This window comes from Lynx rufus, unplaced genomic scaffold (assembly GCF_022079265.1).
Source record: "Lynx rufus isolate CCGP_SWC_20201006 ecotype Redwood Valley unplaced genomic scaffold, mLynRuf1.p SCAF_18, whole genome shotgun sequence".
NCBI lineage: Eukaryota > Metazoa > Chordata > Mammalia > Carnivora > Felidae > Lynx > Lynx rufus.
The window spans coordinates 30,234,413-30,303,570 of record NW_025814832.1 but is presented as its reverse complement, the minus strand read 5'-3'; the positions used below and the strand labels follow the sequence as shown (position 1 = coordinate 30,303,570).

Genomic DNA, 69,158 nt, shown 5'->3' with positions numbered 1-69,158 from the left:
AACCACCGGGTCAGAGCAACTGGTGAAGAAGGGCCGAGTGTCCATCCAGGACAATCACAGCCGACACATGTTCACCGTGACCTTGGAGGATCTCTGGTATGACGACGAAGACACCTACTGGTGTGGGATTGAGCAGACCGGCACTGACATAGGATTCAAATTTTCCGTGATTGTCGACCCAGGTAGGCACTACCCTCCTGTGTTCTGGGCCCCTGGGACCCACCCCCAGAGGAGTCAGGACTGTTTCTCTGTCTTCCCCCGATGGATGGAGAGGAGTCTGGAATCTTGCCTGAGGCCATACATGTGCATGTGCTTGTGTGAGTGGGTATGTGCATGTGAGAGCATGGGTGGGGGCACTAAGATTCTGGAAAGGACTGGAATAAAGAGTGAGCCCCCACAATGCCGCATGAGTCCATCTGGTCTCCCCAGAGGGTTAGAGAAGGACACACTTGGCCAGGACAGGCTTGTCCAGGGGAGGCAGCTCCTTTTTTCCCGGTCACATTCACCCTCAGCACATCCCAGCCTGTGTGGGGTGATGTCAGGCCTGCATGGAGGAGTGGGGTGCCATAAGGACATGATGGTGATGGTCTCAGCTACAGGTCAAGACACCCTCTCCCTGCCTCCTCCTTCTTCTTCCTCCCCTCCACCCCTGGCAACATCAGCACAAAGGAGCAGGTGAGGGACTATGAACCCATTTTTAGGAGAAGGAAAGACAGACTCCACTGTGGCGCAGGCACCTTCCCTTCTGGCTGCCTCTATCCTTGGAGAGGACCCTGGGCTCCCCTGAAGCTGCCCAGAAGCACTAAGTCCTCCTAAGAGAAGAGCCTGGAAAGAGAGTCAGGCTATAGCCCCCACCCAACAGCTCCATGTCTGGACCCCTGCGTCTTGTCTCCAACACACAGACACTAGGTAGGTAATGCACCTGCTACTCAACACTCCATTTCTAGAGCAGAGAAAAGTCTCTTCAAACTTAGAATATGCAAATGTGTGCAAATGTGTGCAGTGGGAAGGATGCTGGTCTTAGAATGTTCTAGAAATTAACTGAAAAGGACATCAAATGTGGTAGATGTGTGCATGAGTAGAGGAGGAGTTGGTGCAAGAGAATTGGAGTCTGGACCCTTAACCCAGACGACCTTCCCTTGACAGACCTGGAGAAGTAAGAAAGCAAGCCCCAGGTAGGCAGAAAGGGCCCCAAGGGGAAGCAGAAGCTGCAGGCACTTGGCAGCCCCAGAATACAGGGAACCCTGGACTTGCCAGCTCATCGCTTCAGGGCAGGTGGCACAGAGCCTGCTTCAGGCAAGCCTGAACACAGAAACGAGCTGGCCTGGCTGATTTAAGGCCTCAGGGATTGGGAACATGGTTCTGACATACTGAGCTGTGTCTAATAGGACACCGAGATGAAACTGAATGTGAATTCCTACATAACCAGTAACCCTAAATCCCTCACAAGGTAGTAAACTGGTATTTATCCGCAAATAAGAAATCGTATGTTTTGAATAAGAAAGCAAAAAGATGCAAGAGAAAACCAACGTGGGTGAGCAGTGGCACTAAGACAGAAAGGTTCTGCACCCCTGGGGGTGGGGTGTGGAGACCATGGGAGCCACCTGTGACACTCACAACCATGCTCTGCTCTCTGTGTTTAGCTCCTGATCCAACAGACTCTCCCAAGCCTGTAGCAAGAACAGCAGCCAGTAGAGCTTCCTCTCCTCCTTTTACCCAGGGCATCAACAGCAGCCAGCCTATTGTTCTGATCAACCCCCACAGCAGGTGAGCACAGCTGAACCCACAGACTTTCCCACTGCTGCCCTGGGACAGCTCTCCCCTGGGGCACTCTGACAGGGGCCCCCATTGGCCCTTCTGATGTTTCCTCTGCTGGGGAGAAACAGGTCTGCACTGGGCCCCCTCTTTGTACCTCTGAGTCCTTAAAGAACTCCCCCTCCCCACAAGAAACCTAGGCAAAGTTGTTCAGCTGGGCTGTAGGAGAGAAGCTTCTGGTCTCCTTCTGACCTGCCTCCCAACCCCCAAGCAGCCAAAACAGGCACAGGTGTTTTCAGCCTCAAGTTGCCAGAAGGGAAGGGCTCTGGATTAGCTCCCTGTGGCTGCTGGAGCAAATCACCACCACCCTGGTGGCTGAAGGCAAAACGATGTTATGATCTTAAAGTTCTAGAGATCAAGGTCTGGGATGAGTCTCACTGGGCTAAAACTTAAGGTGCTGGCAGGGCTGGCTCCTCCTGGAGGCTCTGAGGGAGAAGGGCTTCCTTGTCTTTTCCAGCTTCTGGAGGCCGCTGCACCCCTGGCCCATGGTCTCTTCCATCAACCAGCAGGGGTGGTTGAGTCTTTCTCACCCTCATTACTCTGACACTGGCTTTCCTGTGTGGTTTCATTTATAAAGACACTGGCGATTCCATAGGGTCCACCCAGATATCCCAGGATCACCTCCCCATCTCAGGGCCAGCTGGTTGGCAATCTTAAATCCATCTGCATCATTAATTCTCTTGCGCCAAGGAATCTAACACATTCAGAGGTCTGGGGATTAAGACATCTTTGAGGGGGAGTCATTCTGCCCACTGTCAAGGGCAGGTACTTGTTCCATGGATCCAGCCCTCCCCTCCCAAGTGCTTGGGAAATGCTGGGAAGGAGTGGGAAGCTGGCATTCCTGCTATCTCACATTCCCAACACGGTAGAGAGGTTGGGCCATCAACCTAAAGCCCAACCCCCTCAACAGGCATCCAAAGAACAATTAACTCCTTCATCAAAGGGCATACACCCTGCCCTGCTTCACCCCATCCCAGGCCATGGTGATGGTGCATTTCCTGCCACAAGTGCCCTCCACTACCTCCCCTCGAGCTCCAGTCTGTCTTTCTTCCCTTCTGAAGGTCCCTATTCCTTGGAGCCTGGCCCTCTGGATAGTGTGTTCACTCATGTACAAATGAGGCCAGGCACTTGGCTTATGCATCACAACCAGCTTCTGTCCTACTCATGACTATTTGGAGACTAGTTGTTCTGTTGAGTGGGAGGGGAGGATGCAGAACTTTTAGGGGACTGAAGGGCAGAAAAGGAAGCCTGTGGGAGGGCAGAAGGGCAGCAGCCTCACAGGGAGTGGAACGTGGGAAAAGAGCACAGTGGGTTCAAGGATAATTTTGGGAAATGCAAGGCAGCATGTCCTCTCCCTCAAGAAAAGTCGTTTGTGAAATGGACATGACAAATCCTGCTCGAGGCAGGTAAAAGGAAAGAACATAATGGCCTCCAGGGGGGTCCTGGCACTGCTTGTGGGGGAGGGGATGAGGCAGAGGGTGAGGACATGAGGCTCTTGGATACTGATGGGGACTGCCAGGGGGACATATGTGAGCAGGGGCCCAACTGTCCAATAGACCACGTGCCCACTGTCCAGGGTGCATGAGATAGTGCACCTTCTATGTGCTACCAGGTGGGGGTCACAGCTGGAAGAGACTCCTCCCAGGAGAAGCTGAAAGGTAAGCATCCAGATTGAAAGGGGAGTGGAAATTTTCCTCTATTGTATTAGGTAATATTATATCCTAGGTTGAAAGATGGACAGAATTTGGGATCTGCACTTCAGATTTTGTCTCCATCTCTCTCTGTCCCTCCCCTGCTCAGGCTCTCTCTCTCTCTCTCTCTCTCTCTCTCTCAAATATAAAAATAAATGAAAGAAAGAAAGAGAGAAAGAAAGAAAGAAAGAAAGAGAGAAAGAAAGAAAGAAAGAAAGAAAGAGGAAGGAAGAGAGGAAGGAAGGAAGGAAGGAAGGAAGGAAGGAAGGAAGGAAGGAAGGAAGATGGGCAGAATTTACATAAAGTGGGACAGACGTAGAACCAAAAGAGTCAGGCAAGGGGAAATCCTTGATCTTGGGTGGCCTGCTGGTGACGTGGAGAGGATGTGGGGGGATGAAGCAACAAAGGTGCCCCTGCTTGGGGACCTGCTGTTACTGTGCTGTGGGGAGTCAGGGGGGCTCCAGCAGGAGAATAAGTCAGCCTGAGCAGGAAAACCACAGCCCCTGTGTCACCAACTCTCCCGCATTCTCTGACCTCTGATCAGGGAATGGGCAGTGACTGCAGTTCCAAGGGAGACGAGGGTCCCTGTTAGGTGAGGACTCCCCTCATCCTGATCTTAGTATTAAACTCTGGCTCCCTGACTGCTCTGCACAGGTCAGGGGCCCTGGCCATCAATGGAGCAGCAGAGAATCTTCCTGTGTGGATCCTCCTGGTACCTCCTCTCCTTGCAACCCTGGAGTGGCTCTGCCAAGGATAAATGACCATTACATCGTTCAAGACTCTGGCCAATGATGGGTTTTCAAGTTCCATACCAACCAGTAAGTAGAAAACCTCAACTAAACCAAAAAGTTCCAGAATGTGTCCACAAGGACAAAGATCCCTGATGGGCCAGCTGTACAGAGGTCCACCGATTCCACCTTCTGCTGCATCAGTGCCTCCTGGGAAAGAATTGTCTGAGCACAAAAGATTGAAGGCAAGGTTGGACCATCACCTGACCCACATCCTATCTGTTTGCACCATACATTTCCTATTAAAATCTATTTCCTATTAAATACATTTACATCCTATAAAATACATTTCCTATTAAAATCTTTCCTGCACTCTTTGGAGCTTTTTTTTTGGAGAGGACACTGTTTCAATGTTTTATATGTAAGAGTATGAGCCATCCATTCTAGAGGTTGTGAAGTGACTCTAAGTCCAATTGTAGATTTAGATTGTTTCCAGCAACAGGGAGGTGGGCGAGTAGAAGGGAGAGGCCTGGATAAGCCTTTTTATCCCCTCAGAGAGGTCCTGACAAGGGTTCCCTCTATGTAGATGCAAAATTTCACTGATGGTCAAGAGAGTTAAAGGAAAGTATAGGGATCTACGTCTGCAATTATTTTCTGTATTTAAAAAAATGTATCATGGTATATGTATACCTCAAATATTATAATCTTCTCATGCTAAGTGCACAGTCTAATCACCTTTGTTAAGCCTGGAATACCTGGGTTACTTTCATCTCAAACAAGATCTTAATACAGGTATACAGATATATCATTATAAATTTGACAAAGCTCATTGAAGGTACTCTTTTTTCCTCTGTGAAGTATAAGTGTTTTGTGGGAGGGGCTTTGAAACAATGCAAATATCCACCTATCCCTGTATCTACGTCAGTAGCCTCCAAACACAGTGGACTTACCCAGTGGTCACAAGAAACAATTCATTTCTGCCCCTCCATTTGTACCTTGACCCCACTGGTCCTTAGGTGCAGGGGCTCCAGGGACCATTTGGACTTTTCCATCTAGATGGGACAGTCTAAGAGGCTCAGATCTCCCCGTAACAGCTGTGATACTGTCCATGTTCCAGGCAGTTCAGACCAACAATCATCCATTCCTGGGTTTGGCCTGGCCTTTGGCCTTTCCACCATCCCTCCTTCCTACCCACCCCCTCCCTCAGGTGAGCAACTGCAAGCCCAGAATACTGGGTTCTTCATGTTCAACATCTTCTTACTCACTCATCAAAAAATAACAAATAAGCAATTTTCTTTTTTAATTTTCAAGAGAATACATGTTTCCTCTCAATAAAGATTTGGGGGCTTGGGGGGTTCTCCTCCACTTACATTCTTCCTGGGCTCTGTCTATTCTTTTTTTGCATCCATATTTTATTTCGAACCATTTTGTTAGAACTATAAGCCCATGTTGCCCCCAAATTCATATGTTGAAGCCCTAATCAGGGAAAATACCAAGGACTCATTAGTTAAGAAGTCTTTCCAAGTGTCTAGAATAATGGTGGAGGAGATTTTGGGGGTTCCTTTCCTACATTTCAATAGATCAGAGAGTGCTAAGATGAAAAGCTTAGACTAGCATGGTGTCTGTGCCCTATTTGTTATGCTGGATCTTTGTATGGTGGTCTCATTTGGAATAGGAACCAACATAGAGTGGGCACACCAAAACAGAAGTAACCTTGTACATCCTGGGGGTTGAGGGTAGAAACTATGCCAGGCTTGTGATCAAAGGCTTTGTTTTCAGTTTTGGCACAGGTGTCATTGGCTCTGTGGCACTGGGCAAGTGTCTTCAGTCTGGCTTGAGTTTCCTCATGTGTAAAGTGAAGTGATTAATGTCCCCTATACTGCCTAGAGCCCAGTTTGTCTAGACTCGGGAGCTGCTCAGAGGAGATGTGACTGTGCCTGCCTCAGACACAGTGGCTGTCAATGAAAGTTTCATGTTACTTATAGAGACAATGATCAATGGCAGGGAGCATTGGATACTCATGGAATTGCTCAGTAATACCTGCTTTATCATCAGAGTGGGAGGTGACTCCCAGGGAACTGACTAGGACCCTGTCCCTTGTGTGTGTAAGAAGGATATCAGTCTGTGTGTTCTAGGCTCCCTGCTTCTGAGGGGTCAAAAGAAGTTATAGACACCATGGTGGGGGGACTCTGAGCATGTCATTTCCATCTTAGGAGAAATGAAAGATGAACACTAATTTCTGGTGCCACAAACAGTACCTCCTTGCCTATAAGAGACTTGTGGAAGCCACCACATTGGTGACAGAGTGGAGGAGAGGCCCTGTGTCCCTCATAGACCATCTGGAGACCCTCATTTTCATGGTCACCATGAGGGAACCTCCGTACAGATGATGCACAGCTCACTGGTGCGAGACTGAGATGGACTGGGCGATGGAAGGTCTAGGTGGGCTCAATCCTGATCCTGTGGTCCAGGTGGTGGTGTCTGTCTCCTCAAGAGATACCCTCTCACTCAGGCTCTGGGGCTCTACCCAGAAGCCCTCAGGGAAAAACAGCAAGTCCGGCTATGCATCCAGGTGACTAGAGAGTCTGTGGGGGGTGTATTTGCTTGTCTACATGTGTCTCTTTGTTGAATTGGGTCTCAGATAACACACAGAGCTGAGGCCAGAGGGGTCCTGGCAGGAACAAGAGGGAAGCAGCTGAGTCTTGGGATCTGTGACATGGAGGCCCCTTCCACAAACTCAGGGTCCCCAAAGGGCTGCTATGGCTTGCCAGCACCACTGTTGTCTCTGGTGGGCATGAGTACAGCCTGAGAAGCCAAGTGGCCCCCTTGGCCACACAGCCCTGGCCCTTCTTTTTCCTGAGGCCTCTAACATAGTAGAAAATGCCTTCCCATGGGGCCCCGATTCCTTGGAAAACATATTTCATCTCAAGTTTGTGAGCCACCTGCAACCATCATGGACTTTCTTCTGTGTCCCATGGATGTTAGGGCTCCAGCCAAAAAGGGGTTTCAAAATTCTAGACCCCATCACGATCGAAAGCAGAACTAAGCCTTGAGTATGTGCCAACCGTGAAGGAAGACCTGAACCCACAAGTGAACAGAAGACTCTGGGGTCGCAGCCCTGCTGTATTTTTGTCACTTGTGGGGTAGGGGCTCTGGCACCGGCTTCCTGCCTCACCTTCAGGAGGTGCATCTTGCCAGGTGGCACACGTGATTTCAATTTGTTCCATTACCAATGGGGTCCACTTGGTCACTTGCTGAAGGTTGTGGCCGGAGGACTTCTTCATTACAAAGTTGCCCTGTTACTTATAATTAGTAAGTATTGCATACAAGTTCTTTGAAACAATGTAAATCACCAGTTTCGCATCAAATTTCAATTTAGTCCTTTATATGCTTATACCAATATACGCTAAAATGGCTTTTATTTTGCTCTGAGGGTTTACACTCCATTACTACCATTATGTGTTTTGATGTTCAAATTGTCCCAGATTTGGCCAGTGGGAGCCCCTTCGAGCAGCTTCCTGTCCTTTTGATGTGTCTCTCTGGCCCTTGACCTCTTCCTCTTTTGCGACACAAGATGTCCAAGGCTCAACTTGTCAGTTCTGTGTCCCAGCCCTGGAATCAGCCACTTCTCAAAGAACTCTACTTCCTTTTAGTGAAGAATGATTTTCAAGAAGCCAAAGGCCCAGGAGCTGGGTGCTCTCTAGTTATTAGGATGTCCCTTTTCCTAGGTCCTCTGCAGATACACCTACATATACAGATAAATGATGGAAACATACTCCCTGTTGAATTCACATCTATGGGCTTTCAGGGACAGCCTGAAACTATCAGTTCCCTGCAATGCTCCCAATTCCCAGTCAGAAGCACAGGGCTCATTCTAGTTTTCTGGTTTTCTCTATTTGTGACTCTCCTCTCACACTGTGAGAAACTTGACTTCTGGAAGTTTTCCTATATTTACTTATGGGTCAATAATGCCACTTGTAACCAATCTCGCCTGGAAGAGACAGGCTTTGCCTCAACACCCATGCACAGCCCTACACCACCCTACCTCCAGCCCCACCCTATGAGGGCTTTGATATCCTACACACAAATTCCTTCCATGTGGATACCCTTCTCACACTCTTAGGTTCTGTCACCCCAGAATGAGCTGACCCTCAGTGGGGAGGGCTTCCTCACCCTGCTGAGGCCCTGACACTCATGCCAAGCTGCCCCTCACTTGGACACCCTCTGCACTTTGCTTGAACTCTAAGCCTCCACATTACCATCTTATATCTTTTATAAGTTTCTCTATTTTTGTGATAGAGTGATCAGGGGAGGGGAAGAGAGAGAGGGAGAGAGAAAATCCCAAGTAGGATCTGAGCTGATAGTGGGACTTGAGCTCACGAAACATGAGATCATGACACGAGCCAAAATCGAGTCAGACGCTTAACCAGCTGAGCCAGCCAGGCACCCCTACCATTTTATTTTTAATGACACACTTAAACTATCTATGGATTTTATGCCTTAAAAGATGAAGACGTTTGCATCTCACCCCTTACCACCCTCCTCTACCCAGTGCTGATACTGTCAGCATAGTATTCTTGGAATATATGATATTTACCACTCTGTCCTGTAATAGTCCCCACCATTGCTTACGGTTCTTTGTATATTTTAAAATATATTCATTGCTAACCATAGCTTCTCTTTTTTCACTATTTAACTTATCTCTTTGTTGGCGATACTTCATCATGATGTAGATTTTCTGCTTTTAAAGGTCTCAGGGTGCTATATTTCATGCATGAGATTGTTGCCAGAATATTCCCAAACTATTGTGCCATTTGCTCAGAACATATAGATTCTCCTCCCTGTCTTCTGGGATGCAGTGTTGTTATGAGGCTAGCCTATTTCTGTCACAGACAACACGATCCTTCTGGTATGACCTTCTGATTTGATCATCGTTTCTGATACCAGCCCATATGATTCTGTTTTATCCACATGGTTTGGTAATTTCATACTGTTCTAGGTGTGGATCATCTGTGTCAGTTCCTTTCCTGGGTCACCAGGTGGGCTTTCAGTAACAGTCTGAAAGATCCTTTTGTTCCTGGATAGTTTTTAATTCGATTCAATTATGTTTCCTTTGCCTTCTCTTTTCTCCCCCAAAGGAATAGCCGACATACATTTGTGGCATCACCTCTCTGTCTTCTATACCAATGTCTGCCTCTCCACACGTTTTGTACTGGTTCACTTAAACCTCACTCCATGATATTTCCACAGGGCACCACGTCTGTGCGTTTTTAGGCACACTTATCATTGGGTTTTGTGGTTCTTTCCCTATTCTTTCTTCTGGGCAACGTTGGCTCTTTCTCTTCTGCTCCTTCTCTTTTCTGAGGTCAACCTGCTTGCTTTCCATCACCCTATGTTGTGCCTCATTCTCTTTACACTTCTAGAATCCTCCTGTTGTCTATCATTTCCTGGAGAATGAGTAGGACTATTTATATGAGCTGCCTTGCTTATGTTTCCTTGGGCATTGCCTTTTGTGAAGTATGCTCTTTTTTTTTTTCCTTTGATTTGTTGAGTTCTTTTCTTTTCACCCATAAGCTTTTGAAGGTGCTACTCCCTCTACAAATAAAAGTTGATATTTGCCAAAGTCTAGTGTAAGGAGGGACGCTGTTGGGAAGGTCTGCAAGCTGGAGCAGGTGGCAGCCTGGAACCTCTCTCTGTCGATGAGGGCAGGTGTCCTGTTGGTTCTCAACTCACCCACCATCACCAACCTGGTAGCTCTCTGCTTGGCAGCCTTTTGCTACTCCTTCTCCCCTCTCATCCACTCCCATCCGCTACAGCGTTCTCCACTGCCTGGGGGCCCAGGTCATGTGCATCAATATGCCAAGTCTGCCATTCAGAGGATAAAGATAAAGAATTGACCACATCCAAGGTGGGGTGGGCATTTATTAACACATTCAGCGAGGATAGAAATGTTATAACCTTTTTTGGTAATATGCACCAAATTGAAAACTGCACAGACCAGTAACAGAGCTATTTTTTTTTACAGGAGTGTGCCTACATGTATATCCATAAATGTGTATCAAGCCCCATATGCAAGGAGAATTGTTACACAATTGCAGGTAGTTGCAAAAAAATCAAAACAACTGAAATGTCCATCATGAACAAAAAAATTAAACAAATCATGATATACAGATACCATGAAATACTATGAAACCATGAAAAACAAAAGTCTGTAGATATTGCTATGGAATGATTTTTAAAATACATTAACTGAAAATAGGCAGGCTGTAGAACAATATAGCTATTTTTCTTTGAGGGAGGGAAAGAATATACACACACATATGCTTCAACACATAGAATTTCTCCTAAGCACACACACACATGCACACACATGCAGTCACACACATGCACACACACACACACACACACACACACACTGGTTATAGTCCTACCTTTGGGTAGGGGAGTAGGGTAGAAGACAGAACATACTTTTCTACTTTACATTTTGTGTATTTTTAAAATTTCTCTTTCTAAAAATCCACAAATAATTATAAAAGTTGGCCTATCTGCTCACTTTTCCACTAGCTCCCTCTTGCTGAGGAGATGCCAGTGGTCCATGAGGGAAGAGTACTTCCCTGGGTCAATGGTCACTTAGACCCACGGTCATCTCCAACTCTCCTAATCCCACACCAGCCTGTGTCTGCATTGACTTGCCTGAGTTCCTCCGTGTGTATTTAGAAGCCAGAGCTGGTTCATTGAATTAAGAAGATGCAGATCATGACCCGCTGCATGAGGAGGCACAACCACCCACGTGGGTGGGCAGCTAGGTAGCTCCCTCCATAGCCACACTCCCACTTTAGGGACATGAACCACCCAGGGACAGGGACATTTTAATGAAAGGCGCAGTTTCAATACACCCACACAATGGAAGCAGAGTCACAACATTTATTGTTTACAGATCCAGGGGAGAGCCTGAGGAAGGGCAGGCCCCCATCCCGGACCACGAACAAGCAGGAGACTGAGAGCAGAAGACTGAGAGCCCCTGTGACTTACAAGGGGGTCGGGGAAGAGGTCACTGATTTTTCACAGAATGAAATCCAAGTGGTTAATTTAAAAGGTGCCCCAGAAAAAGCAAAGAAGGAACTTATGGAAGAATTCTAAGCTTGGGTCCTTCTCTGAATTTCCAAATTTCCAAATCCCTGTGAACAGGGATGCCATTCTGTAAAACGTCTGGGAGCAACTCAGAAACACAACAGGTCATTTTTTTCAAAAGTTGTTTTACTCTCCCCATATGGTCATGGAGAATGTGTGCATTTTCTGATTGATGGACACAAGGTTCTTCTTCAGCTCTGATCCAGTGGTTTGAACAACGATGGTGCAGCTACTCAGATCAGCATCTGGACACCAGGACCTCACGTAGGTCTCCCACTCTGGGCTGTAGTGACACTGCATGGTCACTTGCAGAGGAAAGGAGAAGGAAGGAAAGATATGAAGAAAAAAAATTAATGAAGTAAAAAGAAAATATAAAATAGAGAAGACAAAAAAGGCAACAGTTATTAAAAAAAAAAACCACCCTAGCAAGATATTAGTGATGATAGGAGAGGTCTGAATAACTGATACCAGAAATGAAAAAAGGCATATCACATAATATTCTGTGCATATTATAATAAGGTAAGATACTAAGGGAACAGGATAATAAAGGGACATCTAACCAAGTTTATGCCAATAAATTTGAAACTTCTGGTGGAATGGAACTGGACGGTATTATGCTAAGTGAAATTAGTCAGTCAGAGAAAGACAAAAATAATATGACTTCACTCATATGAGGACTTTAAGAGACAAAACAGATGAACATAAGGGAAGGGAAACAAAAATAATATAAAAACAGGGAGGGGGACAAAACAGAAGAGACTCATAATTATGGAGAACAAACTGAGGGTTATGGGAGGGGTTGTGGGATGGGAATGGGCTAAATGGGTAAGGGGCACTAAGGAATCTACTCCTGAAATCATTGTTGCACTATATACTAACTAATTTGGATGTAAATTTAAAAAAATAAAAAATAAAACAAGTTAATTTAAAAATACTCTACAGAAAATGTATTATACTAAAACAGGCACAAAGAGAAATAGAAAACCTGAATCATCTTACAATTATTTGAATGAGTCATATCCATCATTAAAAACCTCCCCATGGGTTCCTGGCTGGCTCAGTGTGTAGAATGTGCTACCCTTGATCTCAGCATCGGGAATTCAAGTCCCACATTTGGTGTAGAGCTTACTTAAAAAAAAGTAATAAAACACCTCTCCAAGAGGAAACTCCAGACACTTAGAGCTTCAATGGACGTATCTGCTAAACATTTAAAGAAGAAATAATGTCTATCTTACACAGAAAATTCTAGAACATAGGAAAGAGGATGCAATCCCATATCCATTTAATTAGATTAACATAATCTTGATGCCAGAACCTGGCAAACGCAGTGCAATAAGAAATATTATAGGCAAATCCACTCATGAACATAAATGCAAAAGTCTGCAACCAAAAATCAGCAAGCTGAATCCAGGGATATATAAGCAAGATAATACATCATCACCAAGTTGGGTTTATCCCAAGAATGCAAAATTGTGTGAACATGAGAATATTAAGAAGTATAATATGCCACATTAACAGACTAAAGGAGACAAATCATATGATCATCTCATAGATACGGACAAAAAGTATTTAATAGATTTAAACAGCGCTTTGACTATGGAGACCATTCTGGACCTCAGAAATCAACTACACCACCACAACTATGCTGGGGGCCCTTTCCCTCTGACACTGGAAATGGAGCAGAGGGTGGGAATAGCTACTATGAAGTCCCAGCCCCAAACTCCAGAAAGAGCAGGAACACAGGGCACCAGAAGCCCAGGAAAGCATTGGCAGGAATTGGGGTCTCTGGGTCCCATGGAAGGAGGTCCCTTTGGCCTATGGGCTGAAACTGGGACCATCACCTTGCTCTCTGTGGGCAATAGACTCAGACACTGAGCTGTGCAGAGAAACACATGCCCAGAAAGGCTTGATCCAGTCCTGGAGGAGGTGTTGGGAGCCGTGAGAGCATCTAAGGGGTCATTCAGGTTCTAGGAGAACTCAGGACTCAACCACCCTGTGTGACAGTTCACTCTGAGTGACACTGAAGTCACTGGAGAGGAACCTCAGGGCCCAGGACAGAGCAGGCTCTAAAGACACACAGCCACACTTACACATACTCTTACCTGGGTCAATGGTCACTTTGACTTTGACCCCAAGGTCAGTTCCATATTTCTCAATCCCACACCAATAGGTGTCTGCATTGTTCCACCTGAGCTCCTCCATGGTTACGGTGAACGTGTGCATTTTCTGATTGTCCTGGATGGACACTTGGTTACCCTTTGCTTTCTCCCCTGATCCATTGGTTTTCACAAGGATACGGCAGTTGTCCCAATTAGCTCCTCGACACCACCACTTCTTGTAGGTCTCCCACCCGGGTTTATAGCGACACTGCACGGTCAGCGAGCCCCGCACGGGGCCACTCACTGCATTTGACACTGCCATGAGGGGATATGAGCCTGAAAAACACAAGTCCACGTGCCTGTCACCACCACACCCCATTGCCTGAGGAAAAGCCACAGCCTCCTGTATCACAAATGATTCCAATAAACCCAAGTACCTGATGAGTTGAATAACAGTCAAAGAAGTAGTAGACCTTCCACAAGACAGATCTTTGTCCTTCAAAACTCCAGTGGGTCAAATCCACCACAGAAATCACCTAAGAGCACAACTACAGATCTCCAAGAATCAAAAACACCCACACTGAGCAATGGCAGCATCCTATAACCCACCCCTCCCCCTCCCTGTGGCCAATGTCATCTGGAGAGCAAATGACCCAAGGAAAGGCAAGACCCCAGTACACTTTGGCCCACTGCTCTCATGCAAGATGTTGGCTCTGTGGTTTCAGATCTTTTCATTTTTCTTTTTTTTTAATTTTTTTTTCAACGTTTATTTATTTTTCGGACAGAGAGAGACAGAGCATGAACGGGGGAGGGGCAGAGAGAGAGGGAGACACAGAATCGGAAACAGGCTCCAGGCTCTGAGCCATCAGCCCAGAGCCTGACGCGGGGCTCGAACTCACGGGCCGCGAGATCGTGACCTGGCTGAAGTCGGACGCTTAACCAACTGCGCCACCCAGGCGCCCCGATCTTTTCATTTTTCGAGAGTAACCAGGAATCTGGATTTTGTGGGGACATCCCTATGTTAAAACACTGGCCATCAGCACATAAACAGAACAAAGGAATTTCTGTGTCTTTAAGTATTAAGAAATTATCTACAAAACTACGTGACAAATTCATTATTGGGACAAATTCTTCGAACTTGGAAATTGTTTTCCCATGAATGTTGAAGATTCAAATTCTTCCATGGTTCTTGAATCTGTTCTATTGTTTTGGTTAGTTTTTTTTCCAGGAAGTTACCTATTTCACGGAATATGTATTAGCATAAAGTCCTGCAATTAGAATGTACCTTTTTTTAAAAATTTTTTTTAAACGTTTATTTATTTTTGATACAGAGAGACAGAGCATGAACAGGGGAGGGGCAGAGAGAGAGAGGGAGACACAGAATCGGAAACAGGCTCCAGGCTCTGAGCGGTCAGCACAGAGCCCGACGCAGGGCTCAAACTCACAGACCGTGAGATCATGACCTGAGCCGAAGTCGGACGCTTAACCGACCAAGCCACCCAGGCGCCCCTAGAATGTACCTTAAATAATTAAAGCGTTCATATCTGTTATAATTACATGTTCTGACTGCACACGTTCTTTGATTTTGTTGGTTACACATGCCACAAGATGTCCTTCCTGTTTTTCTTCCCCTCCTTATTTTTTGCATCACTAAAGCAGTTTTGAGATTAGTTTGTAGATGTTACTATTTTTATTTCCTGTTATTAAGTTTTCATATGTATAATTTTATTCCTCTTATTTCCTCAAAATTGCCATTGTGCTCTTTTTCCAATTAGCTAAGTTAAGACAGTGATCATTTTCTTCCTTTCTAAAATGAAGAAATACGGTTTAAGACTAAGGATTTATTTTTGTCCAATTTAAAAATTGAGCTATAATTCACATGTCATAAATTTTAAAGTCTGTACTTCAGTGGTTTTTAGGGTATTCACAAAGCTGTGCAACCATCACCTCTAATTCCAGAACATTTTCGTCACCTTAGAAAGAAACCCTACATCCAATCTCTCCTCATTTCCCTTTGCCTGAAGCCTTTGGCAACCACTAATGACTTCTCCCTTCTGGATATTTCATATGAACTGAATCATACAATCAATGGCCATTTTTTCTGGCTTCAGTCACTTAACATAATAATTGTTCAGGTTCATCCACGTGGTAGCGTATATGGGCACTCAGTCCTTGGTAGGGATAAGTCACATACAGTTTCTCATTCATCAGTTGATGACATACAGGATTTTTCTACATTTTGGCCAAGTGAATAATGTTGCTGTGAGCAGTTATGTCCTAGTCTTTCCACTGATTCAAGTGAAAGGAAGCTAACCCTGTGTTCACAGCCGAAAGCTCCAGAATGAGTTTGCTCAAGAGTCCGCAAGAAGCTGCTGAGATCCTAAAAATTCTCTGAGAAACTCCCACCAATCATCTCAGTCTTCACCAACAGAGTACGGGTTCCCAAGAACCTGACAAGAAGTCACTCCAAATCTCTAACCCATCCATGGGCCCTTCAGCTGCCTCCAGAGTGTAAGGCTGCTTTCCCACCTTCCAAATCTCTGACAAGTACTTCCATTGACAAACTCCAACCCATAGAAGGAAGGTGATTAAGGGAAATGTGATTCCCAGATTTTGCTCTGTGAAGCAGAAGACGAGTTAGAGGGATGGTGGTAGGGCACCTCCATGGCTCAATCGGTTGTGTGTCTGACTTCGGCTCAGGTCACGATCTCAGGATTTGTGAGTTCGAGCCCCACACCAGGCTCTGAGCTGATAGCTCAGAGTCTGGAGACTGCTTCAGACTCTGTGCCTCCCTCTTTCTCTGTCTCTCCCCCACTCACACTCTGTGTCTCTCTCTCTCTCACACAAATGAATAAACATCAAAATTTTTTTAATTTTAAAATGGGTGGTGATGATGTCAAAATGACAACAGATGAGCTATCCCTGTTTGCCGCTTGATCAGTTCTGTCTCTATGTTGTGGAGGACTGAATGCTTGCATTGCCCCAGAATTCATATGTTGGGAGTCTTAACCTTCCATGTGATGGTGTTTGAAGATGGGGCCTTTGGCAAGACATTAGGGTTAGAGGAGATCGTGATGGAGACCTCAGGATGGAATTAGTGCTCTTACAAGTAAAGACATCAGAGAGTTTCTCTCTCTTCCTTATTTTCTGTCTCTGTCTCTGTCTCTCCCTCTCTCCCTCCCTCCTTGCTTGTGAACAAAGAGGAGATGACCGTGAGAAGGTGACTGCTGAAAACCAGAAAGAGAGCTTTCATCACAAACTGAATCAGCCTGCACCTTGATCTTTGACCCCCCCCCCAGCCTTCAGAATGCGAGAAAATAAATTTCTATAGCTTAAGTCACTCAGTCTGTGGTATGTTGCAATTATGACTAATACACATTTGTAACCCTTTTATCCCCGCATGAACTTCCACATCAAGAACATAACAATATGCAAGTTTTCCCAAAATTGTCTGCCTGGAAATCTTCTTATCAGAGTTTTTCTCTTCCACACATATGATGACGAGGCCAATGGATGAATAAATTAAGTCATTTTATTTCCTCTGATAACCTCCTTCCCGGAAGAAACACTATCTGCATCCAGCCCCAAACCCTGCGGTTCTGTTCAATGACAGGGAGCAGAGCTGGGTCAACCAAATGGTCCTGTAGTAGCTCCTATCCTCTGGGAGCATCAAGCACTAGCTGTCTCCAAGATATGAAATCCATCCCCAAAATACACACCTTCTAATCTCTGGCCTTCCCTCTCTGATGTCTCAGTTGTTACCCTAACCACTCTGGACAACTGTCTGGTCTTTGGTTCATGCGGAGCAGAGACTCAGGCTATTGTGTGGGGGTGAACAACTCTCCAGAGAGCCTGTCACACCCAGGTTTCACTGCCTGTCTTTCTACCTGTACTCTGAGCAATTCGGAAGAGACGTTCCCTGCTCGAGGGACAAGTCAACACCAGTTGTGCAGGTTTTTAAGTGATCCAGATGTCTGAACCCCACCTTGACTGAGTGGGTCTCAGCTGGTGGTTGAGCTCCTTAAAAATTCTTCAGGAATTCATGCATTTAACTATCATCTATCTAGCCATCCATCCATCCATCCATCCATCCATCATCTGTCTATCAACCTATCTGCCAGGGAGGACAAATAGTGCCCTAGAAAACAGACACCATTTATGTTATTTATTTTTATTTTCTTTTCGCAACACCTAACTTAGTACCTGTCAGGTAACAAAAAAATATTTTTAAGTTTTTTTCTTGTAATTTTTAAAAGTTTATTGATTTATTTTGAGAGAGAGAGTGTGACAGCTAGTGTGCAAGCAGGGGTGGGGCAGAGAGAACAGGAGAAGGAGAATCCCAAGCAGGCTGAGCGTTAAGTGCAGAGTCTGATGCAGGGCTCAAACTCACAAACCAAGAGATCATGACATGAGCTGAAATCAAGAGTCTGGTGGTTAACCAGCTGAGCCACCCATGTGCCCTGAAAAAGCTCTTTTTGTTTGTTTGTTCCAAAAAAGTTTTTAAAGGGTAAGTGTCTTGATGAATGAAAGGTCCTACGATTTCCCTGTGGGACAGATCCTGTCTGTGTTCTGCCCCAATCCTGCAGGTGCTCAGTCCTGAAGGGCCCCTGCCACTCACCTTGGACGATGGGAAGGAACAGAACCAGGAGCAGCCACATGTCCTCCTGCCTTGGATGTCTCCCTGGTGCTCAGCTAATGCTAGCCCGCCGGGGACTGAACTGAGCTCAGAAGCAAAATGCCTGCTCTTTCTCTAAATCCTTTTTTTTTTTTTTTTTTAGTTTCTCTCATCTACTTCCCTTATTTTTTTCTTCAGTTACTTCCTAATTCCATTAATTAGAAGAAAATCAGTGCCTTCTTTGGGAGCATATGGCTGACGTCATCATGTCTTCCGTGATTTGCGGAAGCAAAGCATCCCACTGTCCAGGGTGCTATTGCAATTGTGCGTGAGGACCTGGGGAGACAGCTGCCAGCAAACCAGGTGACCCAGTGAAGCAGGGAAGGGACACCAGAACCTCAGGGTCGGGCCCAAGGGAGGGATGGGCACACGTTGGGCTTGCACATGGGGAAGAATCAATCCTCAGGGCTCACACCCAGCCTTGCTGGACATACAGCCCCATCCTGAACCTCCTTCCAGGCAGCCCTCCTCGGTGCATCCCAGACCACCTCTCCTGCCCTGGGTCCTGTCCAGCCCAGATCCTGACCTGCTGCCCCTTCCTCTTGGGGTACCCCTGAAGTCCTGAGTTCCTCTGAGGCAGAAGTGCCATGGGGAGATTATAAGGTAGGAGAAATCACCTGTTCCCATCACCCTTATCGTGCCCTAGATGCTCCTTCTGTCACCCTTGGCAGATTTCCCCTGACTGTGGGCTGTTGGCCTCTTCCCAGCCCCAAAACTGCTTATGCTAATGATTCCTAAGTGACTTTCACAAAGGCATCCCCTCTTCCTTCAGGTGTCCCCTTCTCTGACTGTTCCCTGCTCCCTTTCCCTCTCCTCTCTGAATCAATTCTTTTGTCTCCTTTTTTCTTTTATGTTTCCCACATTTTTGTTCTACTGCTTGGAAAGGTTTTGTTTTCTTTAGTGCTTTATCTTCTCTTCCAACCATTGGATGAAATATTTACTTTGGGAATTATATTTTTATGTCAAAAGCTACTTTTTTGTTTCTGCTTGCTAAGGTTTTCGAAACTCTCCTCACTGTGGTCATGTTTGGTTTGGTCTGGTCTGCTTTGATCCTTCTCTTTCATGTAATATGCCTGCCTCAAATGTCTGATCGTTGTTGGTTATCTGATTGTAATTGAGATTGAGCCAAAACATAGCTGACTGGGGCTCTGAGTATGTGTGTGCAAAACACCATGTGAATTAGGTGTGTTGTATTGTGCCTAATTCTTTACCCTTCCATCTCTTCCTTGACCTACAGGCTATGCTTTCCCACATGCAGGCAGAAGCAACTTCCAAATTCCAGAGTAATGATGTTTGAAGGTGGCCTCCAGCATTGTCTCTAGCTGCCTTAGTTTCCCCAAATGTTTTGTGAAGTGGAAGAGCCTTTGGAGAATGGAAATCTTTATTTCTTGATTTAGGTGCTGGTTGCACGAGTATGTTTTATTTGTGCAAATACATTGAGCTGTGCACTTCTGATGTGTGCACCCTCTGTGTGTATATTATACTGTAATAAAAAGGTTTTAAATTTTACCGTGAACCTTTTTGAAATCGTTACACATGTGTTTACTTAATCCTTTCAATAGCTGCCTTAATGTTCCATTGTGTGCCTGTAGCATAATTAACACTTCCTGTATTGTTAGCTGTTGATTGCTTTCCAAGTTCTTGCCCTCGCAAGTCTATGCTGCAGGGTCCATTTTGGGTAAGATGAAGTCAACACACTCCACAGACTTCTCCTCATGACTACAACTAGGAACCCAAACAGAATACGTGGAGTGACTCTCTGAGCTTCCTGTAAAATGAACCTTAGCAAATAATTGGAGAAGGAAACCAGACCAAGTTTGGACCAATCCAGCTGTAAGTTTCCTGATTATGTTTCCTTCTATATCCTTCTATATTCTCCTGTCTGAGGATGAACCCTATATCCCACATCCTGAAAGTTCAGGCTCAGCAGGGATCTTAAGAGCTCCAGAGGAGTAAAACGAAGCATTAATGGAAGATGGGGCTTATATTCCCAGAGTTTCCTCAGTGTTTGTGCTTTTCCCTCCACCAGGTCCCCAGCAAGCCTCAGGACAGAAGCTGCAATTCCACCTGCAGCCAGTGGGGGGTCGACTGCTAGAACTCTGAAGGAGGAAGGTCCTTGCTGCCCAAAAGACCTTGGACTCCAAGAGCGGGGAGGGGGGGATACCAGTGCATCTTCTCTCTCTTGGTTCTTCTGCTGCTTGGCCTGGATGCAAACCCAATCATAGGAAGTACACAGCAGACTGGGGAGAGAAAAGCCTCAGCTCTACAAACTTCCTAGCCAAAGGACCAGGAAAGAAGAAGGTGGAGGTTCTGAAAGCTGGGAGGGAATGACGGGGGCCGGGGGTGGGGGGATGGAGAGGAGAAAGCAGATGAAGAAAGAGACCCTTGGTCTCTCAGGATCGCGCCCCAGTGTGCGCTCCTGTTCAGACCCTGGAGAGAATACCCCAACTCTGAGAATTTGGTGACGACCTTCACCAGTCATGGACTGGCCATTGGATGGCGCCCATGGGGGCACATCAGAGGAGCACCTGCAAGGCTCCAGAAAGCTGGACCAGTGCATGTGGGAACCACAGTCCACAAAAACCACATCAGCACTTGAAGTTCTAACCTCACCAGCTGGACTGCCTGCAAAGAAAGAAACAGGAGTCAGAGTGAAAGACCTTTCCCGCGAGGTGATAGCATTGCTTTGCATGTTTGTGGTGGTGGTTCCGTGAAATTATCCGTGTGTTAAACACGTAGAACTGAACACCACCACAAAGTTGTACCATATGTAAGATTTAAGAAGTAGTAAAACCAACAAGAAAAATGTGTGAAACTGTGCACTTTAAGCGTATTGGTTTATTTTATCCCAATTACACCTCAATCAAACCTGAGAAAGAAAGGGAGGGGGGAAAAGTTTGAGAGGCCAATATTCCTTCTATCATCCCTTCATAGTTTCTGGGCTGTGGGCAGAAGCCCAAGGGTTCATTGGAGCCCCAATCCAGGAGAAGTCTCAGTTTTCATACGCCAACACAGAGGTATAGGGGCTGTGGGCAGGACGCTCCAAGATGGGCCATTTGACAGGAAGATTATTCTGAATTAAAGGCAGTTGAGACCCTGTGGGCTCCAGAGAAACTTTTACCCCTTCCTTATTATGTACAAGAATCTCAACTGGAGGGTCTTTGCAGGATAAGGGTTATTATGAGGGATAAGTGTTATCTGAGTAACCCAACTGCATGGCAGGGCAAACATTTGTTTACACACATTTACTGGTTTTCATCTTCCTGCGAGTTGCTTTTTTTCCCCTTTGAGTTCCCAGACCACTACCCCCTTTTCCTTAATTCAAATTGACATTTATACCCTTTATGTCTGACTGCCATGTCAGTGTGAGTTCTCCACATACATGCTATTAAATTTTAATTTCTCCTGTTAATCTATCTCATATGAATTTGATTCTTAGCCCAGCTAGAAGGACCTTGAAGGACCCAGGAACTCTTTCTCCCTGAGAAAGGGATGGGACATTCTTGCTCCCCAACAGTTGGTGTAGTCGGCAGGACTAGCTGGACACCACTCACTGAGACTCTGCCACAGCTGAGATGCCCCCAGGACATATGACATATAGCCAGCAGAAGGTAAGATTTCTTACCATGCCAGGCTCTTGGAATGGCTATTTGCTGAGGCCAAGGAAATAGCATGATGAGAGTCCCTATCTCTCTCGATTTTGATGAGCAGGAGACAATATTCGTGGACCTAGTTCCTTGGGCTTAGTGGCTTTGTGGTTCAACCAGTTCAAATTTGGCTGAGTGTCCTTTCATTACTGATCCATTTCATCCCAGAAGTGCTCTTTGTTTTCCTCTGTCTATATGATTTCTGATGTTTGTCATCTGTTGCTAAGGGACATCTTGGAAGCCAGAGCTGCAAAATTGGTGGACACAAGTCGAGCACTTAAAAGCTGTTTGAGCTCTTGTCACCTGAAGAGGATTCCCATGATACGATGAGCTGGTCATGGAATGGGGTAGACTGACACTAGGTCACTCACCAGCCTCAAGAAACCTCCATGCGAGCAGGTACACTGTAAACAACACACAGTCCCCAACCCCATGATACATCCCTCCTAGGTGTTATTGTGGCTCCCAAAGAACCAAGGCTTCAATAAAGCTGTTCGATTTTTCCTTTTATGTTGTTTTATGTCTAAAGTGTTTGGCTTTATGACCAGTGAGAATTTTCTCTGTGGTCTCCGCTTTCCAGAGCGTGCACTTACTGGGGTCAAATGGTAGCCATCAAATAAACTGGGAATCCAAATTTCTTTCTCTCTGTCTGATTGTGCCAACTCTCAGGGGTATTTGTTTTGAGAGGTTCCAGACCATGGACACCTTTGTATCTCAACCCTCATTGTTTGTCAGTGCTGGGAAGTCCCATTCCAGAAGAACCCTATGTGATGTTACTCATTAGTGGGTCTGAACCTGGACATGTATCATATTTTTGTGGGAGATTGGAGACATCAATTACACTAAACCATCTTTACCGCCTGTGCACTGAAGGCCTTTGCTTTCTTAGTCCAACGTTAGGAGTAAATTTTTGGGTCATGTGAGGCTGCATCACTTCTGCCCTCTCTGGTCACCTCTTCTGACTTGAGTCAAGCCACAAAAAGGCTGTTGCTTTGAGCTGCTATTAGGAGGTGATAACCACCAATGGCCAGAGGATGTATCCTTTAAACTGGGTACATTTTTAAATATATATTTCATATAGAGCTCTCAATTATCTTATTAGTATCATGGTTAGCCTTCACGACTCCCTTGGCAAGATTGAAGAAGTTCAACTTTAGACAAAAATAAGTGTCCATGTCCAGTGTAAATTCCCCTTTGTTTGAATTTCATTGATTTTTTTTCACTGCCATTATAGTTGGGTTTTTTTTTTTAGTTCTATACATTACTGACTGCTCATCACAATAAGTGGACTCTAAATAGTCTTTTTCACTATTTCACCAAACCCAACTCCCTCCCCTCTGGGAAACATCCATTTGTTCTCTGTAGTTAAGAGTCTGTTTTCTGGTTTGTTTCTTTTTTTCCTTGTTCCTTGGTTTTGTTTTGTCTTCTTAAATTCTGCTTTCATGGGCCTGTCTTTTTTTTTAAACTTATTTATTTATTTTGAGAGAGAAAGAGAATGTGAGCAAGGGACAGGCAGAAAGAGAGGAAGAGAAAGAATCCCAAACAGGCTCTGCATTGTCAGCGCAGAGCCCGATGTGGAGCTCGAACCCATGAATCGTGAGATCATGACCTGAACCAAAATCAAGAGTAGGACTCTTAACTGACTGAGTCACCCAGGTGCCCCCATGTGCCTGTCTTAACTTCTCTTTTGCTACAGGATTGACAGAGATCATTCTGGCCTAATTTCTAGGCTCAAAGTATCCAGGTTGCTCCTACAAATGCTAAAACCCATAAAGTGAATTTAACAAAAGCACTTGACACTGGCAATAAGGTTCAATTTGCTCCCGACTTCCAGGGCTCTGTAACCAGGCTCTGCCAGACTGAGGGATTCTTATAGAATGTGTTTGCAGGTGTATCCTAGACCTCTCACCACCACAAAAAAGTCATGTCCCCTGGACAGCAGCAGAGCTTTTAAATTAAAAAGGCTCTTACCTCTACTTTCAGAAGCTCCTACCAAATTTAGAGAGGATTTACAAAGATTATTTGACTACACATGCAACCTTCTCTTTACAGAGGAAACAAAAGACGAAAATCTCTCCTAAGCTCTCCTACAAATGGTCAGTTGAAGGCCAATATTTAGGGGCTTATAGAAGCCCCACTTATATTTTATATTTAGAAAAAAGGTTTTTTGTTAAGATGCTTTAGACAAACATTACAAAGGCATATAACTATTGGTTTCCATTTTAGTTAAAATTCTCCTTGTTATAAAGAAACAAAATTAGTTGAAAAGAAGGGGCAGTCACTTGATATTCAGGCCATAATCCAGGTCTTGAGGAATTAGGAATAACGGTCCTTATTTTACAGAACTCTACAAAACCAGGGGCGTCTGGGTGGTTCAGTCGGTTAAGCCTCCAACTTCGGCTCAGGTCATGATCTTGCAGTTCATGGGTTCGAGCCTTGCATCGGGCTCTGTGATGACAGCTCAGAGCCTGGAGCCTGCTTCAGATTTTGTGTCTCCCTCTCTGTCTACCCCTCCCCTGCTCATGCTCTCTGTCTCTCTCTCTCTCTCTCTCTCTGTGTCTTTCCTAAAAAATAAATAAATAATAAATAAACACTAAAAAAAAAAAACCCAAATCTCTACAAAACCAGAACTACAACTCCAAAAATGAGTGAAAGTCCACCTAATTCTACGGATCTCCAAACCTTGCTTATTCCTCTCATAATGTTGGTGAATATTAGGAAAGATTACAATATTGGAAGAAAAATATTCTGTTCTTTAAAAAGAAAAAAGAGGTAAAATTTAAATAGCAATTACCCCGAAATCCTAGGAAAAAACTATTTTTATATTCTTTCTATCCCTTGAAATTATAAATCTTACCATGTCTTTGAAATGTATACACAACCCACAATCTCCTGAGAATGAAGAACAAGAAAAAATAAAGAGGGAAAGTGGCCCTTTTAAAATACAAACTGTTGGCAGGACTCATGTGCCCAAACTCCAGCCCCTCTGATGTCAGGCAGAGAGGCTCCAAGGATCCTCCCTGGAGAAAAGTAGACCCTTGCTCTGTGCTTTTGTGATATAAATTCTCTACCCCCCCATCTTCACTAAGACCTAAGGGCCTTTTTACAACACGTAAACTCTAGGGGAAAGTTTGTGTTAAAACAAATAAATAAACAAAACAATAGAGGGAAGTATTTAAAAATTGGGCCTGTCATGTCCTCTCCACAAATAGTAGTACAAACAAAATTAAGATTTAGTTTGTGTCTTGTCTGTGTAGTGTGTGTGTGTGTGTGTGTGTGTGTCCATGTTGTACATGTGAGATATTTTCCCTATCTCTGGGCAGTACTGCTAAAACTAATTTGCAAAAGAGCTCTATTGAGTTAGTTTGAAGGCAAGTACTCGTAAGGACTGGGCATTCTAAAACCCAGAAAGGTAAAAACTCACCCAAACGTGTTTCAAGTTCACACGATCTGGGAACATATTCAGTAGTAAAGTGAATTTAAGGTTGCTGGTTTACTTATAAGGGGTATGGCTGAAGAGTTACCAGCTTTAAATAGAAAACTTTTATCCTGCTTGCATTTACTAAAAACCAAATAAGGTCACAGTATCACTGTTGCACTTGACCAGGAGAAAAAGAAACCTTAGAATAATTATTAATTTTTACCTAATGCCTCATGAAGCTTTAAGGTCAGTCTGAGTATAATTGTTTAAAACAAGTAAATTAAACTGACCTAACTACGATAAACTAATGAGCAGAGATTTATCTGCTTTTGTCTAAAGATATATTTCGGTCTTTAATAAACAGATTTCATGCTTTACAGAAAGATTGTATTATGAAAAAGCACATGTTTTTAAAAATTCCAAAATATATCCATTAATGTGCAAATCTAAAGAGTTTTGGTGTAACAGAGTTCAGAACTGCTTACTAGTTAGTTTTTACTGGAAATTAAGGTTTCTAAGCATTAAATATTCTAATTAATGCAATTAAGACTATTAATAAGGGAAACAACTCTGTATATGAAGACAATAAAACATATGTTTTTGTGAAGAGAAGGTATGAAGAATAAAAAGACATATTTGTTGAGGGAACAGAAGCTTTCTTTTCCTAAAGTGAAACCATTTATTTCAAGACGAAACATTTAAAACAAAATCTGAGTATTAAAAAGAAAGTTCTGGGAAGTTTATAAAGAAAGAATCTTTGGGAAAAAAATTCTATGTGTGGCCAATACTGGCTAAGATCATGATAAAGTTAAAGAAGTAAATGAGTTTTAACATCAAAAGTGCACTTTTGTAAAGGTTTTGTTTTCTCTATAAAAAGTACAGAGTTGGCTTGAACTAATGGTCTGCTCCCCATAAAAAATTGTAAGCAAAACTTGATCTTCTTATCTGCCTGAAACCCATGATTCTGGCGACCAAAATAATTTCCTGTGTTTATCAATCTTGGATACCTAAGAAAACTGAGTGGGTCTGAATATCCAAGGAGTTACATTTTGGTCTCATAGCTATGTAGCCTTCTATATTTGCCTTGAATATCTTTTACTGTCACGTTGGTGAAAAGGATATTTAAACATTGTTTCTTAATGATTTATGATCCTACTCAAATATTCAAACCTTTTCAAATTTTTGACACTTGAACATCTCAGAGATTTTGTAAGCAATTGAACTAATGAGGCTACTTGGTACATTTACTTACACGGGAAGCATTCATTGCCAAATAAGTGATATGAAAACCTCTTAGATTATGTTTATGTAGATATGTTACTAAAATTGTGTCATAAAATTATATGAAACTCCTACATATCTTATATCTCCATATGATATTATCTGGAAGTTCTGTGTGTCAAAGAAAGATCCAGATTTCCATGCCGGCTGCATTGGCAGGAACTCCGCAGATCTCTAAGCATGGCCATTTTTACGCCTTTTTTTAGACAGTGATACTTGCACTCAGATGCCTCGTTACATGAGGCATGTGCTTCACTTTCAAGGAGATTCAGGGGAAAACTGCGAGGACAGGTTTCTAATAACTTCTAGACCTGAAATCTGAATGAAGTAAAGGTTTCCAGAACTAGTGGAAAACCAGATTCAAGCAGAACCAAAATTAATAACGACTTGCAAAAGATCATTATACTCTTTATGGCTTTTTGTATGAAACATTAGTGCTTTTTTTAAATGTTGTGTTTTTGCAGATTTAAGGAAACTTTGTCTCTTCAGCTAACTGACTTACAGCGATTTGATAAAATACACCTTTGTGAACAAATTCAAGTATTTATCTTTTCTCCTTACCTGAACCCTCCAGAGTTCAGAAACTCTCAGTCAGTATTCATATATTTTCTAGCAATCTATTTGAATCTATTGAATCTATTTTTCAATAAGAATCTGTTCTCTTTATGACAGGACACAATGGGAAACACTGCGTATATTACCACGCTGGGACTGGAAGGTCATATTTGGGAATGACGTGCTCAGATGTGACCTGACAGCCTTAAAGAACTCAGGGTGATTTCATGGAGCCAATAAAGCCCCTTGGAAATACCAGACTGATAGCTTGCTTACAGAGTTCCCAGCAGCCTTACCAGGTGAGTAAAGAGGGTCACTTCCTGGCAGGTGCAGGAACCCCGGGATATTTGCGGGGCCTTGAGAAGAGAGGAATTCACCCAAATCTACACGTATTATAGGCAAAGTCTGATGGCAAGTAATTGGCTTGGCTCCTGGCCTCAAGAGGCTGTTAAACTTCATCTGGAGACTTTTTATGAAAACTTCCAGCAAAGCAGGTTGAAAGAGCCAACTGCAATTTTTGTTGTACTTCTGGAAATAGTCAGGCCAAGTTTTATGGGAAATGACTTATTTTGCAAACAAATTAGTGTTAATTTCATTATCTTTGGTCAAAGAAGTGATTATAGAGAGAAAATATGTTTCAGTAACACATCTTCATACATTTTAGATTTTATTACTATTCATTATATACTGGATTAGGTCCTGATTTCTTCTAGTGTCTTCCACCACCAGCTACAACGTTCCAAATCGACATTCTGAGTTTTCTCCCACCTTTCTGACTTGGAATCCTTTGAGAACTAAAACTGCCCTTCTCCTGAGGTTCTGCTAAATGTAAACCACTTACCTAAACCTGGAGAAATCCACAAGAACTCATAACCTACGCAATCTTTGTGCCTATCGCTCAGCAGGCCAAGCAGAGATCACCAGAGACATTTGAACTACAAACCCAGGGGACCTGTCTGACTGCACAGCCTGCCCTCACTCTATCTGAGATGCTTCGAGTCCAACATCTAGAAGTCTGCTCCACTGGCTGCCCTCACAACTCGGAAACTGGCTGAACGTTTGATCCAGTCATGAACCATTGGGTTCCTCTTGTTTCCATAGAAAAGCCTCTTGTTTCTTACCTGATTACTTGGACCACAGGCCTAACGTTGTGAATCCACCCGCATCACTGCCTTCTGGAATGAGTTTGCCTAAACTGACCTATCATCTGGATGAATAGACCAGTTCAGTTGGAAGAAACACGTACCAGCTGAACTGTTAATGTGTGCAACTGCAGAGAAGCTTACATTTAAATTTGATCTGAGTAACCCATCTCTCTGGCAGGATATACATTTGTGCACCAAACATTTACTGGTTCCTTCCCTTTGAAATCTCAGTCCCCTACCCTCTTCTGCTTAATTCGGGATGACATTTGTATCTCTTTTGCCTGACTGCCATGTCTGTGTGGACTCCCTGCACATATGCTATTAGATTTGATTTTCTCTTGTTAATCTGTCTCATGTCAATTTGAGTCTTAGTCCAGCCAGAAGGACCTTGAAAGGGACAGGGATTCTTGCTCCCCTTCCCTCCTGGGGCTGGCCTGCCACGCCCTCTCCTACTCCTCTGGCAAAGCCCTGGACTGCTCCACCTCCAAGTCCCCCACCCCTGCAAGACCTTCTGAGGGTGGCAGGTGGCAGGGAGAAGACCCCATGGCCTTTGTCTACGGAAGACTAGAGTGGTGGAGGCAGGTGGAGAGGGATCCCTGGGCTCAGGGACCATGTGTTGGGACAGATTGACTTTAGGGGTAAAGATGACAAGAAATGGCATTTGGAGCACATCTGAGCTGCTAACAGGGTGGACAGTTCTACAGGCTCCAACAGCCATTAAAGTGGAGAACTGGGCTGGAAGATGGGGGGGGGCAGGAAGTAGGTGCGCACAGACTGGAGGTGGTGCTAGAGTGGGGGGTGGGGGGGACAGGCAGGGACCCTCCCCAGAGAGCAGATCATCAGAGTCAGACTCTAGGGGATGCTGAGTTGAGGGGCCAGAGCAAGGAGTGGGGCCACCTCATCACGTCAGCCATAAGCTCCGAACAGTCGCCGCTGCTTTGCACCAAACTAATGAAATTAGGAAGTAACTGAAGAAAAAATTGAGGGGAAGTAGATGAGAGAAAACAAAAAAGGATAATTTAGAAGAGAAGGTAGGTTGCCTCTGTGCTCAGTTCAAGTCTCTGGAAGGCAGCTGGCATTTGCTGAGCACCAGGGAGACAAGCCAGGCAGGCAGAACATGCGGCTGCTCCCGGTTGTGATCCTTCTCGTCGTCCAAGGTGAGTAAGGCAGGGGCTTACTAAGTACCTGCAGGATCAGGATGGGACACAGATAGGGTCTGTCCTGAGAGAGATGGCAGGGCCTTTCATATCCAGACATTTACGTATTTATAAAACTTTTTAAGTTTTGTTACTTGAAAGGTACAAAGTTAAATGTTAGGGAAAGGAAATAAATAACACGTACAGTGTCTGTTTTCTAGGCACAGTTTCCCAACCCTGGCAGAGAGAAGGATAGACAGATGACAGATGGATGGATGGATGGATGGACACATGACAGACACACACACACACACACACACACACACACGCACACATACCTAAATGCATGAGTTCCTGAGGAACTTTGAAGAAGCACAGATGCTCAACCCCCAGTTGAGACCCACTCAGTCAAGGTGAAGTTCAGGCAACTGGATCATTTAAAAACTTACACATCTGGTCTTGACTTGAAGCTTGAGCCGGAATCCTCTCTTCTGAAGACCTCAGACAACAGGGAGGAAGGCAGGCAGCAAAACCAGGGTGACAGGCTCTCTGGAGAGTTGCTCATCCCCACACCAGCCTTCCTGGGTCTCTTCTCTGGATGATCTAAAGACAGATCATCATCTAGCGTCATTAGCACAACACCTGTGACAGGGACAAACGGCTCTGGTTGTACCAGGAGTGACCAGATTGTCTGCAGAACCAGACAAACCATAGAAAAGACACTGTTGGAGATGAGACTTAAGGGATGAATATAAGGGTTTGCTTCCTTCAAACAGAGAAGAAAGCACATTCTAGGCAGAGGGAACAGCTTGCATTAAATTATAGAGACACAGAAGAACAAGGTGTATAGGTAAAAAAAAAAAAAAGAAACAAGCAATCACCTGTCAAGTGAGTGTGTTTGGTATGTGCGTGTGTGTGCGTGTGTGTTTACTTCTGTGCCATGTGTCGATTCAGAGGCTGAGGGTTTGTAGGTGTGCGGAGTTTACAGTATTGGGGCATAGATGGGGAGGGGGCCACACTGTCTCACCAGATCTGGGATTCAGAAATACACCTGTGGCTGCAGTGTGCGCTCTGTGCTGCTGGGAGAGGTGCTGCTTGAGGTCGGGCAGGGGACGGTGGTCAGTAGGATGGTGAGCGTGCAGAGAGCCCTGTATTGGTTAGGAGAGTTAGGAGCCTCAAGGGGGATTCACAAGAGGGGTGACAAAAAAGAAATCCTGCAGGGGATGAAGGGACAGGAGGGATGTGGCAATTAGACAGAGGGCAGAGGCTCCTGGCTGGTCTTCAGGGCAGGGCCAGAAGCCCCAGCGGCGCCCAGGTCAGCTCTGGGCTCAAGGAAGGATAAGATGCATGTTGGGTTTCTGTTTTCTAGGCCACTTCTCCACCTGCGTGCAGAGAACGGTGAGAGGCACGGCAATGGGCACACTGACCGTGCACTGTACATATGGGCGGGGTTGGGAATCCTACAAGAAATGGTGGTGTCGTGGGTACGAGTGGGATTCCTGCAAAATCCTTGTTAAAAGCACCGGGTCAGAGCAACTGGTGAAGAAGGGCCGAGCATCCATCCAGGACAATCACAGCCGGCGCATATTCACCGTGACATTGGAGGATCTCTGGTATGACGATGCAGACACCTACTGGTGTGGGATTGAGAAAGCTGGAAATGACCTGGGGTACAAAGTGTACGTGGATGTTGACCCAGGTAGGTACTACCCTTCCTGTGCTCTGGGACCCTGAGTCCCACCCCCAAAGGAGTCAGGACTATTTCTCTGTCTTCCCCGATGGATGAAGGGGAGTCTCGAAACTCGCCTACAACTATGCCTGCCGCTGAAAATCCCTCACGCGGTGGCAAACTGGTGTTCCTCTGGAAATATGTATTCATATTTGGGATAAGAAACCAAAAAGATGCAAGAGAAAGCCAACTTGGCTGAGCAGTGGCACTAAGACAGAAAGGTTCTGCACCCCTGGGGGTGGGGTGTGGAGACCATGGGAGCCACCTGTGACACTCACAACCATGCTTTGCTCTGTGTGTTTAGCCCCTGATCCAACAGACTCTCCCAAGCCTGTAGCAAGAACAGCAGCCAGTAGAGCTTCCTCTCCTCCTTTTACCCAGGGCATCAACAGCAGCCAGCCTATTGTTCTGATCAACCCCCACAGCAGGTGAGCACAGCTGAACCCACAGACTTTCCCACTGCTGCCCTGGGACAGCTCTCCCCTGGGGCACTCTGACAGGGGCCCCCATTGGCCCTTCTGATGTTTCCTCTGCTGGGGAGAAACAGGTCTGCACTGGGCCCCCTCTTTGTACCTCTGAGTCCTTAAAGAGCTCCCCCTCCCCACAAGAAACCTAAGCTAAGTTGTTCAGCTGGGCTGTAGGAGAAAAGCTTCTGGTCTCCTTCTGACCTGCCTCCCAACCCCCAAGCAGCCAAAACAGGCGCAGGTGCTTTCAGCCTCAAGTTGCCAGAAGGGAAGGGCTCTGGATTAGCTCCCTGTGGCTGCTGGAGCAAATCACCACCACCCTGGTGGCTGAAGGCAAAACGATGTTATGATCTTAAAGTTCTAGAGATCAAGGTCTGGGATGAGTCTCACTGGGCTAAAACTCAAGGTGCTGGCAGGGCTGGCTCCTCCTGGAGGCTCTGAGGGAGAAGGGCTTCCTTGTCTTTTCCAGCTTCTGGAGGCCGCTGCACCCCTGGCTCGTGGTCTCTTCCATCAACCAGCAGGGGTGGTTGAGTCTTTCTCACCCTCATTACTCTGACACTGGCTCTCCTGTGTGCTTTCATTTATAAAGACACTGGTGATTCCATAGGGTCCACCCAGATATCCCAGGATCACCTCCCCATCTCAGGGTCAGCTGGTTGGCAATCTTAAATCCATCTGCATCATTAATTCTCTTGCGCCAAGGAATCTAACACATTCAGAGGTCTGGGGATTAAGACATCTTTGAGGGGGAGTCATTCTGCCCACTGTCAAGGGCAGGTCCTTGTTCCATGGATCCAGCCCTCCCCTCCCAAGTGCTTGGGAAATGCTGGGAAGGAGTGGGAAGCTGGCATTCCTGCTATCTCACATTCCCAACATGGTAGAGAGGTTGGGCCATCAACCTGAAGCCTACCCCCTCAAAAGCATCCAAAGAACAATGAATTAACTCTTTCCTCAAAGGGCACACCCCTGACTCAGTTTCACCCCGTCGGAGTTCAGGGTGAAGGTGCATTTTCTCCCAGATGCCCCTTCCATGGCCTACCTTCCAGTCCACTCCTTCTTCCTTCCCTTCTCAAGGACCAATTCCTTGTAGCTTTGTCCTGCTGGACAATGTGTATGAATGAGGCCAGGCACTTGTCTCATGCTTCACAACTGGCTTTTGTCCTGCTCATGACTATTTGGAGACCAGTTGTTCTGTGGAGCCAGGAGGGGAGGATGAGGGACTTTTAGGAGACTGAAGGGCACGGGTGGAAGCCTGTAGGTGGAGAGATGGGGCCGCAGCCCCACAGGGATTGGAACTTGGGAACAGAGCACAGTGAGTTCAAGGATAATTTCAGGAAGTACAAGGGAGCATGTCTTCTCTGTCAAGAAAACCCCCTGTGAAATGCACATGACAAATCTTGCTCAAGGCAGGCAGAAGGAGAGAACAAAGCTGGCCTGCATGGGGGCCCTGACACTGCTTGTGGGGGAGGGGATGAGGCAGAGGGTGAGGACATCAGACTCTTGGATACTGATGCAGACTCCCAGGGGGACATATGTGAGCAAGGGCCCAATGGTCCACTAGACCATGTGTCCACTGTTCAGGGTGTATGAGATAGTGCACCTCCTATGTGCTACCAGATGGGGTTCAGAGTTGGGAGAGACCCCTCCCAAGAGAAGCCAGAAGGTATTCAGCCAGGCTGAATGGTAATATGAAATGTTATATGAGATGAGCTTGAGAGAGGGCAGAATTTACACAAGCTGGGACAGAAGTAGAATCAAATAGGCAAAGGGAAACCTTTGGTCCTGGCTGGCCTGCTGCTGAGGTGGAGGGGATTTGGGGGAGGCAGCCGACAAGCAGGATGAAATCAGGGTGCAGAGGTGCTGGAGCCCAGGCTAAGGCTGCTGGGAGGCCCCTGAATGCTTCGCCTTGGGCAGCATGGCCGTGCCCTCAGAGGGGCTTTTGGGCAGGGACCGGGGCTGGCCTGTCCTCCAGGTCTGGGGGCGGGAGTGAGGGTGGACAGGAAGGGCCTGGAGCAGCCCCTGAAGAGGGATCCCACTCCTGTCAGCACGATCCCTGCTCAGGGCCCTGCTACACAACCTTCACTTTGTGCTTTTGACCTTTGTGAAGTTGCCCCTGCTTGGGTCCTGCTGTGACTGTGATGTGGGGAGTCCGGGGGACTCCAGGGGAAGATACGTCAGTCTGAGCAGGAAAAACACAGCCCTCTCCCCCACCATGGACACCCCCACACCCTCTGAGCTCTGGTCAGGGAAAGGGCAATGATTACATTTCTGAGACAGATGGGGGTCCCTGTTAGGTGAGGACTCCCTGCGTTCTGCCGTCAGGAATAAACTCTGGCTCCGTCCCTGCTCTGCACAGGTCGGGGATCTTGGCCTTCAATGTAGCAGCAGAGAATCCTCCTGTGTGGATCCTCCTGGTACCTCCTTTCCTTGCCACCCTCAAGTGGCTCTGCCAAGGATAAATAACTATTACATCGTTCAGGACTCTGGCCAATGATGGGTTTTCCAATTCCAGACCAACCAGTAAGCTTAAAACCTGGATTAAATCAACAAGTTCCGAGTGTGTCCACAAGGACAAAGCCCCTGATGGGCCAGCTGCACAGAGGTCCGCCAATTCCACCTTCTGCTGCATCAGCGCCTCCAAGAAAGAATTCCTTGAACGTAAAAGATGGAAAACAGGGTTGGACCATCGCCCAACCCACATCTGATCTGTTTGCCCTGTATATTCCCTATTAAAATCTTTGGCCTTCTTGTGCTCCCTGGAAATTATTTTGTTTGGACATTCTTTCAATATTTTATATGTGAGAGGACAACCCTTCCATTCTAGAGGGCGGGAAGTGACTCTAAATCCAATGCTAGAATCCGAATGTGTCTTGGAACTGGGTGGTTGTGAGTATAAATTTGTTGAAACTCATTGAAGTCACTCTTTTTCCCTCTGTAAGTAATCAATGTTTTGCGGGGAGGGGCTTTGAAACAATGCAAATATTCCTGTCCCCTTATCTACATCAGTGGCCTCCAAGCACAGGGGATTCACCCAGTCATCACCAGAACAGTTCATTTCTGTTCCTCCATTTGTCCCTTGGCCTCACTGGTCCTTACGTGCAGGGGCTCCATGGACTGTTTGGACTTTTCCATTGAGATGGACAGATCTGTCCCCTTCTTGCCTGTGACGCTGCCCATCCCCCAGGCAGCTCACACCCACCATCACCCACTCCTGGGTTTGGCCTGATCTTTGGCCTTTCCATGCTCCCACACCCCTAACCTCCACCCCCCATCTCACCCCAGCTGAACAATGCAAACCCAGGATGCTGGGCTCTTTGTGTTTAACTTCCTCCCACTTACTCATCAAAAACTAACAACACAAAAACAGCCCTTTTCTTTTTAAATTTCAAAGTTATACATTTTCCTCTCAACCGTTTGGTTTTTCAGGGGTGTTTTTTTTTTCTCTTTTACTTACATTTTTCCTGGGTTCTGTTCTTTTTTGTCTCTATATTTTGTTTTGAACCATTTTGGGGACTTATATCTCTTTTCTGAGCTCCTTCCTTAGAGAGGTCATGTTGTCTGTAATTTCTCTTAGACTGAGCCAAACTGGCCGTCTGGACTCCTCCTCTGTGTCCTGGGGCCCTGGTGCTCATGAAGCAAGTTCTCCAGCTGCATTTTTTTTTAAATAATGTATTGTCAAGTTAGCTAACATACAGTGTATACAGTGTAGTCTTGGCTTCAGGAGTAGATTCCCATGATTCATCACTTACATACAACACTCAGTGTTCATCCCAACAAGTGCCCTCCTCAATGCCCATCTCCCATTTGCCCCAACCTCTAACCCTCACCCCCATCAATCCTCAGTTTGTTCTCCGTATTTAAGAGTCTCCTAGGGTTTGCCTCCCTCTCTGTTTGTAATTGATTTTTCCTTCAATCCCCTATGGTCTTCTGTTAAGTTTCTCAAATTCCACATATGAGTGAAAACATGATATCTGTCTTTTTCTGACTGACTTATTTCACTCAGTATAATACCCTCCAGTTCCATCCACATTGTTGCAAATGGCAATATTTCGTTCTTTTTCATTGCCGAGTCATATTCCATTGTATATACATACTACATCTTCTTTATCTATCCATCAGTTAATGGATATTTTGGCTCTTTCCATAATTTGACTATTGTTGATAGTGCTGCTATAATAATTGTGGTACGTATGCCCCTATGAATCAGTACTCCTGTATCCTTTGGATAAATTCCTAGTAGTGCTATTGCTGGGTCATAAAGTAATTCTATTTGTAATTTTTTGAGGAACGTCCACACTGCTTTCCAGAGTGGCTGCACCAGTTTACATTCCCACCAACAGTGCAAAAAGTTTCCATTTCTCCACATCCTCACCAACATCTGCTTTTTCCTGAATTGTTAATTTTAGCCACTCTGACCAGTGCGAGGTTGCATTTCATTGTGGTTTTGATTTGTATCAAAACATCATCACTGATGATGAGTGATGTTGAGCATCTTTTCATGTGTCTGTTGGCCAGCTGGATATCTTCTTTTTTTTTTCCAATATATGAAATTTATTGTCAAATTTGTTTCCATACAACACCCAGTGCTTATCCCAAAAGGTGCCCTCCTCAATACCCATCACCCACCCTCCCCTCCCTCCCACCCCCCATCAACCCTCAGTTTGTTCTCAGTTTTTAAGAGTCTCTTTTGCTTTGGCTCTCTCCCACTCTAACCTCCTTTTTTTTTTCCTTCCCCTCCCCCATGGGTTTCTGTTAAGTTTCTCAGGATCCACATAAGAGTGAAAACATATGGTATCTGTCTTTCTCAGTATGGCTTATTTCACTTAGCATAACACTCTCCAGTTCCATTCACGTTGTGGATATCTTCTTTAGAAAAGTGTTTGTTCATGTCTTCCACCCATTTCCTCACTGGATTATTTGTTTTTCATGTGTTGAGTTTGATAAGTTCTTTATAGATTTTTGATACTAACCCTTTATCTGATATGTTATTTGCAAATATCTTCTCCCATTCCACCGTTTGACTTTTAGTTTTGTTGATTGTTTCCTTTGCTGTGCAGAAGTTTTTATCTTGATGCGGTTCCAAAAGTTCATTTTTGCTTTTATTTCCCTTGCTGCTGGAGACATGTCTTGACATGTTTCCAGCTGCATTTTGCTGGTGCTGTGTTACTCTCCTTGAGTCTGTCAGTGAGGAAAGATGCTGGTCCATTTTCAACTAGAAGCTTCCTTTGAATGTGGTCAGGGCACTGCAGAGAGGGTTGGGTGGGCAGGGGGGTGTTCTACAGCAGCAGGTGACTTCTTGTGGAGAACACCTCCCACCAGTGCTGACAGCCTCCAGCCCACATGATTCTGATTCATGCCTCTGAAAAGGGCAATACCTCCAGGCCCAGGAGCCCATGCATGTTACCACGTGGGGAGTCGGCCCCAGGTTCCCACCACAGGGCTGTGTCTCCCAGGGGCCTCCCCTCAGCCCACTGTGCATCCGGCAGAGGCAGTATGTTTCCTCTGAACTGTCCTGCCTGGGACTGGAACGTCCAGTTCTCTCTGCTTAGATCTTCTGTGGGGCACAAAACAGCAATCTGCCTGTAGTGTCACAGATTCTGTGGTCAGGAATTTGGACAGAGTGCAGCAGGGATGGCCTGTCTCTGCTCCAAAAAGTCTGGGGCTTCAGCTGGGAAGACATAATGGCAGTGGAGGCGGTGGGGGGGGGGACCTAAATGTCTGGGTGCTACTGTCATCTGGAAGCTTCTTTTCTGCGTGTCTAGAGCATGTGCCAGGTTGATCTCAATCTTGATAGTTGACCTGAGATCCTACAGGAGGCCTCTCCATGTGGACCTGGGTTCTGAGAAGGAGAGTGTCCAAAACAAACATTTCAAGAAATGGAGGATGGAGCTCCAGGGTTCCTTTGGGCCTGGCCTCAGAAGTCACACAGGGTCACTGTCACCATACTCTATCCATGCATTCTGATGTCCGATGGCGATGAACACTGTTTTTGGGGGGTAAAAAAAATGCTGTTTTTATACCAAAAAATTATTTTTATATACAAAACATAGATGATCAGTTGATAGATGGATCGACTGATCGATATATAGAACATAGGCATATAGCATATCTTTGGTATTAAAATTTCATACCCATGGCGGGGGGGGGCGGGTTCTAATAAAAGAAAATTACTAAACAGCCTCCTTAGGAGGATATCCTTAGGAGGATAATTACGGGGAAAAGTTGGGAATCTGCTCTAAGCTACTGACCTCACAGCCCTGGCCCACCCAGACTCAAGGGGAGGGGACACACCCTCAACTCTCAAAAACAGGAGTGTCAAGAAATTTACAGTCCCAGTTTAAAGCTGCCACCTGGAAGAATCTTAATATAGTGCCTTCACATCAGATTAAAGAACGAGGGGCCCAGAAGGGCTGAGGCCCCCGGCCCCCAGTCATAAGGCCAGGGAGCAGACTTGGACCTGCCCCAAGGAAGGTCCACACCACGATACTGTGAGTCCATCTGTGCACTGGACAGGTCAGGTCCCAAGTCTGCTGGGGGCACCATGTGGCCCCAGTGTAAGTACTGAAAGGCCTGAGAAAATTAAAACTTAAAAGCTTCAGTTACGGGAAACTGAAACCTAACCAAGCTTAACCAGCTTGTTCCGCTTCTGTACAATTGCTTGGCGCGCCCGTGTATTTCTGATCAATCATAGTTGCCTGGCACAACCGTATATTCTTGATCAACCATTGTTACTTGGCACATCCGTGTATTTCTGATCAATCATTATTGCTTGGCACATCCGTGTATTCCTGATTTTCCCATGACTTGTTTGTACCTGTTTATAAAAGGGGTGTAAAAACCTCTCTCAGGACCTCTCAGCGTCACCGGCAATGAGGGCGCAGAGGTCCAGGTTCGAACCTGCAATAAATGACCCTTGCTGCTTAGCTTTGACTCTGGATTCTGGTGGTTCGTTTTTGGGGGTCTCTTAGACTCTGGGCGTTTCAGTACAAGGCAGACACAACGATGCTCTGAACTTTCTCTGCTTTACTCACTGGTCACAGACTACATCCGAGAGTTGCATGAACTTATGAATAGGTTTTGCTTGGATCACAATATTTATTTAAGTGGAGGTTGTTGCCTATATGTACACATGAGCCATTTCACTCCTGGCTTCTCTTTTAAAAGCAGAAATGCTGGAAAACAGTGGGTCCACGATGCTACATGCTCCACAGGGTCATCAGAGTGTTTAAGACCTTCCAGGGGCTCCTAGGGTTCCGGGACACCACTAAAGCACACAGATTAGGAAGGAAAAAATAAAACTGTGCCTCTGTGCAGGCAACATAATTGTGTAGAAAATCCCAAGGAATCTATCAAAAAATTTTTACCAAACTGCTAGAACTGGTAAATGAATTTAACAAGTCACAGGAATAAAGATCGATACACACACACATACATACATATATACACATACATACATACACACACATACACACACATGCATGCACACACATACACACACTCACACATACACACATACACACACTCACACATACACACATATATACCAACACATATACATACATACATAAACACATACGCGTACACACACATATACACACCTACACACACAATCTTACTTGTAAACTAGCAATGAGCATGTAGAAAATGAAAGGAAAAGTACAGTGTTGTTCACGAGTGCTCAAAAAGAAGATAAAATACCCAGGTATAAATCTAATAGAACACATGCAACATCCAAATACTTAAATTTACAAAACACTGGTGATAGAAGCCAAGGAATATCTAACTAAATTGCAAGAGGTACCATGTTTATGGACTGGAAGACTCAACATAGTAAAGATGTCAATGTTCCCAGTATTGATCTATAAGTTTAATACGATTCCGATCATACACAAGTTTACTTGAAAATTTATCTGGAAAGTGAAGAAACGAGAATGCTTGAAATAATTTTGGAACAGAATAAAGTACATCATAAGCTTCTTTCTTGCCCATCATTGTGCTTCCTACACCGCCCTGTGTTTTATTAATAAGGTCTGGATGTGCCTCCCTGGCTGAATTTCTCCTTCAGCGGAGTCCTGGGCCAGTCCCAGCTCTCCTCCAATGGCCCTGCCCTTGTGGGAGCCACGCCAGGGTTCAGGTTCTGAGTGTGGCGGCCCTGCCTGCAAACTCAGTGTTCCAGAGCTTGGAGTGTTTTCTGGAAACTGGCATCACTAGCCCAGGGAAGGCTTGGGCTTGGTGGAGACTAGGAATTGAGTGAAGATGGTGACACGTGCTTATAACAGACTGTGCGCCTCGCTGCAAACTTCAGGGAGGGAGCCGTTGACAAGCATTCAAATCCAACAGAGCCCTTTCCAGGGCTGGTGTGCCCCTTGGTGGCTGTGGCATCATGTCAACCTGATGTGGGGAGGTACTCCTCACCTCTGTGTCCTTGTCTTTAGAAAACTGTCTGCTTCTCCTATGGAAAGCACCAACTGTTGACAGGTGGCTTCAGCCACACTTCTGCTACAGTGGACTGTCCACCAGCCCTGTGTGCAGGAGGCCCACCAGGGTGGAGAATTCTGGGAGTGATATTGGGGGCACCCACTGCAGCTCCAACCAGCTCCAGGGCTTTAACCGAAAGCTCTTCAGTTATGGCCGGCCCAGGCAGAGATGTTTGAGCACAGCGTACATTCCCTGATCACAGGGACACAAATGAGGTTGAAGCCCTGTTGAGCCCGAAGACTGAGACTATGCGGGGTAAGTCCTCAGGGAGCCTCCTGGCTACAGGGAGGAGGTGGTTATTACCCTGGGAGAAACTGAGCTGAGGAGCTTTTGTGGCAATGAAAAGAGTAAAGGGCTGGACTTTCCAGTAACCTCTAGAGAATTCTTGCCCTTGAGAGGTAGGCATAAGAGCAAGGGGCCAAGGGATCTGGGATAGAGAGAGGAGGACCCCAAACACTGGCCCAGGAGACTCATCCTTCCTGCATCTGAGCACTTGCAGCAAGTGTCATCCAAGATCCAGGATTCTCCCTTGAGACACAGGAACAATATCTCCAGAAGACTTAGGTGCCTCCAGAATCCAGGGACTGCTGCCCCCCTGCCCTGGAGTCCAGAGTCTGAAGGTCTCTTCTATCTGGTCTGAAGGACTGTATTCCTGGACAGGGCTTTCCTGGGGACGGTGCACTACGTGATGGCTTCTCTTTGTCAGGCTGACTTCCTCCAGGGCCCTTCAGAGGCCTGTTCACCCAGAGGACAGCACCCACCAATGTCAAGAACAGGGGCAGCTTCAGGAAGACCAGGAGCAGCAAGTGGACACTGCTGGATGAGGACCTGTCCGGGGAAATAGGGACAGAAAGTGAGCTGCCTCCTCAAGGGAGTGGGGCCAGGACCCTTCTCTCCCCACCTGTCCCTGCAACCTGAGCCCAAATCACTTAGGATCAAACCTGGAAAGGACATGTATCAGGGCAGCACTTCTCTGGGCCCTCTCCCCTCCCTTGATCATGAAAGCCACCCCCACCCTCACTTTAAAGTCCTTGGGGCGCCTGGGTGGCTCAGTCGGTTGAGCGTCCAACTTCAGCTCAGGTCACGATCTCGCGGTCCGTGAGTTCGAGCCCCGCGTCGGGCTCTGGGCTGATGGCTCGGAGCCTGGAGCCGGCTTCCGATTCTGTGTCTCCCTCTCTCTCTGCCCCTCCCCCGTTCATGCTCTGTCTCTCTCTGTCTCAAAAATAAATAAACGTAAAAAAAAAAAAAATTTAAAGTCCTGACCCTTGTCCTCCGTCCTGCAGGACCTGACAGAAACATCATGGCCTTTTCTGGGTATCTTTGGGAGGAGAAAAACAGCCTGGAGCCAGTCCATCTCCCTGCCCTGGACCCCACAAGCGGCTCCTGGTATATAGGATCTATGATACAGCCAAGACCTCTGGAGGCAAGCCCGGGTTGGGAGGACAGAACCAGAACCTGGAGTCCAGAACCAGGTGGAGAAGTAGAGGGGGTGGGGTAGGGTGGGAGAGGCTGCACATCCACCTGAACCAGCCTCCTGGTTCCCTGTAGCTGCCCCATGTGGGAGAGGGTTCACAGAACAAGTGGTATTTTCCGTGAGGAATCCCCATGCAGCGATGGAGAATGTAAAAATCAGGACCAGAACTGGAAGAAAACCCAGCAGACAGTGAGGTAAAAAGAGCATGGTGTGTTGTCAGCCCCCACCCAAAGGTCCCATAAGGCTTCTGAACCCCTTCTTCTGTGATCTGTAGGTTGTGATCCCTTACCCCGAGCAGTGGGTCAACACTTCCTCAGCACTGAAGTTCTGCTTGGTACTCAGCCCCGGAAAGATGTCAGATGCAGCTTGACATGTGGTCTCCTCTGCGGTTTTACTTGATGCTAGAGACAAGTCACACATCAGGTGCTGCCCTCTCCCTAGCCATGCATGAAGTGCCCATTTGGACCCAATGTTGCACACCATCACCCACTCACAAAAGGGACTCTGAAGCTAGACCCAGGCCACCTCCTGGATGGAGTGAGCCCCTCAGGGACCAAGTGAGACTTTTCAGAACTGGTCGTAAAAGCCACCTCTAGTAAGTGCCAGGTCTTTCTTTCCATCCCAAGTCTGACTCTGCCTGGGGTGACAGCAGGGGTCTCTCAGGGGCTTCCCCAGCTGACGAGGAGCCCCAGAGGGAGGAGGGACGGGTATGAGTCTAAATAGATGGAGTCAGGTCAATAGAAAGTGAGTACAGGGGCAGACTCCATCAGGTGCAGCAGGAGCACAAAGGAGGACATGGACCTCAGCTACTTTCCAGGCAAAGGAAAGACATGAGGGATGGTGACCCCTAGCGGAGGCCGCAGGGATTACAAGATAGTTTTAGGACTCGAGCCTGTTTCCAGGTTGAGGTAAAGAGTGTGGATAATCGATGGAAGAAGGATACAGATGCGCAAAGAGAGAATTTCGCTCAAGGGAATGGAGAGGCAAGGAGCTACAGGGTGAGAAGCCAGCTTCAGGATGACTGTTATTGAACAGAAGGAAACTTCCTTCCACCTAGAAGGGAAAGACGGAAGAATGAGTTAAGCAGCACAGAAGGGTGTAAGCGCAGAAGAAAAGAAATTGAGAGAGTTCACGTCTGGTATCCCGTACTCCCTTAGTAAGGTAGAAGAACAGGAGGGTCATATTAGAAACCATGAATTTGTATTGACACCCACAGTTGCCTTCTGTGACTATTCTTCAGCAGTACTGGAGCAAATAGATTTTAGGTAGGGGATCAATTTGCCCTAGCTTGCCTGGGACTTTTCCAGTTGTAGCACTGAAAGTCCTGCCTCCCAAGGAACTTGCCAGTCCTGGGCAACCCCCAATGGTTGCTCACCCTAATTTTAAGATGGATCCGGGGATGAAGTTTTTGAGAAGTAGGTAGGGAAATGGTGCACAAGAGTGGAGGGTACTGGTGAGAGAAGAAAATGTAGTCTTCCATGAGGGTTGAGGAAGGAAGTGAGATCAGGGCAGGAGCAGGATGGGTAACAAATGGGGAGAGAGTGGAGAGAGGCATCAAAGGATTGGAGGCATATGTGAGGTTGAGAATAGATAGGGCCAGTGGGGGTGAGGGTGTGGGAAAGCTGATGCACAGAAAGCTGTCCAAAAGTACAATGTCTGAGTGTAGGGTTCTGAACATGGACCAGTTTGGGGTGACAGCAAGCTGTGCAACGTTGCCATGGAGTGGAATTCTGGAAAGTGGAAATGTGGGCCACTGCAGTCAAGAAGGCCATGGAACCCAAGAAAAGGATGTTGGACTAGTTATTCATTAAAAACTCCCAAGACAATGGCAGGGATTAGGGAGTAAACTAGAAGCTAATGGAAGGCCATGCAAAGGAGAGGTAGAGGGGTGTGGCCATGTGACAAAAGTGTTAAAGGAGGCAGATAGGACAGTAATAGGTTGGAAGCTGTAATGAAGGGGTGGGAGAATTTGGACACAGCTTCATAGCCCTATAGCACATCGAGGTAGGAGAAGGAGCAGCTTCCACTCAAGAAGCTTATTTTTTGGGGGCGCCTGGGTGGCGCAGTCGGTAACCGTCCGACTTCAGCCAGGTCACGATCTCGCAGTCCGTGAGTTCGAGCCCCGCGTCAGGCTCTGGGCTGATGGCTCGGAGCCTGGAGCCTGTTTCCGATTCTGTGTCTCCCTCTCTCTCTGCCCCTCCCCCGTTCATGCTCTGTCTCTCTCTGTCCCAAAAATAAATAAAAAATGTTGAAAAAATTAAAAAAAAAAAAAGAAGCTCATTTTTTGAAATGAGAGGAGTGAGGTTAATTTCAGGACAGTATAGTAGAGGGAATGTTCTGTGAGCAAGTTGAAGATGTATATACAAAGAGCTTATTTCCTTTAGTGCAGGTTTCCAAAGGGCATGGTGGAAATAGCCTTGGTCCAGCAGGGAGGGGCCTCCCAGGCAATGGAGTGAGAGAGTAAGGGCACCTTGGGTTACGCACCCCCACCCATGCCAAGGCTAAAGGGTCAGTCACCTCTCTCTCTGCCCTCATCATAGGCTCTTCCCAACACCACTGGGACTAAGGACTAGACAAGGCCTAAAGACATTCTTCAGTATGGCACCCATCCTCATCCCCATGTTCAGTCATGTCCCATAAGCTCCGCTGATGGAGTGAGAAGATCTCTTACCTGGGGAAACAGACACCTTAACCTGGACTGAAGTGCCAGATGGCCAGAAGCCCAGGTACCATGTTTTCCGAACTCTACACCAGTAGGATCCAGCATCGTCTGCAGTGAGGTTCTCCATGGTCACGATGAAGGTGAGGCGATCAGCATGGTCTCTGATAGACACGCGACCATTCTTTTCTTTCGCTTCTCCCTGGGTCTCCACAATATTGTCACATGTGCCCTCATTCTGCCCTCGGCACCAGTATTTTTTATAACTCTGGTACTCTTCCTCATACTGACACTGCACACTCAGAGAGCCACCCAAGGTGCCTGTCACAGAGCTGGGGCCCGTCAGGGACAAAGAGCCTGGAAAACACAAGCCATGTCCCAGGACTCTATCTCAATGGGTCCCCTCAGTAGCTGTATGCCTGAAGCCCAAGGGGAAACTTGCCAAGGAAGTATAGGTGGTTCCAGGCTCAGGTGTGGGGACCTGAAGGGACATCTGAACTTAGGACCTAAGCCAGAAGGTTTGGAGACTACAGCCAGAAAGATGAGTAGAGACCTGTGCTCTCTAAGCCCAGAAACACTGAGTAACCACATAGGGATGCCAGCCCTTGGGGACAGGGAGAATTGGAACAAAGCTAGTTCTCAGCAGAGTGAGCTGTCTTGCCCTGTCCTTAGACTGGCAGCCTTTGCCAGACGTGAAATTCAGTCACACACAAAAATATTTCCCTTTGGAGAGAGGCTCTGCATTCTAGGTTTTCTGCAATTCAAATTGTTCTGCAAGAGTACAACTTCTTGTTTACTCTGCTCTCCACATGTTCTCAACAGAGGAAAAGTAAACCCCTGGCTCTCATCCAGACTACACTTGAGGGAGGAGTGACGCATTGTTGAGAAGGGCTCAGTCCCAAGGAGACCCTATTAGGCTTCTCGACAGAGGTTTGGGGCATGAGCTGACTCTCTCCCATTGACCCCCCATCACAGTACCCGGAGCCTCACCATCTTTCTTTACAACTTTCTCCCCTTCCTCTCTCAGGCTAGCCATACAACTCTTTGGGGTGCCCTCTATAAAAATGTAAAGTGGTCACACATTTCCAAATGGTGTTTATAACCCCAGTGTGTGGTGGGTGGGAGAAAGTAGGGACAAGCAGGAAGGAGCTGAGCCAGGAGCTGGGATGGAAAAAAAAGAACCAAAATTCATAAGTGACTCCAAAGTTTCAACCTGGACCCAGGAGGAATCCTAGGGTCAGCCCACGTGCGTCTGGAGAGGTCAGCCAGTCCACATGAAGGAGTGGGAAGAGGTTTCCAGTCCAGTTTAATTGCACCCAGGCTAGGGCACTTAGACAATTATATCAGATTTAAACAAGCAGATGTGAGCAAGCCGTGATAGGCCGGTAAACTGACTCTGGGTAAGGAACAAGGCGGGGTGAGGGGAGTCGAGGAGTAGCCATGGTTTATACCGTTTGCCAATTTCTGTGGTGTAAATGCTCTCACCACGACTGATTTCAGGCCAACAACATGCTGTCACTGGACACGGGGTTGGGAAGATAAGCCCATAATCTGTTCTTATGAGCCGATGCAAGCTGGCTTCAGCCACTACTGCTTTGGATGCCCATTTCATTAATTACGGTAACTCAGAAAACATCTATTATCATCGTCACCCTCATTCAAGACATTTTGAGCACCTCCCACGTGTAATGAGATGCATCTCTTTTAAACGTCTTTCTGAGTCTAAGATCTTGGGGCTATGAGGGCTCTGGGGGGCCTTGAAGATCATCCTGTCTACTCTACCGTGTTACTGAAAAGAAAATTATGTTTTGGCCAGTTGCACCCAGCTGGTATTCTTCCTTTAAACCTCTGCCTTTTCCACTCACTATTCTGGAACAGTCCATGATTATGTTGGGCAGGTTCCATGTCGTAAAAATTATTCTACAAACATGAAGAATACCGTCTGATTTTTACCCTAAACTTACTTCCTGTAGAGAATGGGCTCTCGTCCATGTTGAATGCTTATTTTTAACAGTTTCTATTCTGAAACTCCAACCTTCAATGGACAATTTTATTTACCTGCCTGAACTACATCTTGTTCCAGAAAGGGTCCGAGGTGGGTGCGGAGGATGCCATTTTAGATCCTTCATTAATTCCTACTAACAAACCTTTCCAACCCCTTTAAACTAAGCTCTGACAAAATAGAACTATTGCTAATTTTTTAAATCTCCATGATCTTTAATATCTCTACACTTTTTCATAAGCTATTCCCACTTTCCACTCAGCCAATTTATTCATCTTTCAAGACCAATGTCCAGTGGAGCATCGGTGAAGAATTGCACCTGGTCAAGAGCAGTGTTTGCGGCCCTTGTTGTGCACCTCCACACCATATAAATAAATCTCTTTCTACAAGAAGTTCAACACTGTATCATACTGGCTTGACTCCCTCATTCAACTATGAGTTTCTGACTGCAGAAGTTTCTCTTAAACACAGCACCCAGAATGCTCCTGGCACACATCTGGTGCTCAATAAGTGTATGTAGGATCTGTAGGTGAATGTCTGAGTAGATAGAAGGATACACAGATGGATGAATGGATGAGTCCTTCTTGTGTCTGCTGAGACTTCACCTCTGGCTTGAACCCAGGATAGACCTTCTGCCCACTGTTCCACCCCCTGAAATGCCAGGTACCCAAAGCCCCAGCCTCACTCACCTGAGAGGCAGAGAAGGAGCAGAGCTGGGGACAGCCACATGGTCCCGTCTCTCTGGCTAGTGTCCCCAGCAAATCCAAGTCCCAGCTGGAATCCAGGTGTTTGTGACAGAGCCTAGGGCATCCACCTTCTACTTGTTCAAGTTTCCTTTGTGTTTCTCTCTCATTTACTTCCTTTTTCTTCTCCTAGACACTTCCTAATTTGAAGGCCTACTTAGAAACAGAAGAATGACAAGAGATACTTCAGAGAATGGACTAAGAACAACATGGGAAATCTGCTGATTTGTGCTTCATCTAATGACAATATAATGTTTGGATCATACCCCAAGCCTCCATGAAAGCCAATCCCAATATATGAAACCTCCAACAGAGGTGAGCCTTTGAACCTGCCTCCCATTCTTCTTCCCGTCTGGGTTTGCTTGCTTGACATAACCAGCTGCTCCTGCTCTCTGGCTGCCTACCTTGGGGTCATAAAATATGCCCACTTAAAGATCAGGGGTGAGGACTCCCCATAACTCTCTCAACCATAACCTCCAGGCAGTTGACCTCATACCCTTTCCTCTAACCTAATCTCTCTCTTGGCTCCAGACCCAACTTTCTGATTTCCTGTGAGGATGCTCAACCTGTTTGTACATTATCAACCTAATTTAGTATACGGGTTTTGGTTAAGGGTCTAGATTCTGGAGTTATGCAGATTCAAATCCCACCTCCATTATGTACTACCCATGTGCCCTTGGGCATGTTGCTAAATCACTCTCTTCCCTAGTTTCTTCATGTATAAGGTAGAGTAGTTGGTAACCATTCTTGCACCATAGGAAATAAATGAGTGAACAAACACAAAGCATTTGGCACAGTGCCTGGAACATAGTAGTAACTACTCAGTAAAAATGTTAAATATCTTTAGAATAGTCCTGGAACAGGACTAACTTCTCATCTGGTCTATCAACCAGCTGTACATTCCCTCCAATTCAACTTACACACCAGAGGCATATTCTTCTCTAAGACACAGGTATCTAAACATGTAATTCCAGGGATAAATAACCCCCATCATTTTCTTCTCTTTCCCAGTGGTTGATACCCATAGCCTATAACCTTCACTATCTTTTGAAACTCTCTACCAGATTATCTGTCACTTCAAACTTGCTGTAAGGGCACAATTTCTTATTTTCCTTCTTTTACCATATCTAATGAAATATGGTATACATGTTGAGCCCCAGAGGGAAAAAGCCACATGGCTCCTGCTTGCATGTATGTGACTAGTCACTCAACTGGGGGACCCAGAATGAGTGGAACTGATGGTAGGCACAACTCTGTGTACCCTGTTCTTCAGCACAGACAACAGTTGGAGGTTTCCATTCTCCCATCAAGAGAATCAAACAGATCTTCAGTCACCTAGGTCCTGCTTTTACATTGTTTTCTTCTGCTTTCTTTTTTCCCCCCAATCTGATCCTTGAAAAATTTTTTTATAAAATAAAGGAAATTGGAATGAGCAAAGGCAAGCAATAATGGTTTAAAATTTATAAAATATGTCTAATGTGGTCACATTTCATTATCCAATAAGAAAGGACAAATTCTAGGGCGCCTGGGTGGCTCAGTCGGTTGAGCATCCGACTTCGGCTCAGGTCACGATCTCGCGGTCCGTGAGTTCAAGCCCCTCGTCAGGCTCTGGGCTGATGGCTCAGAGCCTGGAGCCTACTTCCGATTCTGTGTCTCCCTCTCTCTCTGCCCCTCCCCCGTTCATGCTCTGTCTCTCTCTCTCTCAAAAATAAATAAATGTTAAAAAAAAATTTTTTTTTAAAAAGAAAGGACAAATTCCAGGCAATATGGTAGACTGAGCCAATACACAGACTGTCTTCTAGCTCCAAACATGGAAATCCTATCTAAAACGCAACCCAAGGGGCATCTGGATAGCTCAGTCAGTTGAGCATCCAACTCTTCATTTTGGCTCAGGTCATGATCCCAGGGTAGTAGGATGGAGCTCTACATCAGGCTTTGTGCTAGGCATGGAGCCTACTTTAGATTTTCTTCTCTCTCTCTCTCCCTCTCTTTCTCTTTCCCTCCCTCCGTCTCCCCTCTCTAAAATTTTTTAAAAAGAAAAATTAATAAAAGTAAAATAAATAAAATGCAACTCCAAAGGTTCTGATACTTAAGTGAATTCAAAATCAAGCAAAGGAGGAGATCCTGGGTGGCTCAGTCAGTTAAGCGTCAAACTTCAGCTTAGGTCATGATCTCATGGTTCGTGAGTTCGTGAGTCAGCATCAGGCTCTGTGCTGACAGCTCTGAGCCCGGAGCCTGCTTGGGATTCTGTGTCTCCCTCTCCCTCTGCCCCTCCCCCACTCGTGCGCGCGCGCACGCGCGCTCTCTCTCTCTCTCTCTCTCTCTCTCAAATAAATAAATAAATAAACAAATAAACCAAAGCAAAGCAAAAGAAATACCCAAGTGCCAGAAATGTAAAGGGAACTGAAAGCCAAGACCATGAACAGGATCTGATACCAGATGGCTGATGGGAACTATCAGAATGGATACGGGCTTTAGGAGGAAAGGGGCTGGCATTTCAACAACCACAAGGGGACAGGAGCTTATGCCTTAGGTCCATACCAGATGGGTAACTGGAGCAGAGCTCCCTGCCCAAAACTGGGATCCATGAAGGGTCACCACAGCCCCAGAATGGAGCGAGGGCATACTTCACTGATAGCCTCAGGGGAGCACCAAGGTATCTTGGCCCCCTGGAGCCACAGGAGTTACAGAGTCTTCCATAAGAATTGGCACCCAAACAGTACTACACTGAGGCGTGACAGCCAAAGTCACTGTTTCCCATAGCATGGGAGGCTTGGGTAAAGTAATTAATATAAAATCAGGTTGACAAATGACGAGGCTTGGAGGGCTTTGGGAGACATGGATGCAAAACCGCAACCATGCCTCCTGGCCACCCTCTGGTTTTCTATAGTCCATGAGCTAAGGACACTTTTACATATAAAAAAAATCTTTTTAGTGTTTATTATTAGGAGAGAGAGAGAGAACATGAGCATGGGAGGGGCAGAGAGAGGGGAAGACACAGAATCTGAAGCAGGTTCCAGGCTCCGAGCTGTCAGCACAGAGCCTGACGCGGGCCTCGAACCCACGAACCGCTAGATCATGACCTGAGCAGAAGTCAGATGCTTCACCAACTGAGCCACCCAGGCACTCCTCAAATGCTTTTACATTTTTAAACAGTTGGAAAAATCAGAAGAAAAATATTTCATGACACATGAAAATTGCACAACACTACCATTTCAGAGTGTATAAACAAGTCTTACGGGAACACAACCACACTTGCTCCTTTCTATATTGTCTGAGGCAGCTTTTCTGCTACAAGGGCAGAATTGAGTAGCTGGCCCACAAAACCCATGATGTCCCCTATCTGGCCCTGATGAGAAGAGTTTGCCACCCTCTTGTCTGGAGGACAGGCCCCTCACCAGAGATCATTCCTGCTAGTAATTGGAAGCAGAATCCTGAGGCAATGGCAGCTACTTTAGATGTATGATCATTTTTCCAGGGTCCAAACAACCTACAGAGTGACTTTAGGCCAGTCTTGGTTCAGGTTGAGTCCATCCTGGCCCAGTTAGAGACCCGGATGCTTCTGCTTGGTCCTCATCAGCCTCATTTGGTGTGGCCTGAGAAGCTGGCTCTCTCTTCTAGGCCCTCCCTGCTTCTCTGCTTGGTACAGCCCCATGTCACCTCAAGGGGAAGCAGCAGCTCCCACTTGCTCCTCCACCAGCACCTCAGATTCCTTGCCCAGTGTCTCCAGCCCCAATTCCCCATGGCCCTGCTGTGCCCTTGGGACCAGCTGCTCGGGCACCTCACACTCAACATGACCAAAGTCTACCCCTCCTCTCTCGCTGGTCCTCTATCCCACCACTGCTTTATACAACCCCCTCCCACCCACCTATCAGCCTACAGACTCACTGGTTCCCTTCCTTTTCTTTGAATGCAACAAATGCTTTCTCATTTCAGGGCCTTTGCATGTGCTGTTCCCTCTACCTGAAATGCTTTTCCTTTCACTAAGGGTTTCTCAATGCCTGTTAGACGTCCAAGTGGAGATGCTTAGTGAGGAGCTGAGTGTACAACCTGTGGTCCAGGTGAGAGACACACATTTAGAAGTTCACAGGGTTACCTGAGAGCACCAGGACCCAGGTTCCCAAGTTCAGCAACATGTGTGGACTGAGGAAGAAAGGTGGCAAAAAAAAGTAAGGAGGAGGAAAGTGAAGCAAGAGGAAAACCAGGAGAGTCTGAAAGCAGGGAAAGGAACACATTTCCAGAAGGAAGAGCCATTGGCTGAACCAAACACTACAGAGAAGTAAAGTAAGATGCAGAAAGACAAGATGCCTCTGGACAGGATTAGAAGGAGGGATATGGTCCTTGTCAAGACAGATTGGGAGAGACTGGGGGGAAAGGGAGGGAAGAGGAAACGGAGCCAGCCAGTGTAGACAGTGTTTCACAAGAAGCTCTGGGAAGAAAAGCAGAGAGAAAAGAGGCAGTGGCTGGAAAGGGCTAGGAGCAAAGGGGAGGAGCTGGCCAGTGTGGCGTCCAGGAGTGTGAACGGGCAGACTGCAGGGTCATGTCCTGTGACAGGCAGTCTCCAGGGTGTCATCATGCTGCTCACAGAACTTGAAATACAAGCACAGGGGCGCCTGGGTGGCGCAGTCGGTTAAGCGTCCGACTTCAGCCAGGTCACGATCTCGCGGTCTGTGAGTTCGAGCCCCACGTCGGGCTCTGGGCTGATGGCTCAGAGCCTGGAGACTGTTTCCGATTCTGTGTCTCCCTCTCTCTCTGCCCCTCCCCCGTTCATGCTCTGTCTCTCTCTGTCCCAAAAATAAAAAAAAAAAAAAAAAAAAAGAAATACAAACACAAAGCTAGATTTAATTACATAAAATTTAAATCATTTCTGTGGTTAAAAAAAAAAGGCAAATAATAAAATAGGGGAAAAAATGCCAAAAACATTAAGAGCTTATACAAATCAAAATGAGAAATACTAAAGCCTTAAAAGAAAAATTGGCAAAGACCATGGACCTGCAAGTCTCAAAAGAAGAAAGAAAGGCAAAGGACTAATATTCAGAAAAAATAAGTGTTTATCCTCACTGGCAAGAAAACTCATGGATATATGAAAACAACTAAATTATAAATTTTCCCAAATTAGTCAAGATGGCTTTTTTTCATGTTTATTTATTTATTTTTGTGAGAGGGAGCGAGCACATGCACAGAAGCGGCAGAGAGAAAGGGAGGGAGAGAGAGAATTCCCAAGCATGCTCTGCACTGTCAGTGCAGAGCCCAACTTGGGGCTTGATCCCACAAACTGTGAGATCATGACCTGAGCCAAAATCAAAAGTCAAATGCTTACCTGCCTGAGCCACCCAGGGACCCGTTAGTCAAGATGTTTTTAAGGTAGTAGTAAAGGCAGACAAAGGTGTGGTGCTATAGGAACTCATATATTCCTTGTGGGTGACACACTGCTCTGGTTCTACAATGTAATTTAGCAATAGGTGTAAAGAATTATAAAAGTGGCCTTTTTCTGTGCCCCATATTTCTGCTTTGCATAATCTAGGCTAAGAAAAAAATTGGAAATGAGAACACATATTAGTGAAAAATTGAAAAGACCCTAATTACCCAACAATAATTACCTAACAATAGACCCTAATTACCTAACAATAAGAGACTATATACTATTGTGAATAGGTACGTAGATACATAATAGCTAGATAGATTGAGAGATAGATAAGATAGAGCTAGAGAGATAGATGATGGATGGATAGAGATAGATAGATAGATAGATAGATGATAGATAGATGCCAATGAGTAGATCTAAGAGCGAACAGACAAGTGACTAATACACTGTCCTTATTTTCTTATGCATGAATTGAATGTAGAATGTAGTCCTGATCATAACTGCAAAATCTGACAACAACCAAATGTTCATCGACAATAGAATGGATAAATACATGTGGTATAATCACACAGTGGAATCTTATTCAGCAGCGAAAATGGGCACACTACAGCTGCAACATGATGAATCTCAAGCATAATATTAAGTGAAAGAAGCAAGTCATGAACATATTTACAATATTATCCCATCTATATGAAGTCCCAAAGTAGGTAAGACTAAACTATATGAAATTCATATAGAGGTGATAGAAATCAGATCAATAGTTGCCTGTAGCAGGGTTAGGGATGGTCTATAAAGGGGCACAAGGGAACTTTCTGCGGTAATTGATAATGTCCTATATCTTGATTGTGGTGTTGGTCACAGGGAAGGAGATGGTCAAAACTCATTGAACTGTACATATAAAATGGGTGCATTTTCTTATATGTAAAATGTACTACAATACGGTTGATGTTTAAAAATCAAGGAAATGAATGTCACAACTATCAGAGTAATGCATATATCTAGTGGAGAAGGGAGAGGGTATGAACAGAAAGCAGATATCTGGGGTACTGGCAATGTTCTATTTCTTGACCTCATTGGTAGCTATATAAAAATTGCTTTATGATTATTATGTAAATGGTACATATGTTTTATGCAGTCTTTTCCATATGTATCTTACAATTAAATGCATGTGTGTGTGTGTACAATTAAATATATATGCAGTGGAGTAATGTCTATGGAATTTCAAGACAGAAAATCAATGTCCAAGAATGCTCTACCTTGTAGACAAAAACAGAAAGATATTTCAAAAATGCAAGGACTCCAAATGTGCATTATCCATTTATACTATGTTAAAAAAAAAAAAGTCTCAAAGTACTCCACCCAACTGAGAAGTCAATCCAAAGAATTGAAATTTGAAAAAGATGTGGGTATAAAGGAAATAACAGTAGAAAACCTGTTAAACTTTAGAATCTATGTCTAAATCATCATTATTAATATGGTTATTACATTTATTGAAAATGCTAAAGTTTAATATTTGGAAGAAGACACACGTAATTTTTTTTAATTAATAAACGTAAGCTTCTGGGTCTCAAAGCCCAAAGCATCACAGATATTTCTCACTTCCTGTGGAGAACGGGAAGGGAATGGTGGCCAGATCCGTGAGTTCTGTTCAACCATCAAAAGGTTTGGGCCTTTCTTCCTGGCAGAATTCTGCCTGTAAGTGGAAAATCAAATATTCCAGTCGGAAGCTGAGTGAGAAATTGGCAGTGCAGGGATAAGATCTGAAGTTTCTGAGAAAAGTGTGGGCTGGGCAGACCTACAGCATCTCAGGGAGACAGGAAACTGTAGAACTGCAACACCCAGGAGGGGCTAGGCAGGGGTCCTGATTATAACAATAACCGCTTCTCTTCCCCGAGCACAGTGCTAACGGGTTCTCCAAAATTATTTCTGAAGTTCACAGCAAAGCTGTAAGGCAGGTACCATTATTCCTAGTTTATAGATAAGAAGACAGAGGCAGAAGGAGGTCCTGATACCAGACTTCATCAAATCAAGTTCACAAACTCCAATCTGGTTTGTTATCCTTTGGGATTTGGGGGGAAAGCCAGTAGAGGAAGCAGCAAACTGACCAAGAGCTTAGTGACCAAGAAGTAGGGAGATCCTTTCCCAAAAGGAAGCACAGCCTCTTCCCCACCTCCATCACCCCAATGTCTTACCAATGCTTTGCAGTTGGGGGCCACAGGCTGCACAATCCACAGCATGGCTTCTATGACATGGGAACTACCATCCAGTGTCTACCCACTGCCCAGAGCCATTCTGCCAGGGGAGGGCAGGAGGCCCTTAGGGCTGGGGCCTGCCCATCTCCACCAAAAACTGAAACACATGCATTTGGGGGAAGCTGCCATAGGGGAAGAGGCTTAGTTTCTAGAAGACAAGACTCCCCTTATTACTATCTGCTCCACCACACTAGGGAGGAGGTAGAAAGCTGGGGCAGTCCAAAGAGGAGCACAGACAACATCATTAGGGAAATGCTAGCCATCAAGGAATGCAAATCAAAACCGCGGTGAGACACTGCTTTATACCCACTAGAGTGGCTAGCATCAAAAAGTCTGAGAGTGAGTCTTGACAAGGATGTCGAGAAGTCAGAACACCCATATACCTGTTCATGGGAATGGAAAGTGGTGGAAAACAGTCTACAAATTCCTCAAAGGATTCGAAGGAAGTGAAAGGACCGGGGCAGGGAGCTAGAGCCACACAAGAGAGCTGCCTCCCAAAGACAGGTGTCTGGACCTCTCCTTCACTTTCAGCAATTGTACAGTAATAAGTTATTACCATAGAAATAGTGTCTCCAAAGTGGAGAGGCATGGTGTCCTCAAACCAGTCTCGAATCCAGACACCAGAGTGTGGACAATGCAGACGTTGCTGGTGGTTTTGAAAGAAAATGAGGAAACTTTTGAAGTCTGATTCGTTGGCTTCCTTGCTGTCAAATTTTCACCAAAGCAGGATTTCCGGGTTCCAGGTTCTGGGGTAAACATACACTTAACCTGACAGGTTGCTGTGCAAAATGACTGCACTGGGCTATTGAGTCTCATCCTTGCAGCCAGGGTCTACCACCAGAAACTGTTTCACTAAGCAGAGCAAAGTTTTCACAAACTGGGTGATGGGACTTCCCCCTTTGATTCTGGCCAGCAAATCCCAGACTTTAGCCTCTACTACAAAGCTGTAATCATCAAGACAGCATGGTATTGGCACAAAAACAGACACATAGACCAATGGAACAGAATAGAGACTCCAGAATTGGCCCCACAAATGTATGGCCAACTAATCTTTGACCAAGCAGGAAAGAATATCCCATGGAAAAAAGACAGTCTTTTTAACAAATGGTTCTGGGAGAACTAGACAGCAACATGCAGAAGATTCTGGCCAGCAGTTTGGCATGGATTTGTTCAGTCCGGTAAAAAAAAAAAAAAAAAAAAAATTAGTAATTCCTCAAATCTTACTGAAATCCCTCTGTCTAGACTCTCCAGTGCAGCTCAAGACCAATTCAGGATCCTTTGTTTGGATCCTCAAGGGCAACAACTGGGGCTGCCTACGGGACCTTCTGGTGCGTGATCAACAGTCACTTGCTGCTTGCACACGTCCCAGTGGATCCTGGATGCCTGGTGGCTGCACACCCAAGTCGTTGCTAATTCTGCCTTACAGTGGTTCATTCACCTGACCACTCACATTACTGCTGCCCCAGTCACCCTCCCCGGCCCCAAGATAGGTTGTGCCACTCCATTGGGCCTCTTGAGAATTGGGGTCTACTCCTGTGAGGCCCTGCACACCCAAACACCAGGCCTCTGGCTTGTGCTTACTTTGTTTCTCATGGGAAGCTTGGCTGTTGTCCCCCTTAACCACTGGCCTCCCACTGCTGAGGAGAGTACACCTCTCCCTCCCTGGCACCTCTGTAGCCCCCAGTTTCTTCATAACGATGGTGGTAGCCACCTCCTAAGGACTGTTGTTAGGAATAAATGAGATCAGTGATGTCAAGTGCTAGGCACAGACCCTGGTGTCATGTTAGCAACTGCTATCACAAGTGCACACACACACACCTGTGGGCTGACAAAATGCCCCACCCCAGCCTGTGCCGTGCAGTGATAGCCATGGTCTCCATATCCTCCCACCCATCTGCTTAGGTGGTGGTGATCTCATGGGACCTGTGTGTGCCTGAACTTCCTTCATCGTTTTCTCCACCTCCTCCTCCCAGGGAAGATTCAGTAAGTGACAAGTCCCAGCCCCAGTCACCTGAAGGCAGAGAGGGGGCCGAGCTACAAATAGACCGGTGGTTCTGTCTCCCTGGTCCCAGAACATCCAGATCCTTCTCGTCTGACATCTGGCCTAAGAGTTCCAGCCCTGGACACTGTCACTTCCTGACCATATTTTGTTATCTGCTTCCTTCCTCTACTACTTCTTCATTTTAAGCTGCAAAGTTATCAGGAAAGGGGAAGGACCTGCTGAAATAGAGAGTGGCCCAAAACCACAGCCACAAGGGGAGTTTGATGGCACCATGTTCCCTCACCTGCTGAGGCCCCACCCAGACACGGCAGAACGCACCCATCCCTGGGAGCCCAGTTACCCCTCTATCCCAGGCTGTCCTCTGCTTTCAATCCTATAGCTTTTCCACAACTCCAGCCCTGCCCTGTGGGAAATGCCTGTCCACTGTGGTCACACACAGGTCCTCTTGGGGGATGGTTTCTGGTCCAGCTATAACCAAGGTTTACATCCCTCCACAGTTCAAATCTTAACCTAGATTCCCTTTTTGGTGTCACAAAGAGGAGGGGGGATTGTATACCAGTCTTAAAGTTCTAGAGGTTGGAAGTCTGAAATTAGTTTTGCAGGATCAAAGTCACAGTGTCAGCAGAGCTTCATTCCTTCTGGAAGCTCCAGGGCAGAATCCACTTCCTTGACTTCTTCCACCTGCATGTGGCTCGTGGCCCCACATCACTCCACCCTTGGCTCCCATTATCATATCTCTTTCTGTGACTCTGACCCTCCAGCTTCTGTTTCATAGGAACACTTACAATAATATTGGGCCACTGGATAATCCAGGATAATCTCTCCATCTCAGGATCTTTAACTTAATCACATCTGTAAAGTATTTTTTTGCCATAAAAAGTAAAATATTCGCAAGTTCTTTTGGGGGTTACAATGGGGACATCTTTGCGGGTGCCAGTGTTCTGCCAAATAATGGAATTAAGGGAGGGATGAAGAGAGCCCGTTCCCTTCCTTCATAATAACAAGCTCCTCTTTTGCCCCCTAAACACCTTTTCATTCTGCACAAGGGGTCCCATGATCTCCCACTAGTTTGGTGATTCACTGGAAGGACTCAAACAACTTAACAAGTTATGGTCATGGCAAAGGCTTCTTAAAGCAAAAGATACAGTAAAGGAGTATCAGGAATCTTATCCATGAGCAAACACTAGAGGTGGGGTTGGAGGCTTCTCTGCAAGGGCCATGGGAATGGGCACTTCTCTCTGGCCGCCAACTAAAGGTATGTGGGAGATGTCTCCACCCAGGGAAGCCCACTTCAGTTTGGAGGCAAGAGTTCTTAAAGAGAGTTTATAAAGTACCTACAATCCAGGTACCAGCATCTTCATGATGACATGGAACAATGTTGACCACCCGCTCCATCCTGACCCACTGTCTCGGGTTTACAGAATAATTTCACTCATTGGTGACAATGTGAGCATTCCAGGAGTTAAGTCATTAAACCTAAACCTAACCCTAACCCTAACTCTAACCTGGCCAAGAGTCACTTACATGGCCCTGGGCATTCCTGGAGATAAGTAAGAGCTGAATGAAAGAGACACACTGCATTAAATCTTTCTTTGCACACTCCTCAAATGGAGCATGTGCATTGACCTGTCTCTGCCTCCTGCCCTGATGGGGTAATCCTGGATTCACCAGTGACTTCCCATCACTGCAACCAACGTTTCTGTGCATGTTCTGTGTGTCAACACTGTGCTAGAGCCTGAGAAGGCAGAAAGATAAACCTTCATTCCTGGTCCTACTCTTAGGCAACTCATGGGATCAAAGTTACCTACTGCTGCATAACAAATTACCCCAAAACTTAGCTTAAAACAATAATATATACTATTCCACAGAAATTGTGCATGACTTTGTTTACAGGGTTTGCAGAAGGCTGCAGTGTTGAATGGGACCACATTCTCATCTGAAGGCTCAACTGAGGATGGGTCAGTGGCTAAGTTCATTCATGTAGTTGCTGGCAGGATTCAGTTGCTCACAGACCATGGAACTCAAGGCTTTTATGGATATTGGTGAGAAGCCCCCTCAGTTCCTTGCCATATGGTCCCCCCAACATGCTCACAACATGGCATCTGGCTTCCATCATAGCAAGTAAGTGAAAGCCAGTGAGACAGAAACCAGAGACTTTTTTTTGAGAGAGAGTGTGTGTGTGTGTGAGAGTGAGTAGGGGAGGTGCAGAGGGAGAGGGAGAGAGAGAATCACAAGCAGGCTCCACACCCAGAACAGAGCCTGATGCAGGGTTCAACCTCACAACAGCGAGATCATGACCTGAGCAGAAATTAAGAGTCAGATGCCTAGCTGACTGAGCCATCCAGGCACCCCCGAGTCTTTTTGTAACCAAATAGCAGAGTGGCATCCTGTTAATTTGCCATATCCTATTCATTAGAAGCAAGTGGGTTCATCCCACACTCATTTCCCCTTAGCTCTGACTAGGCCTCTTTGTAAGACCTTCGGTACAGAGAAAGCCACCTACTTAGGGTGCTAGGAGTTAAAGGGCCTATTGTCTTGCTAATTAACTCATGAAAAAGTGTGAGGATATATTTATTCAACTAGAAGTGAGGCAGTAACCAACTGATAGCCTGTTGTCACACCTGTCTAGAAAGACAGCGTCAGGGTGCCTGCCACATTCCTCATCCTGCAGGAAAGAAGTCAAGACACCTGCAGTCAGATGACCAAAGGTTCCACCTGGGAGGTCACCTGTTCAGTATTTTTTTTAATTTTTTTTAACGTTTATTTTATTTTTGAGACAGAGAGAGACAGAGCATGAACGGGGGAGGGTCAGAGAGAGAGGGAGACACAGAATCGGAAACAGGCTCCAGGCTCTGAGCTGTCAGCACAGAGCCTGATGCGGGGCTTGAACTCACGGACCGCGAGATCATGACCTGAGCCAAAGTCGGACGCTCAACCGACTGAGCCACCCAGGCGCCCCACCTGTTCAGTATTTTTAGCAACACCTTGGATGAAGGCATAGAAGGCATGCGGGATTCTTCTGTAGATCACACAAATCCAGGGGAAAGGAGTATCAAAAAGAATAGCAGATAAGATGTGATTTCTGTACCCTGGGCATAAGGGCTGAACCTTAAGGAAAGAGAAAGGAACTCCTCCTCAGGACAGAGGCCACTGAGGATGGAGGACAGAGGGACAAAGAGAGAGAAGGAGCGGGAGGGGTTCAGGCTAGAGCCAGGTCAGGCCCCCTCGTGCCTGGACACTCACTGCCCCAAAGCAGCTCTGTTTGCAGCTTGTCACAAGAAAATCCTCTTCCTAGAACCTGCTGCACATAGGGATGGTGCTTTCAGCTGCCATTTAAAGCAAGACCCACATTCTTCATCCCCTTCTCCCATTTGCTGAATGCATATTTGGCACAGACAGATGTGGGTGAGACCTCTGGGGGCTAACCACCTGCCCACATTGTGTCCAGAGTCAAGCAGAAGTCGCAGGAGGCCTGGTTTGCTCCTCCCAGGTCCCTTAACTGCTTACCCTCCTCCCTGTGCCCTGGACCCAAACCAGCAATTGCCATGGCAGCTCCATGTGGAAGCTCCTACACGGCCAATGTCCTCCATGTATTATCTCAATTATGTACAAATCCAAGAAACAGATGATGAGAGCCATCAAAAACCTCTACTGGGTCATGTTGTAAGCACTGAAGTTTGAACACACATCCATCTCAGTCCACAGCCCATGTCCTCACATGGAGTCCTGGTGTCTGCTGTCAGACCAGCCCGGGAAAGGATCCGGCAAAGATGACTCAATGCCCAGGCACAAAAGTCTCTGCTGGGGCTGATTCATTTCTGGTTTCACATCCCAGGGATGGGTCCAGGCTGAGTTTGGAGCAGAGAGGCCAGGAACTGTGTCACCAGACAGGGAGTCACTGGGGAGTGAGCTGCAGTTACACTGGGCTGGGCAGACCATCGTCCTCAGAGGTGACGCTGAAGCCAGGCCAACCAAATGGCAGCATAATTGAAGCTCAGGAAGAGGCTGACTTTCAGCAAGACCAGGAATAGGAAGCTGGCAAAGAACAGGAAGGGCCTGGTGGAGGAAATAGGGTCAGAAGAAAGTGACTACAGTGCCTTAGTGAGAGGCCACTCTGCACCCCACTTTTGGACTCTGAACCCAGCACACAAGTCATAGACCATCATCAGCGCCCCCCCTGCCATGCTGGTTCTGATAAGTTGTTCCCCAGGACAGAGAGACAGAAGAGAGAAAAGGGAGAATGGCTCACTATGTGGGGAGCCCTGGCTCCATGCTTCACCCTATTCCCTTAATGTATTCTTCACAGGGACTCTGTAAGGCTGTTCTGTTATCATGTCTGTGGCAGGTTGTATTTTCCAAAAATGGTCACAGCAATATTTCTAGTCCCACATGCTCTTCCAGAAGCCTGACTCTTCTCTATCAAGAGGTGGAATCTATTTCTCATCCCTTTGAAGCTGGATGGACTGGTGATTGCTTTGACTACAGAACATAGAAGCTATGCATGATTTCTGAGAATAGGTCAGGAGAAGGAGACAGGGCCCACCTGGCTGTCTTGGAACACTTGCTCATGGACCCAGCCACCATATTGTAAGGAAGCCCAGACCACATGCAGAGGCCACATATGGGATTCCAGCTGAGGTTCCAGACATCCTGGGGCAGAGACAAATTTCCATGTTGTATCCTGTCCAAATGCTTGACTCACAGAATCCGTGAACATCATAAATGATTATATTTTTTTACTAGTTTTTGGCATAAAACAACCACAAATAACGAGAACAACCATAGTCACTAGAACCACCCTCATTTTATTTTTTTTCATGTTTATTTGGTTATTTTAAGAGAGAGAGAGAGAGAGCAGGGAAGGGGCGGAGAGAGAAGGAGAGAGAGAATCCCAAGCAAGTTCCACACTGTCAGCGCAGAGCCTGACAAGGGGATCGATCTCATGAACTGTGAGATCATGACCTGAGCCGAAGTCAAAAGTCAGACACTTAACCGACTAAGCCACCCAGGTGCCCCAAATCATCCTCATTTTACAGATGGGGCAACTGAGACATGCAGAGGTTAAATGACTTGCCCAGTGTCATCACCCTGTTAATAAAAAGTAGAGCTGGAATGGGAACCCAAACACTGGCTACTAACACCCTCACACTTAGAGACGGGGAAGGAGACAGAGCAGAGAACCAAAGCAGAGGCCAGGTACAGGGGCCCTGGCTCTCCTTGGGACCTGCAGCAAGTACTAAGGTGTCACACCAAAGCCAGGGGAACCCCAAGCTTGCATCCCCACCAGGAAACTATAAAGCCCAGGATAGTGGGACCCTCCTGCAGGGACATGGCTTTTCTTACCAGGCAGGAAGGCCAGGGCTGGCCATGTGACTGGTCAGAGCTGGGGCTCCCATGCTGGCCAATGTCTCAGTGGTCATCATTGATACTGTCGCTGAGCCTACAGAGCAGGTCACAAGTCACTCTCTGCCCCAACCTCCCAATGGCTCAAAGTCTTCAGTCATCATAACACTGCACATCTCCCCATCTTCAAGGGACGCTGTGGTTACACAGAGAGAAGAAGTGTCCTGGGGGAGGTGCCAAGACCAGGCAGGAGAATCCCATATTACTTTTCGGGGGGGGGGGTCCCCAGCCCCATCTCACACCAAGACATCCCAGGCACAGGCAGGGGATGCTGGAAGGAGGAGTCTTTCAGGGGCCTCAGCCAGCCCTCCAAGAAACCCCACAAGAGGCCTTCCGGTGAAGCTCCAGCACATTCTCATCATTGTGGGGACTCTGAAAACTCCAGAGGGCAGGACCCAGACCCTCCCTCTTTCCCTCACCCCCACACACAGATCAGGTATATGGCATAAAATAAAAGCATGGAAAAAATGCTGGTGTAGATTTTCACGTGCTCCCTTCTGAGTTGGGACCCGAGTGAGGGAGCTGTAACTACACAGTTGTGTTCATGCTGGGCTAAGAAGAAGCAGGACACCAGGGCTGGGGTCCCCAGCAGAGCCATAGGGCAGGGGGGCCATGACCCAGCTCACGTGCTACCTCCTTGGGAGGGAGCCCTCCTGGGGGCCTTGTACCCAAGGTAGCTCCTCCCCACTCAAACACCATTTAATCCCTATCTCACTAGCCCCCCCACACACTTACATTGCACCTGTCACCATCTGTATAGTGAGTGGCTGCATGTCCATAAAGGATGGGCTTCCCCTGCCCCACCACTGTTCCCAAGCTCCCCTGTTCTCTGTCCCTGTCCTTCCTCATCTCCACTCCAGGGTCAACATCTACAACTCCCTGCAAGCCCACCGGGCTGTGAAGACTGAATCTGTCTGCTTTCCCCGTCTCCCCCTGACATCGCCAGACTAGGTCCATAATAGGCAGATAATGTTTCAATAACTGAGGGAGAGAAACAAGGGGACCCCCTAAAGCCCATAAATAAAGCCACTTTTCCCTGCCAGAACCTGGAGATGTGAGTGTTGCAGCTTTGGTTTGGCCTGGATAATAGTACCAATGGCTACCATCTTGTAAGTCCTAACTAACTACCAGCCACTGTGATCAGCGCTTCACCCCTACCAACTCATTTAATGCTCTCAATCACTGTATAGCAACACTATTGTTCTCCAGTTTTACTAATGGGGAAACTGAGGCACAAACCAGTTAAGTAACTTGCCCAAGTCACACAGCCCACAAGTGGCACAGCTGAGACTTGAACACAGCTTTCTGACTCCAGGGCTCAAGATGCAACCCGACTTATTTCACCAGTCACACTTACATGTAGGCACGGACGCAGGCTTTTACAGATGCCTGTGCCTACACACAGGTGCATTCCTGTCCCCCTGGGTAGCCAGTCATGGGCCTTGGCTGGAGCCTCCTTTTACTCCTCAGCAAGAGAGACTGGGCACCCATGACCTCAACCTATGCAGGCAAAGGGTGTGGGAAGGGATTACCTGGAAAAATAGTCACGGCCACCGGGGCCTGGGGGACACTTGTGGCCCTGTCCACCCCGCACCAGTAAGTGTCTGCATCTCCTTCCTCCAGGTCCTCCGTGATCACATGGAAAAGGTGCTCTCTGGGGTTGTCTCGAAGGGTTACTCGGCCACGCCTCACCTCTTGCCCTGCCATCTGTTCCGTTTCAATGACTCGGACACAGTCTGTCCAGTTGGGCCCTCGGCACCAGAACTTCCTGTGACCCTCCTCTCCCACATTGTACCGGCACTCCATCACCAATGTTCCTCCCGTTGTGCCTTTTAAGATCCTGGGAATGCTCAGAGTGAAATAGCCTGAAAAACACAAACCCCCACACCTTATCCAGTGCATCCTGTAGTCCTGGCCCCTGTTCACCAACTTGCAGTGACCTTCAATGAACAGAGACACCATTCCCCATCCCTGGGTGCCCCCCACATCCTCCCATGCTCACCCCTCTACAGGAAACATGCCTAGCTGCACAAACACGTGCCTACATGGGCAGCTGTGTTCCCCTCAGATCTGTGAGCAAGATGAATTTTCTCCTGCTTTTCTAGCAGACGAGAAAATATCTTTCCTCTATGGCAAATCAACTTCCCTCCACATAACACACATACTCATCTCTCATATCCTCCTTCCACACTCACCTCTCCTCTCCCCCAGCCCCCACCAAGCCATTTTGACCTTCTTGAGTCTCTGGAGGTGATGTTAGTCTGAATCATTTCTCTTGGGTGATTTTTCACTCTGTTATAGGCCCAACCTGGCTCTCCTCTGTTAAGAGGGGGAGTGAGAGAAAATTGAGCAAGGATCCAGCACTGTTCTCATTATAAGAGAAAGTATTGATTCAGAGTTTAGGAAGGAGCGGGCACTGTTCCATGCTCTTTACATGTGTTAATGGGTTAATGGGTTTAATCCTCGAAGCCGCCTTTGGCAGGACTCCTCTCTGACTATCCCATGTCATGTCCAGGCTTCAATAATCCTCATGTTAACACAGCATTACAAAGAGTGGGATTTGGAATCTGAACACAGAGGACAGAAGGGAGAGAGAGGAAGTTTCTCTCAAGTTACAGGACTAAAGCTGGAACACTCTGCTTCTGAGTGAGGACCCCACAGTGGGTAATCTGGTGTTCCCCAGGTTGTGGGGGGACAAGGGGTACAGGATGCTTCCCCTCCACCCCAGGAGTTAAGTGGGAGCAGAGACACAGAGGAAAGTCAATAAGAGCTGGGAGAGGCTGAAGCCATGGGCTGACTAGCCTTAAGTCAACCCCTTTCTCTCCCTGACAAGGGCAACACATGATTCTACCCATAGAAGAATCACTGGCAAATAGGGGTCATGCCCCAAGTCAGGAGAAGTCAAGTGGGTGATTATCCAGAGGATAATATTTCCCTTCTCCATTCTCAAGGGAGGATAGGTGGGAGAATCAAGTAAGTAGAACAAAACTTTGAATCTTCCAGGAAGATTTTCCCAGCCTTCCACACCTCCTATATGGATCTGTCTCTGTAGATTCTCTTCCTCCCCGTCATCTCCAGCTCCACGGAGTAGACATGCCCCTGCCCCAAGGCGCACTCACCCGGAAGGCAGAGGAGCAGGAAGGCACTGGAAAGACACATCTTCTGGCCTCAGTGGATCGCTCCTCCTCCGTATCTACAGGAGGAAAGGTGCACTGGACCCCACAGTCCTCCAGAAACTCAGTGCCAAGTACTTGCTTCTCTTTGTTTGTTCCGCCTTCCACTCCTACCCTTGCGATCACATCTCTTTTTAATTTCTCAAAATGAAAAATAAGGAAGATCCCTGGAAAAATCTGTGTGTGTGTGTGTGTGTGTGTGCACAGATGAGGAGAAAAGTTGTTTAAAAATATTATGTACTTGGGGTATTTGATAACTAACCTAGAAATACAAAAATGTGGTTGCTGGAAAGGAACTTCATCTACCTCTCCGGTACTCTTAAAAGTTTTCGCCTGAGGGCACCTGGGTGGCTCAGTCAGTTGAGCATCAGACTCAATACTGGCTCAGATTGTGATCTCATGATTCATGAGATTGAGTCTCGTCTGTACTGCAGTCCCCTCTGCACTGACAGTGTTGAGCCTGCTTTGGATTCTTTCTCTCCCTCTCTCTGGCCCTCCCCCATTTGCACGTGCGCACTGTCTCTTTCTCTCAAAATAAATAAACATTTAAAAAAAGTTTTCACCTAAAACCCACAATAAGAAATAAGTGTTACATTTCAGCCCAGAATTACCACCCATATTTATGTCTGAAACAAAAGTATCAAAAAATAATACTGTGCACTAATATGTTTTCTATTCTATTCCAATTTTTAAAGGCTTATTTATTTTGAGAAAGAGAGTATGTAGGAGGGGTTCAATTCTATGCACTGTGAAATCATGACCTGAGCCAAAATCAAGAGTTGGGTGCTTAACCTGCTGGGCCATCCAGGCGCCCCTGATGTTTTAACCTAGTAATTCATCATAGCCTACTGACTGATGTAGGCCAATCCTTTCAAGTTAGGGTTGAAGAAACCAAAGCCCAAAAGTTAAGGGATTTGAACAAGGCCATCCTGTGTGATCAGATGTAAAGTCAACCCAGAACCCAGAACCCTACAACTCTGATCAGGTGCTCTTTCTCTCACCTTGTGTTACCTCAGTGATGCAAAGCACATACTGAGTTTGTTGAAGGAACGACCACTTCATTCAGCTGGACTCTTGACTTACCCCTTACCCCTGGCTGAACTGAATCACTCATTCCTACAAGCTTCTCACTCCCCTGCCAGTCAACTCAAGGTAGATCTTAGAGCTGTCCAAAGTAAGTGCTGCTACCTCACCCACTCCCTGGAGTTCAGGGAAACTCTCAGCTCAGAGCAATTGAGAGTGACAGGGAACCTCCCTTAGAATGCAAAATTATCATTACTCACAAAGACAGAAGAGCCAGCAAGCAGGCTGCCTTACCTCCTTTCTTCCTCTCTTCTTCTCCCTTCCCTCCCTCCACTCTGCTCTTCCTCTCTCTCAGGCTTCAGCAGGTGGTTCTGTCTTCATCCTTCTCAAGTCTACATTCTGCCTTCTAAACAAGGCCCCAGGGCTGTTGGCCCCATTGCTGTACCTCACCCTTGAGTCACCAACTTTCACTGTCAGCTCTGTCAACTCCAGGGACACCCTGAGCATCAATGGAGGGTGAGGTGCTGTGACAGTGGCATTTTCATCATAGCCCCCACCCACACCCATGCTCAGCTAGGATTACCCAACTAGCACACTTAGGAAGGGCCCCGTGTTCCAGCAAAGCTGCAGCAAAAGAGAGAGAGAGGGAGAGAGAGAGAGACAAAAAAAAACCCAAAATATTTGCAAATCATATGTCTCAAAGGGATTAATATCTAGAATATAGAGAAAACGCCTACAACTCAACAACAAAAAGCAAACAACCTAATTCAAAACAAAAACAAAAACAGAAAAACAGAGGACTTGAATAGACATTTCTCCAAAGATATTTAATTGACCAGTAGCACATAAAAAGGTGCTCAACATCACAATCATTAGGGAAATGCAAATCGAAGCCACAAGACACCACCTCACACCCATTAGGATGGCTACTATCTAAAAAAAACAGAAAACAAGCATTGATGAGGATGTGGGAAAAGTGGAACCCTGGTGCACTGTTGGTGGAGATGTCAAATGATACAATCACTCTGGAAAACAGTTTGGTGATTCCTCAAAAAATCAAAAATTGAATTAGCATATGATTCAGTGATTCCAGTTCTGGGCATATACCCAAAAGAACTGAAAGCAGAGTTTCAAAGAGTAGCATGTCCACAGTAGCATTAGTCACAACAGACAAAATGTGGAAGGAACCCAAGTGTCCATTGACAGATGAATGGATAAACAAAACGTGGCATATATATACAATGGAATTATCCAGCCTTGGAAAGGAAAGAAATGCTATACTATGTTACACATGGATGAACCCCAAAGACATTACACTGCATGAAATAAGCCAGTCACGAAAAGGCAAATACTGTATGATTCCACTTACATGTGGTACTTAGAATAGTCACAATCATAGGGACAGAAAGCAGAATGGTGGGTGCCAGGGGCTGGGATGGGGGGAGGAGAACAGGGAGATAAGTTTAATAGAGACAGAGTTCCAGTTTCACAAGATGAAAGAATTCTGGAGGTGGACAGTGGTGAGGGCTACACAACCATGTGGATATTTTTTTTAATGTTTATTTTTGAGAGAGAAAGAACAGGGGAGGGGCAGAGAGAGAGGGAGATACAGAATCTGAAGCAGGCTCCAGGCTCTGAGCTGTCAGCACAGCACCCGACGTGGGGCTCAAAGCCACGAACCATGAGATCATGACTTGAACTGAAGTCAGACACTCAACTGACTGAGCCGCCCAGGCGCCCCATGTGAATATATTTAATGCCACTGAACTGTACACTTAAAATGGTAAAGATGATAGATATTATGTGTATATTTTATCACAACAAACACACACACAAAAGAACTGTACATCAAAAAAAGCAAGAGCTGCGTCTGGAAAGGAGGGCATGGAGGAAGGAGTAGAAATCCATAAAAGTGGAAGCAGGGGGCGCCTGGGTGGCTCAGTCGGTTGAGCGTCCGACTTCGGCTCAGGTCATGATCTCGTGGTCTGTGAGTTCGAGCCCTGCGTCGGGCTCTGTGCTGACACCTCAGAGCCTGGAGCCTGTTTCAGATTCTGTGTCTCCCTCTCTCTGACCCTCCCCCGTTCATGCTCTGTCTCTGTCTCAAAAATAAATAAACGTTAAAAAAAAATTAAGAAAAAAAAGTGGAAGCAGGAAAACTGTTGGGATTCCTTGCAACTTCCTAAGCAGATCATGACTATCCCTGGTGTGGCATAGAGAGCACAGCTGGCAGAGATGTGGCAGAATCCCCAGTTTTTGATGGCTGGGCACTTCACAAATGCAATTGATAATATTTTTTCTGTCTTTGGCAGAGGCTGGTACAATTCATTAGGCTACAGACACAGATGGAGAAGCAAGTGTTGGAGAAAAGAGCTGAGGGCAAATCTGAACACCAAGATGAATCCAGGGAGAACACCACATGAAGACAAAGCAGAGATCAGGAATGCCAAAGATTGCCAGCAAACCACCAGAAACCCTCAGAAAGAGCCAACTCTGATGACACCTGGATCTTGGACTTTTGTCCTCCAGTACTGTGAGCCAATAGATTTCTACTGTTTAAGCCACTCAGTTCAAGGTACTTCATTACAACAGCTCTAGGAAACTCACATACTTCGAGAGATAGAAGGTAATGTCTCTCCAGACTAGAGGAAAGAAGGGGAAATTGGGTTATGGAAAATAAAGGAAGCAATCCCTATCAAAATAATACCAGCATTCTTCACAGAACTAGAATAAACAATCCTAAAATTTATATGGAACCAGAAAAGACCCCAAATAGCCAAAGCAATCTTGAAAAAGAAAACCAAAGCAGGAGGCATCACAATCCTGGACTTTAAGATGTATTACAAAGCTGTAATCATCAAGACAGTATGGTACTGGCACAAAAGCAGACACTCAGACCAATGGAACAGATAGAGAACCCAGAAATGGACCCACAAATGTATGGCCAACTGATCTTTGACAAAGCAGGAAAGAATATCCAATGGAATAAAGACAGTCTCTTCAGCAAATGGTGCTGGGAAAACTGGACGGCAACATGCAGAAAAATGAACCTGGACCACTTTCTTACACC

General features: G+C 46.2%; 5 protein-coding genes and 2 long non-coding RNA genes across 9 annotated transcripts in view; 3 read left to right on the top strand and 4 right to left on the bottom strand.

Annotated features, from left to right (window-relative positions):
• The window catches only part of LOC124512886 (CMRF35-like molecule 5), a 5,804-nt gene extending 1,541 nt beyond the window's left edge, over positions 1-4,263 (top strand). The window contains exons 2-4 of the mRNA XM_047080521.1: positions 1-182; positions 1,644-1,767; positions 4,161-4,263. The exon at positions 1-182 is cut by the window's left edge and continues 148 nt beyond it. Coding sequence (XP_046936477.1) covers positions 1-182; positions 1,644-1,767; positions 4,161-4,263 — 409 coding nt within the window. The remainder of the gene's footprint in view (positions 183-1,643; positions 1,768-4,160) is intronic.
• Positions 4,264-11,204: 6,941 nt separating this feature from the next.
• On the bottom strand, positions 11,205-18,189 carry LOC124513454 (CMRF35-like molecule 7). The gene is made up of 3 exons (XM_047081464.1): positions 18,083-18,189; positions 13,468-13,800; positions 11,205-11,670 (listed from the first exon to the last, which is right to left on the bottom strand). The coding sequence occupies exons 1-3, from the start codon at positions 18,120-18,122 to the stop codon at positions 11,492-11,494; spliced, it is 552 nt and encodes a 183-aa protein (XP_046937420.1). The 5' UTR covers positions 18,123-18,189; the 3' UTR covers positions 11,205-11,491.
• An 11,116-nt stretch (positions 18,190-29,305) lies between these two features.
• Positions 29,306-34,296, top strand: LOC124513450 (CMRF35-like molecule 1). Its single transcript, XM_047081462.1, has 4 exons — positions 29,306-29,345; positions 30,694-31,023; positions 31,358-31,481; positions 33,874-34,296. The coding sequence occupies exons 1-4, from the start codon at positions 29,306-29,308 to the stop codon at positions 33,974-33,976; spliced, it is 597 nt and encodes a 198-aa protein (XP_046937418.1). The 3' UTR covers positions 33,977-34,296.
• A 2,913-nt stretch (positions 34,297-37,209) lies between these two features.
• Positions 37,210-38,921, bottom strand: LOC124513451 (uncharacterized). The gene is made up of 2 exons (XR_006962386.1): positions 38,332-38,921; positions 37,210-37,500 (listed from the first exon to the last, which is right to left on the bottom strand). It is a non-coding gene; the product is annotated as an uncharacterized LOC124513451 (long non-coding RNA).
• A 441-nt stretch (positions 38,922-39,362) lies between these two features.
• Positions 39,363-47,447, bottom strand: LOC124513445 (CMRF35-like molecule 2). Its single transcript, XM_047081453.1, has 5 exons — positions 47,140-47,447; positions 46,820-47,026; positions 44,141-44,485; positions 41,759-41,870; positions 39,363-40,823 (listed from the first exon to the last, which is right to left on the bottom strand). Exons 2-5 carry the CDS (start codon positions 46,857-46,859, stop codon positions 40,556-40,558), a joined length of 765 nt encoding a protein of 254 aa, XP_046937409.1. The 5' UTR covers positions 46,860-47,026; positions 47,140-47,447; the 3' UTR covers positions 39,363-40,555.
• Positions 47,021-68,804, top strand: LOC124513453 (uncharacterized). 3 transcript variants are annotated; one of them, XR_006962392.1, is made up of 4 exons: positions 47,021-47,188; positions 52,720-52,945; positions 58,386-58,613; positions 68,401-68,804. It is a non-coding gene; the product is annotated as an uncharacterized LOC124513453 (long non-coding RNA). The 3 variants fall into 3 exon arrangements; XR_006962390.1 differs by lacking the exon at positions 58,386-58,613; XR_006962391.1 differs by lacking the exon at positions 68,401-68,804 and having other exon boundaries at positions 58,386-58,700.
• Positions 60,470-65,443, bottom strand: LOC124513449 (CMRF35-like molecule 6). Its single transcript, XM_047081461.1, has 5 exons — positions 65,015-65,443; positions 63,428-63,760; positions 61,836-61,932; positions 61,036-61,142; positions 60,470-60,548 (listed from the first exon to the last, which is right to left on the bottom strand). Exons 1-4 carry the CDS (start codon positions 65,052-65,054, stop codon positions 61,058-61,060), a joined length of 555 nt encoding a protein of 184 aa, XP_046937417.1. The 5' UTR covers positions 65,055-65,443; the 3' UTR covers positions 60,470-60,548; positions 61,036-61,057.
• Positions 68,805-69,158: the final 354 nt, after the last annotated feature.

Bases quoted from the DNA above. Each gene is read 5' to 3' on its own strand.
- LOC124513454 (XM_047081464.1), bottom strand. From the start codon at position 18,122: ATGTGGCTGCTCCTGGTTCTGTTCCTTCCCATCGTCCAAG. The intron at 13,801-18,082 runs GTGAGTGGCAGG...TGTGTTTTTCAG, and splicing joins GTTCCTTCCCATCGTCCAAG to GCTCATATCCCCTCATGGCA. The intron at 11,671-13,467 runs GTAAGAGTATGT...TTCCTCTGCAAG, and splicing joins CAAAGTGACCATTGACCCAG to TGACCATGCAGTGTCACTAC.
- LOC124513450 (XM_047081462.1), top strand. From the start codon at position 29,306: ATGCGGCTGCTCCCGGTTGTGATCCTTCTCGTCGTCCAAG. The intron at 31,024-31,357 runs GTAGGTACTACC...CTGTGTGTTTAG, and splicing joins GTACGTGGATGTTGACCCAG to CCCCTGATCCAACAGACTCT. The intron at 31,482-33,873 runs GTGAGCACAGCT...TGCTCTGCACAG, and splicing joins CTGATCAACCCCCACAGCAG to GTCGGGGATCTTGGCCTTCA.
- LOC124513445 (XM_047081453.1), bottom strand. From the start codon at position 46,859: ATGTGGCTGTCCCCAGCTCTGCTCCTTCTCTGCCTCTCAG. The intron at 41,871-44,140 runs GTAAGAGATCTT...ACTTGTCTCTAG, and splicing joins TAAGGTGTCTGTTTCCCCAG to CATCAAGTAAAACCGCAGAG. The intron at 40,824-41,758 runs GTAAGGGATCAC...TTCCCCGGACAG, and splicing joins GTGTTGACCCACTGCTCGGG to GTCCTCATCCAGCAGTGTCC.
- LOC124513449 (XM_047081461.1), bottom strand. From the start codon at position 65,054: ATGTGTCTTTCCAGTGCCTTCCTGCTCCTCTGCCTTCCGG. The intron at 63,761-65,014 runs GTGAGTGCGCCT...TGTGTTTTTCAG, and splicing joins CCTGCTCCTCTGCCTTCCGG to GCTATTTCACTCTGAGCATT. The intron at 61,143-61,835 runs GTAAGAAAAGCC...TCTCTGCCCCAG, and splicing joins AGCCCTGGCCTTCCTGCCTG to GATGTCTGGAACCTCAGCTG.